At 39.1% G+C, this 72,089-nt stretch overlaps 3 protein-coding genes across 3 annotated transcripts; 1 reads left to right on the top strand and 2 right to left on the bottom strand.

Annotated features, from left to right (window-relative positions):
• Positions 1-20,160: 20,160 nt before the first annotated feature.
• Positions 20,161-21,845, bottom strand: LOC103715873. The gene has a single exon (XM_039118241.1). The coding sequence runs from the start codon at positions 21,595-21,597 to the stop codon at positions 20,614-20,616; it is 984 nt and encodes a 327-aa protein (XP_038974169.1). The 5' UTR covers positions 21,598-21,845; the 3' UTR covers positions 20,161-20,613.
• Positions 21,846-29,463: 7,618 nt separating this feature from the next.
• LOC103715871 (callose synthase 5) lies at positions 29,464-50,493 on the bottom strand. The gene is made up of 43 exons (XM_008803647.4): positions 50,399-50,493; positions 49,876-50,267; positions 49,624-49,724; positions 47,809-47,930; positions 47,578-47,674; positions 47,288-47,398; positions 46,996-47,124; positions 46,800-46,892; positions 45,865-45,956; positions 45,641-45,773; positions 45,386-45,523; positions 45,229-45,305; positions 45,040-45,127; positions 44,827-44,955; positions 44,603-44,750; positions 42,872-43,197; positions 41,183-41,235; positions 41,027-41,087; positions 40,849-40,948; positions 40,716-40,765; positions 40,522-40,608; positions 39,807-39,932; positions 39,617-39,711; positions 39,409-39,493; positions 39,166-39,326; positions 38,281-38,404; positions 38,033-38,127; positions 37,807-37,930; positions 37,583-37,734; positions 36,571-36,680; positions 36,337-36,462; positions 36,189-36,257; positions 35,905-36,094; positions 34,225-34,336; positions 34,022-34,141; positions 33,829-33,944; positions 33,648-33,731; positions 32,231-32,343; positions 31,927-32,156; positions 30,837-31,634; positions 30,422-30,472; positions 30,140-30,322; positions 29,464-29,915 (listed from the first exon to the last, which is right to left on the bottom strand). Exons 2-43 carry the CDS (start codon positions 50,099-50,101, stop codon positions 29,685-29,687), a joined length of 5,856 nt encoding a protein of 1,951 aa, XP_008801869.1. The 5' UTR covers positions 50,102-50,267; positions 50,399-50,493; the 3' UTR covers positions 29,464-29,684.
• Positions 50,494-57,965: 7,472 nt separating this feature from the next.
• Positions 57,966-68,986, top strand: LOC103715870. The gene is made up of 7 exons (XM_008803646.3): positions 57,966-58,361; positions 58,753-59,099; positions 59,226-59,331; positions 59,690-59,819; positions 59,930-60,670; positions 65,643-67,590; positions 68,286-68,986. Exons 2-7 carry the CDS (start codon positions 58,901-58,903, stop codon positions 68,705-68,707), a joined length of 3,546 nt encoding a protein of 1,181 aa, XP_008801868.1. The 5' UTR covers positions 57,966-58,361; positions 58,753-58,900; the 3' UTR covers positions 68,708-68,986.
• Positions 68,987-72,089: the final 3,103 nt, after the last annotated feature.

Here is a 72,089-nt window from a genome sequence, read left to right as displayed (position 1 = left end):
TTTTTTTTTCTTTTCTTTCCCCCTCTATAATCTGATTGATCTACATAAACCTAGAGTAGGGGTGCAAATGGGTCGGATGGTTCCTTGTTCGGATTCTAATTTTGGACCCAGATCCAACTCAATAGAAAATCGAGTTGGGTCCACTGTTACAATTTTTGACCCAACGGGTCATTCGGGTCGAGTCGGGCCCATGTATAACCTGGACGTAACAAAAAAAAATTGAATCCAGTTCGGATCCAGTTCAAATCAACTCATCCATAGCTTCAGAACTTGTTTGCACTCCTGTGGGCTCAAATAATTTTACATATTCAGATCGGGTCGGGTCGTCAAAGGATTGAAAATCCCAAACTATTAAAATTTCAAATGGGTCGGGTTGGGTCTGAATTTAGTAAACCCATTCTCGATCCAGAAAATGAAATGCGTCCAATTTTAGGATGCGACCCGACCCTATGGGTCCTCCAAAATGAGTCGGGTTGGGTCGGGTCACAGGTTAACCCGACCTATTTGCAGCCTTAGCTCATAGTAGCATTTGACACTGTATTTCTCACCTCATGTTCATGCTCTCTCTCCGTCATCAAATACGCTTCTCTTTGCTCTTTCTTTATTTTATAGGAAGAAGAACGAGAAGTTCACTTTTCTCTTGAAAAAGCCAAGAAACTGTGTTGTTTGCCATCTTTTTATTTTTTTCTTATATTTTTGGTATTCGATCTATATATATTGCCAAAGGTATTGTATCACCCACCGATCTCTCACCTTCAAGATCAGGTTACTCTCATAAATAATTTGAGAAAAGCTTATCGTTTACAAGTAAGTTGGTCACTTGTATATCTTTAAGACCAAATATGGATGATTAGATGTTTGCATTTCATTCCACCAGTTACCACAAAGATAAGTGGTGCAAATGATGAAAATTTGCTAGAGATTGCTTTTACAGGCTAATGCATGTAGTGGACCAGGGTAACTTTATGTGGGTTCATATGTGATTTTGCTCACATGACATTTGATGATGATGCAGTATGTGATGTGTGATGTATACCTAAACCACTTGTCAAAGTCATTTGCATCATAGATTTTGTTTTTTTAGGAAAAAAAAACAGGTAAACATTATTTATGGACTTGAACCATTCAAAGCTACACTCATGCAGTGCTTTGGAATTTAAATCAACCAAACCTAGATTACAAGGAAATTTGAAGATGGTTGAGAGAACAATCACAAGCTTGGCATTTGGGGACAATATGTGCAGGAGGAATATTTGAAATTTAAAAAAAAAAAAATAAAGTACTTCTACCAAAAGGTTAGAAAGAATTTAGGGCTTGTTTGGTTCACAAGAAAATTTTCTTTTCACTAGAATGTTTTTTCTGGAAAGATGATTCCTGCAAATATAATGCCTGAAAAAAGAGTTTTAGCATGTTTGGTTGATAATGAAAAGGTGACACATCCTAGAGTAACTTATATTTGCTTGAGTATATACTTTTTTGGAAAAGTTATATAAAATACCTATTATATCCTTAATAAAAGAAAAAATCTTACTTATGGATTTTGATGGCTTAAAGATATTTTTGGAAAAAAAATTCTAATTTCAATCATGGAAAAGTAGCTTTTCCATGTCTCCTATGTAATTTTCTTTCTCATGAAACATGAGAATCTTATTCCTATGGGAATGCTACCTTCTCATCTCTCTTCTTTGAAAACTCCAACCAAACAATAGGTATTTCTTAGTTTTTTCGTTGACCATATTTTTCCCTTTTTTTTTCTGTAAATCAAACGAGTCCTTAGGTGTTTAGTAGATACTAAAATGACAGATTTAAAAAATATTTTTCATTCATTAATACATTTTTGAATTTTAAAAGTGCTGAATGAATGACTCATAAATAAATTATAGAATTCATAAAGCCCTAAAAGTTTGCTATTAATTTAATTAACACAGAGCAGCTTAGAGAGCAACTTTATGCAAATACATTGCAACAAACCTTGATTTGCCAATAATAACTATGAAAGGGACCTTCCACCAAACAATGTCAATGCTTCTAAGATTACTGGAAGAGCAATCATCTCAATTTAGCAATCAACTTTTTGCTCAACAAGCTAACAGATGTCACTAAATCAGCTTTGCTTTTTTGGTAGAGATGTCACTACCATCCACTGACTTCTAACAACTGTGTATGTCTCATAATTCACTATGATGTCCCTTTTTTTTTTGGAGCTTTACTTCCAAAAGGACATGATTATACCTCATGACAGATTGCACCAAACTTGATGTGTTTTGAGTCCTGATGTGAAGCTAGGTGAATTTATTAAAAATTTAAATGGCAATATGTTAGATTATCATCCAATGTACCTTGCTTCTTTAGGGTTACTTTTTTGACTTTGGATCATAACATGTATCACAAACATGAGATATTGTTTAAAGGAAAATCTTTCACAAAGCCATTATAATTTGAGTATGTTATAGTACTTACCACTCATCTCAAATTCAACCATGGCTGCTACCAAGTTGTGCACATCCAATCTCTCCCTTTATGTGATTGAGGAGATTCTTTCTAGCATTAATCTTCCAGATTCCATATCTTATAGAAGATTTTTTTATATATTTTTCTTTAAATCAACAAACATGAGAGTGTGATATCTTGTATCAACAAACAATGCGCTGGGCAAGATTTCATTATTCAATAGCCAACAATAATAACATAGGATTAAGGTGCCTTAATTAATGTGCCGCTGCAACTCATGTAAATTTGAGTTGGTGCAAATCACCCTGATTTAGTTTTAATGTGAATTAACAACTTTTACATATAATTTTACCCCGATAGCATTTGACGATCATTCAATCAGGGCCGGCCCAATCCTTAAGCGAGGCAGTCGCCTATGGCCCCGGCCTAAAGAAGGCCCACCGTAGGAAATGCCTCAAAGACAAAATAGAAAAAAAAAGGCCCCCTTAGTGAGTTTGCCTCAGGTCGACCCACTGCAGAAAAAAAGATCTCAAAAATAAAATAAAAAGAAAAAATACCCCTCTTAGTGAGTTCACCGTAGGCTCCTAAATGCATTGGATCAATACCACGTACTTAGACCACAATTAGAAAAGTCTCTTGGACCATAAAGCAGAATTTTTTTTCTTTCTTTTTGACACCAGATGCGAACCATATACTCACGCAATACTTTTGAAATTTCAATAAGCTAAACCACTTATGTTGTAAGGGAAAATTAAAGAAGTTTAAGAAATTAGTTACCAGTTGTCCAAGAACAACATGGCTGTGCGCAAATATGTGATTGTCAAAAAGAGAAAAAGAAGAAAAAAGCAAAGTTTTCACAAAAAATCCAGACAGAATTTAGATAACAAATAAGTGCTAAAACAATGACTTAAAAAATCAAAAATTAGTCGATATATTTTAATTTTTTAGTTTTGAAATAAGAATGAGCAACTATGATAAGCAATGTCATTATTAACTTTGAGGCATTTGTTAAATTACAAAAATGATGAAGATTGGTCGAGTTCCTAAAGAACTGGATTATCTTCTATCATGACTAAGAGGAAAACGAAGTATCCTTATTATGCTTGTACCTTACACCAAATTTTAATTGGCCAATAGTAGCCATGAAAGGGATATTGTACCAGCCAATCTCAAAACAACTTGTATTGGTTGGAGAACCATCAACTCAATGTGGTAACCAATTCTTTACTCCAAAATCTAATAAAAGTAGCTACTATGGTATACCATCAACTGGCTTTGGACGACCTTCTGTGTTCCAGGGGTCACTATGGTGTCCATTTCATTTCAGAGCTTCCTTCCAAAAGGATGATATTAGATCTCTTGACAGTCTCCATCACAGTCTCTTGACTTCTCCAGATCAACAGACTTATTGCTTGTGGGAGACAAGGGGAATTTTATATGAAATCTTCAAGCACTTCTCATGATCTATGTCTTTCACTATGGGCCTCTGTGATTGGTTCAAACAGAAGGCATCCTTCTTTTTTTTTGGTGGATGCATAAACAGAAGACATCCTATAAAACTCGGAAAAGGGACATGGTTCCAATGCTATTATCATAATTGAAATCCACTATGCACAAGGGAATTGATGTTCTATATCGTAACTAGGGCAATCGATCAATTTGAGCAGCTCGAATGTATTTGATGGGCTCTAAACTAATTGAGGTCAAGTCTGGAAACAACCTAACTTGATCATGCTAGATTGTGTAAGATTTTGAGTTGATAAAATATAATTAATGTAGTAATTGGCATATAAATATTGATTCAAGCTTAAACCCAAATTAAACTGAGATTGAATGAATTCGAAGAGGAGATTGTCTAAAACTTTAAACTAAGTTGAACCAAGCTTGAAACAAACTTGAGCCAAGTTCGATTCAAGCTCGGTGCAAGCATGTATTGATTTTAACTCAATTAATTTTATCAAGTTGCTTGAAAAAGCTCAAATTTAGCTCAAGTAAAAATTAGGCTTGAAATAGATTGATCAAATAACTAAAAGTTTGGACTTGTGTAGTATTGAATTAGAAAAAAAAATAGTTCTTCAGAAGAGGTTCATGCTCCTTTTGTTAAAGTAAGGACAAATGATCTCATTCGTGATTTCAAAAGAGTTGAGTTAGTCAAGTCTATTATTTCATATACCCAAAAAATGCAGGATTCCTGATAAAATGTAAGTTTGATCATAAGTTTCAAGCTTGAAATTAACATCAAATCAACTCTCATTAGTTCTAATCTCAGTTAGACCTGACTAGATTACACCCCTAACCATAAACCACTTCTGAACCACATTACTTTTTTTGAAATGCAGCAATCCTTTCTTTTATGTGGCCAAATAGCCATACAAGAAATTTTTTTGTAATAAATTTGGACCCTATAGCATTATCTTAAATTACATCATATGGTGCTAGTATATATATGGCAGCTCTTTAATCTACCAGCCACCATATCACCCTGGTTCACATTCTTATGGTTGCATAGCACTTGATGATCATTCTGGATGGTTGTTGTCTTGTTGTCTTGGATTTGGAATCTAGGCAACTTTCCTTTCCCAACCTACAGGATGCCTCTAGAGTGCCCGACCATATATGAAACCACCCAGTCTGCGACCCGTTTGTCTCTCTAAAAGCATACTTGGTCGGACGGCCACACCACCACTTATCATAGCCCGAATGTTCCGAAGTAAAAGGTAGCCCCCTCTACCGTTGTTGGTGCTATTCTAAATCCATCCAATCACAGTAGCCAAGTTACCCTCAAGTATAACCAAGTTAACATAAGAGCAATTTCTTAAATAAGCTTAGTAGCAAATATTCTGAGGTTTTCACTACGAGGCATCATAGTTGGTCCAAATAATTCTAAGGTGAGGCCACCTACTCAATCATGACCATCATACAATACACATTACATAATGCATGGATGGCCATGATTGACAAGCTAGATTTCTCAAATTGATCAATATTGAGCTGACAGAATTTTGATGCTTCACGCCAAAACATAATATAAAGTATAGAGATATCTACCATCCTAAGACATTTTAAGGTGTATATTAAAAAGTATATTAAAATACAAATACTTCCAAATCTCAAAGTCTATCACAATTGGTAGGGCAGGCCGAAATGAAACGTGAAGGCAAGCAGCTCCCATGAACCACATACGTGGACTAATGCAGGTCCTTTTGCTGTCTGTTGTGATCATTACTTAATTGGTCCAATTTACGCCACATCTTTCCCGTTACGTGCACCAATCATCCTAAAGCTACATGAGAGGCCACATGCTTCATGTCATAGAAGAACGAATTCACTTCGGGAAAGCATGATAGAATTATAGAAACATGTTGGATTCTTTATGCGTCCTGATGTTGGATTTGAAATCTCTATTACGTGTTGTAGAGAGGGCTTTTATCCAGGCTGCTGAGATCATCAGGGCCATAGAGATGGTTTCATCTAGGATAGTCAGGGACATCTGGGATTCTCACCTTGCTGACTCAGTGCCTAGATTGTCCTTGTTTCTTGAGAGATGGTTTCTCAAGATGAACTTTGATGGTAGTGCGACTGGTGATGAAGATAGAGCAGGAGTGGGTTTTGTGATTAGGAGTCACGACTCACAGGTCATTGCTGTTGGTGGGCAAAGCACGGATGGGCTGTCAACCTTAGGGACGAAGCTCAAGGCAGCATGAAAAGGTATCTCCTATACGAGACGGCGGTTGAGGGCGGAGCGCATCATTCTTGAGGGCAACTCAACCACGGTAATTATTAGAGTAGCGTTGATATTCTATGGTTTTCATTGGGGGGTATCATAATTGGTTCAAAAAGGGCTACAAACCGCATACAGTTTAGATCATTGTGAGGTAAAACGGGATCCATCTATCATGATATATTTTGAGATGTATTAAATTGGGCATAAGAGCAATTTCTTTTTTTTTCGCTATTCATACATTTCTCGTATGGATACATCCAATAAGATCAGAAAAGAATAAGTCTTGGAGCGCTCTAGGCAACTTTCCTTCCCCAATTTATAGGGTGCCCCTAGAGTGCCCGGCCACATATGAAGCCACCCAGTCTGCGGCCCCGTTTGTCTCTCTAAAAGCATACTTGACCAGTTGGCCATACCACCACTTATCATAGTCCGAATGTCTCAAAGCAAGGGGTGGCCCCTCTACCGCCGTTGGTGCTACTCTGAATCCATCCAATCATAGTAGCCAAGTCATCCTCAAGTATGACTGAGCTAGCATAAGAGCAATTTCTTAAATTAATATAGTAGCAAATATTTTGAGGTTTTCACTATGAGGCATCATAGTTGGTCCAAATAATTCTAAGGTGAGGCCACCTACTCAATCACGACCATCATACAAGACATATTACACAATACATGGATGACCATGATTGACATGCTAGATTTCTCTAATTCAATGCCAAATTGATCAATATTTTAGCTGCAGAATTTTGATGCTTCATACCAAAACATAATATGAAGTGAAAAGATATCTACCATCCTAAGACACTTTGAGGTGTATGCTAAAAAGTATATTAAAATACAAATACTTCTAAATCTCAAGGTCTATCACAATTGGTAAGTCCCATGAACCACATACGTGGACTAATGCTGGTCCTTTTATCGTCTGTTGTAATCATTACTTAATTCGTCCAATTTACACCACATCTTTCCCATTACGTGCACCAATCGGCCTAAAGCTACATGAGAGGCCGCATGCTTCATGTTATATAAGTACGAATTCACTTCGGAAAAGCATGATAGAATTATAGAAACATGTTGGATTCTTTATATGTCATGATGTTGGATTTGAAAGCCTTTGTGATTAGGAATCATGAGTCCATGCTGGTTGTGGCTGGTGGCCGACGCACATTCGAGTCATCTGTCCTGAGGATGGAGCTCAGGGTAGCATGGGAGGGTGTCTCCTATGTGAGACGAGTTCTGGAGGCCCAGTGCATCATCCTGGAGGAAGACTCAGTAGAGGTGGTAGAGTAGATTTTACAAGAGAGGTCGGAGGTCTTCGACCATCTGCTTCTAGAGGACATCAGACGGTTATTACAGAAGTATACTGTGTTTCAGATTGGCCATGTGTTCCGAAAGGCGAACAGAGCTACTGACTGGATCACCTCCTTTACTGTTTATCATTCTAGAGAGATTTTGTGGACCCACTGTATACCTATTTCTCCACCACTGTGGAGTATTTTGACTTTTGACTTTATTGACAATGCTCAAGCGAGATTAGTGTGAATGGAGTATTTTGACTTTTGACTTTATTGACAATGCTCAAGCGAGATTAGTGTGAATGGCCGGTCCCCCCCCCCCCCCCCCCCAAAAAAAAAAAAAAAGAAAAGAAAATCTCTATTAAGTGTTTTATGCTAGCAAGAATACATAATACTTCTCACACATGCCCATTTCCAATAGCAAACTTGTGAGCTTATCAACTGGCGGTGCATGAGAAATTATACCATTACCCTATGCATTATCAGGTGCATGTGTAGCCAAAGTTGTATGATTCAAGAATCCTGAACCCGTAACGGACCTTATCTTATTACGCTAGCAAGTAAACAAGAACTTAGCCGCATCCATTGACTGAGACCTCGAGTTGATCAAATCCAATCTCCATCTTTGGCTAACTCCAAACCTATGTGCGAACTTTAAAAATAGAAGCCTCTAGATGTCATGCTGCGAACCCACCATTTGAGTCGGTCACGTGACACGGCCGCATGAATACTAGAGAAGTGCCTTAAAGATCATGCCAAGCTATTGGTCAAATAATCCAACTAAATAAATCTATTATGGTCAATGACTCCAGAAATTTAAATTAATAGTTAATGGCCAAATAATTCAACTAAATGGATCTATCATCGTCAAATAAACATGCACATTCAATTATAAAATTTTCAACAATTTATTTATATAAGAAAATAAACTAACTAATAAATCTGATGCTCGAACTCCACATCTAACCTATTTAAAACTATACATCTTGTAGCTCTTGGAAAAAAAAAGCAACAGATGGATATAAGCTTTCCAGCTTAGTAAGAATCCCAACCACCATACCAATATAAATAAATAAACTAATGATAAAGATAATCAGATGAATAATATTGGATGAAATAAATACCATAATATTATTCAGAAAACTCATTCAAAACAACATATACATATGTCAACCATCTTATAAAAAAGAAATATATATCACAAATACCAACACATTAAACCATTTATTCAGCAATAGTTTCATGTATATTGCAATCTGCTTCTCGCTATCTCAATTCCAAGTTCGATAACAATTTTTTACCGACTTTGAACTAACTAAGATCATAGCCCAGTTCATGACCGATAAATAAAACTCCAATACATAAGCCCATAGCGCCTATCCCATACGTAAGCCCGTCGAGACTATCCTACATATAAGCTCATAAAGATTATCTCAAATATAAGCTCATGGAGGCTATTTTACGTATAAACTCATAAAGATTATCCCGTGGAGGCTATGCCACGCATAAGCTCATAAAGACTCCCATACATAAGCTTGTGGAGACTATCCATATGACGAAATTAATCCAAACTACTTCTTATCAATCTGATTTACTTATTATTCTTGTCAAATTGATTCCAATTTAATAGTGTATTCCTTATAATTTTAAGATAACTAGAATCATAGTTCATATAGGCTCATTTGGCAGAGCTTTGGGTGGGCCACAAAGCACTTTTTGACCCTCCAAAAATTCTTTTGGATAAAATAGGGTTGTTTGGTAAAAAAATCAGGAAGTTGTTTTAGCTTTGCCAGAAGCTAAAACAGCTTCTTGGGTGAAGCTCTAAAATGTAGCTTCTTAGAAAAAGCATTTTTAGCATACGTTGGAAAGTTGTTTTGATTTATAATTTTTTTTTGAACCAAAATACCTATAATAAAATATTATAATTACAGAAAATGTTCTTTTATATTATAGAAATTTGCAAGAGTTCCAACAAAAAAAAACAAGAAACCTAATCGCCCTTGGCTTTTTCATTATATTATATCATAATACATTGATATGTTATGTTATATAATATCAAATTATATTATATCATGACGGTATAGCATATAATATTATATTACTATATTATAATAATATTATATTATATTACAGTAAATAGTGGATACAAGCCGGACAAGGAGCTTCTATTCACTGAGATTTTGGCGACTCGCCTGCTCCAGTCAAGAAAAAACAATGGCCCAAGAATCTAAGAAAGGAAGAAAGAAATTTTTAACAATCTTACCTTCACCTGTGTCACATGACTCACCACCTAACTTGGAACGAGTAGGCCAAAACTTAGCACAACTATACCCTGCCCATCAAGCAGAACCCGTCGTTCCACCATCTGCATGCCCCCTCTTGGGTTACAAACCCTTGCCACCGAGCTCGGCTTCCTTCACTACTCAGCTTGCTCGCCATCGGCAGAGGTTCGAGCTAGCTCTCTATTAAAATGGAGGTCCCAACTGTAAGCGGCAGGCACGACGATGATCATAAGAAAGAAAGAAAAGGAAACAAGATAGAAACAGTGGAAGATGAATCCAGTTTAATCCCTATGACTCAAGGCAAGATCCCGGTTGATGATGGCTACAGAAAATAGGGGGCCGCATGCGCGCGCGTGCCAACGGGCGCGCCGCGGGCTGACCGTGGACACGTCCGCAAAATTATCCCTGAAATGTCTCCTTTTTCTTTTTTGAGCCAACGAGACGTTGGCCCAAGAACCCTATAAATACCTCTTTTTTTTTATTTTCTGGACACGAAATAATAGAAAAAAATTCTGAAAAAATTATGGAGAAAATTTTTATCCTCCTCTTAGCCACTTTTAGATTTTTATTTTTGCACCTTTCTTCAGCAAAGTTTGTATTTTTATTCTTTTTATTTTATTTTTTGTTGGATCTGCAAGTCCGATCGGATTCGTTTTGGCTTCTTTCGAGACATACTGAAGAAGAAGTTTTAGGGTCGTCGTACCTCTGAGAAAGATTGCCGGAAGATCCGTACGTGGGGAAAATACTTCTTTGGGACAGTGTCTACGCGCTTCAACCTACCTTTTTACAGGCTATCTTCTTTTGCTTTTATTTTAAATTTAATATTAGTAGATATGTAGCATTTACAATTTTATAATTTAAATATATTATATTAATAGATTTTTTTTGCGCTAGAATAGATTTTTTTTGTGCTAAAATAGATTTATTTTGAAGTCGAATAATATATATATTATTTTTTAAAAATTTTCTATTAATTGTAATTATAGATTTATTTGCTTATTTAGGTGATTTATTGCTAACACTGGTGAGGTGGAAGACGACAAAGTCTCTTCTCTAGCAGCGATACGGCTACAACAGGGCCAAACAATTTTATTTTTCCAAAAGAAGAGAGAGAGAGAGAGAGAGAGAGTCAATCAACAATGCAGGGAAGGCAGGAGAGATTTATTTATTTATTTGGTACAATGGAGGCTCACACACAATGAGTGTGGATGCAGCCCATAAGATCAAAAAGAATAAGAGAATACAAAGATGATGGAACCAAAAATAGGTTGTCCCATGTGAAACCTCTGAAATGTTGAGCTGCGAAGAATGCCGCCCAGTCAGCCGCACTATTAGCCTTTTTGTAAGCATGAGTGGCCCGATAGAAAGTACACTCGTCCAAAAGTCGACGGATATCATAAATCAATCGCAGCCTATCGACATCACTGCTTGGATCCCGAATCCACTCGATCACCATAGTCGAATCCCCCTCAAAGATAATGCGATCCACGCTCGGCACACGCCTCGTGTAGGAGACGCCCTCCTACGCTGCACTAACCTCGACCTGGGGGCCACCATCTACTCGAAGATCCGACGTCCCGTTTTCTTTGATCTCCTTTTCCGCCTCAAATAAAGAAACTTAGTTATCTTATTTATTTATTTATTTATTTGAGTCCGAGCCATCTTAGATGCTGGCCGGTGCCGGTGAATGGATTGGGATCAGTGTCAGGCCGGCTGAGAGGCTGGCCCTCACACTAAAAACATTAAATATGTTCGGTGCCTCCAATCTCGAAATCTCATAGTCGAAAAAGAAGGGGACACGTCCCCCAGGCAATCAGAAAATGAATATTATGACAACGGAATAACATGATAAAATAAGCTGAATGCCTCAGGTGGATCGATTGGCCCAAGGAGACGAGGACATAATTTTCTAAGAATGGCATCATATGATTCATACACAGTGACAAGCTTGACTTTCTTTACACACACACTCCTATTGCCATTCTTCTTTTACAACATAGCATATACCTCCTTTTCTATAAATTCTATGGGAAAGTTTATCATAATTCTCCACGTCAACGTGGTACACACACACACACACACACACACGCACCCCTCTGAGTTGCTCATCTCTTGAGTTAACAAGCACGTTAAGTAACCATCTAATGTATTTTTCTTCTTGGTCAACATCACTTTCATGACTCACATGTATGGGAGATAAATACGTGTCATGGAGTTATTGGTTACAAATGAATCATTCAAAAGTTTTCTTTTTTAAAAAAAATACAACCATTGGCTTCTAAGTTTTTGTCTCTATCAATTAGGTGCGCTTTGCATGCAGCTATTCCAAAATCACATGTAATGATCCAATCCGCTTCTATCATGCCTCCTCGCTTAGTGGTATTATGGAAAAATAATAAGAGGTTCGGTGGATTACATAAAAGGTTCGTGGCAACTATTGATTCAATATCACACCAAATATCACCAATCGATCCTCTCAAATATCACCAATCTTTCCATGTCTCGTGGCAGGAGTAATTCATGTGTTATTGCACATATTTCCTCTAGTATTGCTCTTTTTTATTCTATATTTTGTGGAAGGATATATATGCAGTATATATATCCCTTGATTTTGTTTCTGAATAACAATTAAGGCAATGTGATCTCATGTATCCAAGATTAATGTGCTAGCAAGATTTTATTATGCAATATCATAAGATCATCTGTTGATGTGAAGATTATTTCCTTGGATTGAGATGTGACTTCTTAAGAATTAGTTTGTGATGTCATCTTATATGATTATCCTCATAATTATGAAATAAGAAAAGGCCAACTAGAAGGAAAGATTTGATATAATGATTTTTTTGCATTTAAATTATGTACAGTTTCTTATGGAGATATTTATACACAATTCTTTTTTTAAATAATAAGGGCCAACAAAACTGGAATATATCATCTCAAACTCTTACAATTTATAACCTATAACCGTAATGTCAAACTAGAACCATCTGGATGATCACATTCATGCAATGCATATTTAGCTGATGCTAATGATCTCACAGAGCATTTAAGGGGAAGAAGGAAATGGCCAAGAGGACTAAAATATAACAGGATGATTGAATACGAAAGAAAGAATATGGAAAAAAATTGAACCTGCAAGCCGACCAAGCCAAATATTAGCATAGTTTTAGAGATTACATAATAACTTATGTATGCTCATAATATAATTTTTTGTTAGCGTGATCCTGTATTGGTAAGCATTATTTTTTTTGTTAGCATGATTTTGCTAAAGTAATTTTAGGAAACACATAACAACTTGTATGAGTGAGTATTATTTTTCTTTGTTAGTATATTATTTTTCTTGTATAGAGTTTGTACACGAGTATATATATATAACCTATGAGATGTACCGAATGTGCTGAAATAGAGAAATAAAATTAATTTTCTCTCTCTTTTTCTTTTTTTCTTCTTTTGCAAATATTTTAATATGGTATTAGAGCCACCGATCACCTAATTTGTCGCCATCATCTCTTCTGTCATTGCTATGGTCGCGTTGCCATGTCTAGAAGTTTTGAAAATCCTCATTGCCGATCTACCGATCTTTGCTCCTGGGTGAATCAATACCCAAAGATCCTCTATTTTTCATTGGATCTGCAAATCCTCTATTTTCTAATGAATCAACATTCAAAGATCTCATACTTTTTAGTAGATTGCATATCATCTATTTCTGATAGATTAATACCCAAAGATCCTTTGTTTTCTATGGATGCGCAACTTCTCTCCACTACTTTTCTTCTCTGCTTCAAATCTTCGGTCGTCTCTCCTCACTGTCGTTCAGCCTTTTTTTCTCTGCATCTCTAATTTTATTTGTTATCTCCAACTTCTTCACCATCCAGTTCGAGGTCTCTTGTTCCTCTTCCATGGTCCCTCCGTTTACAAGGATCGTCGACCTTTAATTGCCTTCTCTCTAAGCTATATCCTTGCTGCAACTATCATCTTATATGTGTCTTTTCGCTGCCACATCATTAGACAAGTCAATCAACAACATTAAAAGACATGTTAGTCTATCACGTTAGTCAGATACATCGACAAAAATACCAGTTTACTATGCTAGTCAGTCATGTCAGTAGAATCATTGTCTACCACGTTAGTTGGCTATATCAGCATTGCCAAACACATCAGTTTGTTGCATTAACATTTTAATCTGCAGTATTAGTTTCTATGCTATTATATCAGCTTCTATTCTTCCATATTAAGTTCTGTATTGTCACATCAGCTTGATACATCAGTATGCCAAATTGGCTTCTAAGTTGTTATATCAACTCCTAATCTATTACATCAGCTTTTGAGCTGCTATAATAGCTCGTGTTCTGTCATATTAGGCTCTGTGTTGTCACGTCAACTCTTGATCTACTACCACGTCAGCTTCTGAGCTGCTATATCAGCTCTTAGTCTATCACGTCAGCTTCTGAGCTGCTACTTTAACTCTTGATTTAGTATATCAATTTTTAGGTATATTCATAATCTAATTTTCAAACTTAAGTTGTCACTACTATTTTGAGTTTGAGAGAAAATTTTAGTATAATTTTAGAGATCACGTAACAATCTGTATCATCTCATAATATTTTTCTTTTTAGCATAATTCTTTATTGGTCAGTATTATTTTTTCTTGACAGCATAATCTTGCTAGATTAATTTTAAGGACACATAACAACTTGTATCAACGAATATTATTTTTTTTATTAGCATAATCTTATATCAAACCTGTATTATTTTTCTTATATAAATTTATATATAATTATTTTTTACTTTGTATAAGACGACTCACACCACCGTCTCTTTAGATGATAACCACCATGTTCTCAAAAACTTATCCATGAACCTACATACCACTTCCTCTAAGAAAAAACTGATCATACTTGCACCATTATTTCTGTAAAGTTAAAATGCGTCTACCGATGGCTCAAAATGTAAACAATGATGGACCAATATAATGTCATTGGTAACAACTCATTCTTTTGTTTTAGTTCAAGTCAATCTCTGCAGATATACGTGTTGCTGGAAATTGGACCCGGGGGCAATCTTCGGTCGAGGAGAGGGAGCAGCGGGAGGTCACCACGGCGGGGCGGCGACCAGTCGGCGGGCGGCGTCCTCCGTCTGGGGTGGTCGGAGAGAGGGAGCAGCAGGTCCTCACGGCGGGGCGGCGATCCGTCGGCGGGCGGCGTCCTCCGTCTGGGGTGCCTGCAGACAAGCCGGTGGCCGGATTTTCCGGCGCCGGCCCTCCGACGCTCAAGTCAGGGAGGGGGCAAATAGTGTAGAGAGGAGAAGAATAGTGTTTGTAGGGTGCGTAATTTTTTCACCCGACCCCCCAGGTGATTTCCGCAGATTCCTTCATGGACCTCTCGGAGGGCGTAGTCCGCCTCGGAGGGGCGGAGGCATCTGAGCAGGGGAGAAGTAAATGATCGACGATAAAGTCTATTCTCGTACAAGACATACCGGGGGGCTTGGCGCTTGATTCGGCGAGCTTCCGTCTCGTCATGAGGTAGGTTCCCGTCTTTGAGGTAGCAGACGAACCTGTCGATCCAGTTTGGTTCAAAGTCGATGCACATGGTAGGTTCTGGCTCCTCCGTGCTGGAGGTCTGAAGATACTCGAGCGTTGTTCCCTTGGGAAGCTCGCTCATGCGGGAGGTCGCCAATTTGGACAACTGGTCTGCCCTGAGATTTTCCGCTCTGGGAATATACTGAATACTGAAAGAGTTCAGGGCAGACGTGAGTTTCCGCACCTTTTGGAGATACTTTTGCATGGATGGCGCTTTAGCTTCGAAGTCTCCTTGAATCTGGTTCACCACCAGCTGGGAGTCACTGAAGGCCGTTAGGTCCTCCACTTTCAATTCCTTTGCTAATTTGAGCCCGGCGATGAGAGCCTCGTACTCAGCCTCGTTGTTCGAGGCCGGGAACTCGAGGCGCAGGGCTTGCTCGGCCACCACTCCGTCTGGACTGGTGAGGATGAGTCCGGCTCCGCTACCCCCCGAAGTTGAGGACCCGTCCGAATGCAGGACCCATGGCGGCCTTGGTGCTTCCTCTATGGATTCGGATGGCAGCTTGGGGTCGTCCGGCAGGGTGCACTCCATGATGAAATCGGCGAGTATTTGAGCTTTGATAGCCGGCCTGGGCCGATATTCGAGGTCAAATTCTCCGAGCTCGACCGCCCATTTGGCGATCCTCCCCGCACGATCCGACCTTTGCAATATTTGCTTCATGGGCTGGTCGGTCAGTATAACTATCGTGTGGGCTTGGAAGTACGGCCTGAGTCTCCGAGCCGAGATGATGAGAGCGAAGATGGTCTTCTCGAGCTTGGAGTATCGGGTCTCAGCATCCCTGAGGACCCGGCTGGTGTAATAGACCGGCTTTTGGAGCTTGTCCTCTTTCCGGACGAGGAATGAGCTCACTGCAACTGGGGAGACGGCCAGGTATAAATAAAGGAGTTCACCCTTCTGAGGCTTGGTAAGTAGCGGGGGAGAGGCCAGAAGGTTCCAGAGCTCGTCAAAGGCTCGCTGGCATTCTTCTGACCACTGGAAGTCTTTCGGCCGTTTGAGGCTCTTGAAGAAAGGGAGGCAGCGCTCAGCTGACCGGGAGACGAACCTTCTCAAGGCGGCGACTCGCCCTGCGAGCCGCTGTACCTCCTTAACTGTCTTCGGAGGCGCCATTTCTTGCAGCGTCCGGATTTTCTCAGGGTTGGCTTCAATTCCACGTTGGGTGACTATGAAACCCAGAAATTTGCCCGAGGTGACTCCGAACGCGCACTTCGCCGGGTTGAGCTTCATTCGGTATCTCCTGAGCTTGGAGAACGTCTCGTTGAGGTCAGCTATATGGTGCTCCGCCGCTCGGCTTTTCACCAGCATGTCATCCACGTAGACTTCCATATTTCGGCTGATCTGATCTTTGAAAATTTGGCTGACCAATCTCTGATAGGTGGCCCCAGCATTTTTCAGGCCGAAGGGCATCACCTTGTAGCAGTAGGTGCCCTTGTCGGTGATGAAGGCCGTCTTCTCCTCGTCTTCCGGCGCCATCCGGATTTGATTGTACCCTGAAAAGGCGTCCATAAAAGTTAGCAGTTGATGCCCTGAGGTGGAATCGACGAGCTGGTCGATGCTTGGGAGGGGGAAGCTGTCTTTTGGGCAGGCTTTGTTCAGGTCAGTGTAGTCCACGCACATGCGCCATTTTCCATTGGCCTTCTTTACGAGGACTACGTTGGCGAGCCAGTCCGAGTAGGAGACCTCCCGGATGAAGCCGGCTCCGAGGAGTTTGTCCACCTCCTCGGCCGCAGCTCGTTGTCGTTCCGGGGCGGAGCCCCTTTTCTTCTGCTTTACTGGTCTGCTGGTCGGCTTCACCTGGAGTCGATGGACCACGACCTCAGGGTCGATTCCCGGCACGTCCGCGGGCGACCAGGCGAAGACGTCAGCATTATCCCGTAGGAAGCTGACGAGGTGATCCCTCTCACGGGCGCCAAGGCCGGAGCCGACCTGCACAGTTAGCTCGGAAAAATTTTCTTGTAGTGGAATTTGGACAAGAAGCTCACCGGGCTCTACTTGCTTCTTCCAGAGGGTATCCCTCGCATCGAGGGTTTCTATGGGTAGTGAGGGGCCCGTTGGCTGAATCGTCGCCTCGGTTGGTGGCTTTACTCCGTGGGCCGCCATGTAGCATTGCTTGGCGACCAGCTGGTCTCCGCGGGCCTCGCCTACTCCTTGGCCGGTGGGGAATCGCATGAGCAGATGGCGGGTTGAAACCACGGCTCGAAGGGCGTTTAGCCCTGGCCGTCCAAGGATGGCGTTGTAGACTGAGGGCAGACGGACCACAAGAAAGTCCGTCCTTACCGTGCTCTCCCGGGGAGCGAGGCCAACTGTGACAAGGAAGCTGGCCTCCCCTTCAACTGGGACCGAATCTCCGGTGAACCCAACCAGTGGGGCATTAATTCTCCGGAGATGTCCTTCTGGCCACCCCATTTTTTGGTAGGCATGATAATACAAAATGTTGGCTGAACTTCCGTTGTCAACTAGGACACGCTTTACATCAAACCTATTTACAATCATAGAGATGACCACAGCGTCATCGTGAGGGGTCTCAACCCCTTCTAAGTTCTCGTCCGAGAACGAGATGACTTCATCAGCGCGGGGGCGCTTCGGGGGTGCTCCCTGGGCAGCCGTTCCTGCCGAGGCCCTTCCAATCATGTTGATGGTGCCGGCAATGGGCCTGTTGTCGTCTGGATTTTCGGTCGGTACGGCATTCTCCGTCGGCCTCCTTTCCTCACGTCGGTTCCTCACGAACCGGTTGAGTACTCCCCGACGGATGAGCGCTTCTATCTCGTCCCGGAGCTGGAAGCAGTCCTCCGTGTCGTGCCCACGGTCCCGATGGAAGCGACAGTACTTCCTGGGATTACGGGGAACTCCCGTGTCTCGCATAGGAGGCGGGGGTCGGAAGAAGTCCCGACCCTCGATTTCCATCAGGATCTCGGCCCGGGGAGCATTGACAGGCGTGTAGTTCTCGTACCTCCCCGTGTACGTCCGAGGCCGTGGTGGAGACCTTGGTCGAGGAGGGGTCCTCTGCTGAGGTCGTCCCTGCTGCCGGGGCGGGCTCCTCAGCCGGGGGAGATTCTTCTCTCGACGGGGAGATCGACTCCTTTGTCGGCGGCGTTCCTCGCGGCGTTTCTTCTGCTTCTTTGAGGCGGGCTTAATTGCTCCCCGCCTGGAGGCGACCGCCTCCTCGGCCTTGGCGTACTTCCGGGCTCGGGCCAGCATCTCGGTGAAGTCGGCCGGGAAGCTCTTCTCGATGGAGAAGAGGAATCGGTAGGAGCGAACCCCAGTCTTCAAAGCCGACATGGCTATTGACTGGTCTAGCTCGCGAACTTTCCAGGTGGCGGCGGTAAAGCGGTCCAAGTACTCCTTAAGGAATTCCCCCTCCTTCTGTTTGATGTCCAAGAGGAAATCTGACGTCCGTCGTTGGCGTCGGCTGGCAGCAAAATTAGTGGCGAACTGCCTGCCGAGTTGCTCAAAAGAGGATACCGTGTTCGGCTTCAGTCCAGAGAACCAAAGCCGAGCGGTCCCTCGGAGGGTTGCTGGGAAGGCCTTGCAAAGTATGGCCTCCGAGGACCCTTGTAGGGCCATGAGGGCCCGATAACTCTCCAAATGGTCGAGGGGGTCGGTGATTCCGCTGTAGGGCTCCACCTGAGGCATTTTGAACCTTGCGGGAACCGGCTCATCCTCGATCTGGCAGGAGAAGGGCGACTTGGTAGTGAACTCAAAGTCTCCCTCCTGCCTCGCCTTCTTACTGTGGAGCGCTGCAATTTGGCGCTCCAAATGCTCAACCTTTCTGTCGAGCTCCCCCACCCGCGGGATTGTCGCAGTGGTTTGCGCCGGCTCACGGCGGTCCGGGGCTGACTCAGCCTCAGAAGGCTGGGGTCTTCTGTTGAAATCTTCCCCCGGTAGCTCTCTCTGGGGGAAGTCCGCTCTTCGTTGTTGGCTCTGGAGGAGCCATGCAAATTCTGGCCTGGGAGAACCGGGCCGTTGGGAGGAAATTCCGGCAGGACCTGGGCCTGCGGGGGAAGCGTTGGTAAAGCCTCCTCGCGCCGTAAGCCTTGGACGGCGGCGGCCAGGGCCTGGACTTGCTGTACCAGGACATTGAACTGTTCCGGCTGGACCTGAGGAACTGGGTCAGCCGGAGAATTCTGGACGGAGCTGGAGAATTCTGGACGGAGCGTCCAGGACTTTGCGGGGGACGCCGGGAGATGTTGGAGGCTCCCTTACTTCTCAACTTCATGATCGCTACTCGGGCCCTTCCTCTAGCGCCAACTGTTGCTGGAAATTGGACCCGGGGGCAATCTTCGGTCGAGGAGAGGGAGCAGCGGGAGGTCACCACGGCGGGGCGGCGACCAGTCGGCGGGCGGCGTCCTCCGTCTGGGGGGTCGGGTGAAAAAATTACGCACCCTACAAACACTATTCTTCTCCTCTCTACACTATTTGCCCCCTCCCTGACTTGAGCGTCGGAGGGCCGGCGCCGGAAAACCCGGCCACCGGCTTGTCTGCAGGCACCCCAGACGGAGGACGCCGCCCGCCGACGGATCGCCGCCCCGCCGTGAGGACCTGCTGCTCCCTCTCTCCGACCACCCCAGACGGAGGACGCCGCCCGCCGCTTGGTCGCCACCCCGCCGTGGTGACCTCCCACTGCTCCCTCTCCTCGACCGAAGATTGCCTCCGGGTCCAATTTCCAGCAATAATACGAACCCGAGAATCTCCCTTGATTGTGGATTTGTGCCCACCCAATGTCATTGGGCCAACCCATGGGCACCCACCCACCCTGCGTCCTTCGCCCACAACCAGCATGCAGACGCCTCCTTTTAGTTTGTCTTATTAATTTTCTGGTAAGAAAAGCAACGGGCCAAATCTAGCTTACTTTTTTCATCTCATCAAGATACGACACCAAAAGCAAAGGTAAATCCCCACACATCCCGGGAACAAACATCAGAGAGATTGAGAGAGAGAGAGAAAGCTATGTGAGATTACAGTTCGTCAGCATAGAACTTCTCTATTCTCTCTTCCGATCTCTCTCCAACCTCACTCCTCCATTTAGTTACATGATGCCACGTCTTACATTCCACAAAGCAACGTCCCATCAAGCATCTGCCACCTGGCCCCCTCCCAGCCTTGCACGTCCCTTCCACTGCTGAAACCTGTCCTCCTCCCCATCTTCCCATCTTACACCTCCACCATATCAGCCATTATTGCGCTTATCGAGAGCTCAAGGACTCCGTCCAAAAGATATTTACAACTAACCCCCTCTGCCATCTTTCTATATGCCATTTATTTCAGGTCCATCTCCGTCCTTCTATTTATCTCCCCAAGCTAAGGCTGAGAGCGGCCTTGACGTCGAGCCTCCACGCGTAACCGCCGTCATCCATCCGCCAGACGTCGCACGGCGCCGCCAGCGACCCCCTCCCTCGCCGCCGGCTCGAGTAACGCACGCGAACACGGCACGTGAACGCCCGGCACGTAGCGCCCGGCACCATCCCCCTCGTCACAAGCGCCACCCTCACGTCCTCCTCCTCCTCCTCCTCCTCCTCCTCTGCTCCCTGCTTCCCATCCTCCGCCGCCCGCCCCACCACCATCCTCCTATAAGCCTCGTTGGTCCACGTCACCCGGTCCCACGCGTCGGATATGACGCCAGGACAAGCTTCGTCGGCTTCTAGCGCCGCTCTGACGGCCTCGTCGCCGCCGGGGACCGCAGCACCGACCTCCCCCTCCCGCCACGTGTCCGTCACGCACTCCACCGTCACCCACGACCCCGCCGGCCTCACTGGACGCGGCGCCACCACCTCTCCTCCCCCTCCCCCGCCGCCGGCTGCTCCTCCTTCCCGTCCTCGTAGCCACGCCGGGATCAGGTACGGCACCGCCGGGACCTCCGCCGGCGGCGCGGCCTCCTTCCTCTCCGGTGTCTCCGGCATCAGCGGCAGCGTCACCGTCGTCCCGGACCCCGCTGCCGACAAGTCGGACGAGGAGGACGACAACTTTTCTTCCTTTTCTTCCTTATATGCTCCCGTCTCTTCCTTAAATGCCCCTGTTACTATTTTTCTCCCTTTCCTTCCCCTTCTACCCTCCCTCCCTCCGCCGCCGCCTCCGGCCTTCCTCCTCGCCCTCCCGGCCGTCCTCGTCTCCGCCGGCGCCACAGCGGCAACCGGCGCCGCCGCCTCCGGTTTCGGCGCGATCGGCCGGAACCTGAGCATAATCCGGCCAACTTTCCACGCCACGTCAGCACGATAATCTCCTCCTCCTTCCCCTCCATACTTCGAGATGCAGCATCCTCCTCTCCTCTCCATCGCCACCTTGTAATTTTCCTCACAATTTTTTCTTTCTTTTTTTTGAGGCGCCTTAAGGCCGAGCAGGAGGGGGGAGGGGCCTTAAATAGCTGGGGGAGGCCTTGACACGTGTCCTTCGTGGAACGTGTCGGGCGAGCATCGGGTACAGCGATTGGGTAGAAGGGACACGTGGCGCGAGGAGAGAAGGAGAGCACGTGAAGGCGCCGGTGTCGGAGGGCGAGGGAACGGACCAATGGGAGGGCGAGGAGTGTCCTTCGCTTCGACTCCCAACAAGAACACGCACAGGGGATACGCCTTTTCTTTATACGGAAAAAGTTAGGGGGGATTTCGAGAACAAGGACACGTGGACGAATCAGGATGAACGATAGGTATTGGTCTGCATAATTAGGGATGGCCGGGTGGGGAAGGCAGACACGTGCAGGGGTTGATAGGGACGTGGATTGCAAGCAGATCCATGGTGTCAAATTCTCTTGGAGGTAAAGATTTCGTCGAAGGACGAGAATGCCCTCGGCCTGATGGGATGTTTGAAGTTAACGGCCTCTAAGACGGCTTCATGTAGGTCAGACTTAGGTCATCTATAAGGATCTATACGGCTGGATCAGGTTCAAATATTTGACCCATTTCAAATAGCGGGTCAGATTTGAGTTTCAAAAAAATCCAATCCAATCTAATCTAATCTAATCCATAAATATCTAGGTCTACTCATATCATTATCCTCTAGCCCAATCCAATTCAAATCATTAATTTCTCTCTCTTTTCTCAAATTTCTTAAATCTTTTTCTCTAGAGAGAAAAAAAAAAGCTACATAAATAATATTATTTGGCATTAACATTCAACACGTGATGTAAGTATGATAACTGGTCAAATAGATAACATCCATTCTTGAAAACATGTGCTATCTTTTGTACCAACTTTATTTAGATTTCGAGCAAAGTCAAACTTCATAAATGGCTACATAGGTAACAATATTCAATATTATATTATCGAACATGGATGACACGCATGTGGAAGCATTTTCAAAGTTCAAATTTTTATCTTTCATAACTATCATAAATTTTTTGACATTTAAAAGCTGCTTTTCTAATGACATGAGATACCATGTGATAACTATAGTTATTTTTCTTGATAAAGAATATACTCAAAGCAAATTTTGAATTACTGGATATCCTTTATTTAATAAAATAGTGATTTTGGATAAGTAATTTTATTATTATTACTATTTTATGTTAGGTCATAAATAAAATGATATTAATTTGAAATATTCATGTAAATAGCAGCATTTTTAAGGGTTAAAAATGATTTAGGAGGCAGCCGTTACAATTAGTTCAAACTTTGGAAGCAAGGTGGCCGGATAGTTTGGGAATATTGAAAAGTGGAAGCTTTGGGAGCTAATATCTCCATGGTGATGATTGAGGGGGAGATATGGGTCCCAGTTAACTGGGTTGGCACGGTTCCGTGGTACCTAATTGGACGGTGTGCTTTCAAGGAGGTGTGAAGGAGCTGTACATGCCTGCGAGATGCCAATGGCTATCCATGTGACACCATATAATGGTGTCTCTCTCTCTACAGTATCCCCTCACGGCTAGGGATGGTGGTAGCTTACGTTGGGGTGATGTAGCCGAGAGACCTTTAAGAAAAGTTGCCTCTCAAAGTCTTCCATTCCAACCTAAACTTGGTCATCAATGCAAGGCTTGGTGAGGTTAGGTCTGGTTGGAATCATCTCTGTATTCCTTTATGCTGCTGTACCGAAGGAAGATATCCAAATGCCTTGGAGGAAACAATGTCATGCTAATATGTTTCATTCTATGAGTGATGATATATATTCATAGATGTTTGACAAGTCTTTATACAAAAAAAAAGAAAAAGCTGCTGATAAAAGCCTTCGATGACCTGATAGATGTGGCGAAGAAATTAAGGCACCAAGATTTCAACCACACCTAACATTCTCTGGGCATGTTTGGATATTCCTATAAAAATATCATGCAAGCATTGGATCCCATCATACTATTACGTCCACATCTCTCACCAACAAGAAAAAAAAAAGAATCGCATAGGTTTCTATAACCTAATTGAGCTAGCCAATGCATAATTTCAGTAGAAAATCCAGTCCAATCTTACTTATTACTCAAGCAGGCCTTAATATGCATAATATATATAGTAAATCCCTTCCTGCAGTTTTTAGTTATTAATAACACCGGTGGTCATTGTAACGGAGAAAAATAATGGTATTAGTTTTTGTAAAACAATTTAAAAAATGAACTTAAAGAGTCATTCTTCATGGGTATGCAAAAAGTTAGGGGTGGCATTGGATTGAGTTATTCCTGTATATGCCAAACACTCTTAATTTGCCATCTTGTCCAACTTGACCCTTTCATTAATCCAAATTGGAATTGGTTGGAACTTCATGTTGAATTTGACTACTAGTTTACAACATTTATCATAGGTCTTATTTTAAATAAGAAAGAATGTAAAATACAAGACCAGAATATATAAATACAAGTGCATAACCAAACTGGTAGCATCACACTGCAATCTTAGATGTGTGACGACAAGACTAACTCTTTTTTTTTTTTGGCCCGGTAGGAAGAAGTCTATCTTGTTTAAATTGAATTTGGGACGCGTGTCACACATGCAGCCAACGGCAATAATGCTTTGTTTGGAACTAGCTCTCTTTTCAAGTACAGCCAACAAGTAACACCCTGTAATTGTAGTTTAAGTTGCAATTGAAATAGATATAAGATATCCATACTTATGTACGTGTGCATATCTCACAATTATTTGTCCAAGTTCCTAATTTTATTTTAAAATAGCTAAGATGCCCATGCTTATCTCGCATGCTATCACTCTAGCAATTCATTAAGAGTCTAAACAATATCTTCCGACTAATTTTTTGAATGAGGTTTTGAATTATGACACATGATATTAGAGCAGATCTGACTCATAATCTGCGTGAACTAAAGTATACTGCAGAACGAGTTCATGGAGGTATATTTAGTCCTATATCGTCGATGCACTAGATAGATTGGGGTGCTTATACAGGGGTAAAAAAAAATAAAATAATACCTTCTGACTAATTTTTTTTGAATAAGATCTTGGGTTATAATAATTACACCTTTATATTAGAGGTATTGGAAAATTCTCCGAAGCCACCTCACATGGAATCAAAGAGATGGCCTCACCTTTTCTACCTCAGCAGGCAGGTGCTAAAGAAGCAACCCGCCAAGATTGCAGGAGTTCTTGGCCTACTTCTCACTTTCCATTCCAGATTCTTCTTTTATCTTCTAAAGAATATTATGGGAGAGAATAATATGTCTTTATCCAAAACTCCTTGACGTTTGAAGCTTTTTTTTTTCCTCTAGGATTTTCCTTTTACTTTATGAGATGAGAAATTGTTCCTTCAAGCTTTCACCCACGGGCAGCCATCATTGCCTGCTCCTGCCCACTGGATCCTCCTGTACAAGGCAAGCATCTCTATGAGATTAACTGTTGGAGTTTTAATTAAAATAAATAAATAAATTTTATTATCTTCTAAGTTTTAGTTATTTTAAATGTTTTAAAATATTTTTTTTATGAGATACCTCTCTTAAAAGAGCTGTGATTCTTCGAAAGAGAATATTGGTTTTCGAAAAAATATGGTATTTCTGAAATATTATGTATATTCAAAACCATCGCGTTTCTTAGGTCTTTGAATAGAGTTTATAAATAAACTTTTCCAAAATTAATCAAAAACCAATCCGGTCTCTCTCTTTCTTACTGATACTCTATCTTTCGAAAATTTCTTCTATGGAGTTTTCCACCTTTCAACTTTCTGCTTTATATTTTTTTTTATTTTTTGGCCATCTAAAGGAGTCGATCGGGTTAAGCCTTCATAATGATCGTGTCTGTTAGAGGAGAATCGGGCAGAACCGGGTTGTGATACCTTGGGGACGAGATCGTCGTAGACCTGCACATAGGAAGCGAATCACATTCTTAGGGCAGTGTATATCACACATCTCGATCTAGACAAGCTCTTTCCAATCTTCTGATTTTATTCTAGTAGATTAATCTTTTATAATACTTCTATAGAATAAAGATATACCAGTTTCTAGCAAAACTTTTCTAACAATCTAAGAAAGTGAGTTTGATTGTTCTAGAAATTGCTATATAAATATTTAATCAAAATTTAATTTATTACACACCTATTACATAATACAAGATACTCAACGCTTTATTTTGATTTTTTTAATTTTATTTTAATTTTTTAATATTTAATTTATGTGGGGGATTGTTGAATTAAATCAAATATTTTAAAATTTTGAAAACCAAATTAGTCAACGGCCAAGTCGCAAGCATCCATGCACAAGCAAGGGAGCAAACATGGAAAGATCCCCAAAGAAAGCAAGGCATGATAAGTGTCATGCATCCACGCGCAAGAGTAAGCATGGAAAGACCCCTTGAAGAAGGAAGGAAGCATAGGCAGCCAATATGCAACAAGCCGCAGGATCAAAGGAGCACAAGAAGACACGTCATTAATCCGCAGGAGGAAAGCCTGCTTCTTTTGATGCGTCTGAGCCTATATAAAGGGCTCTGGGGATTATTTCAAACACAATCAAAATTTTCTCTTCTCCCTATTTCAAGAATCTATATAAAAAGGGCTCTAGGAATCATTGGGGAGAAAAGAAATAAAGAAAATTTTTCTTCTCCTCATAATTTTCTTAAGTTTCTTTTGAGCTATCTGCAAGCATGAACATGCACTTCTTTCTTTCCATAGAGGCGCACTGACGGGGAAGACGTGGTTCTGTATTGGATCGTCGTATCTCTAGAAGATCTGTGCCAGCAGACCCGTGCGTGGAGGGCATAAACTTTCTTAGGATAACACGTCAGCGTATTTCGATCCACAGACCATCTTCTCTTTCTTTCTTCATTTTATTATTCTATTGTCAAGTTAATTATTTGCTAGTTTATTCTTCTTATTTACTTTTTTTAAATATTAGAAATATTTAATTATTAATTTATCAATTATATTTGTGCATCTAGGCTAACACTTACTAAATCTATTTCCAGTATACGCTCCTTAAACATGCTGTTTGTTTGCATTCTTTGTCTGTATTCATGTTGTGATGTCCTGTTATAATGAGTCCATGAGTTCCTTTGCTCAATTCTATCCCCTGTTTCTTTTGGCTGTCCTGTAGGATTAATTATGGAATTATTCTGTGTCTGTAAATCATGCCTGTGCTACCGTAGTCTTTTCCGGTAACGATTTCGCATGATTAACAATGTCTACTTGGAAGGCTTTGAGTAGTTCTTTATGCAGCAAAATATCAAACGATTCATCAACTTGAGATGAATAAACTATGCAATGCGGCCAAGTTCTCTACCTATTTAAGGAGCAAATACGCTCCTTGGATTGTTTTATCCTGCATCCATCTAATAGAAGATGACACAACTTCATTCTCCTGGGCCTTCATGTAGATAATTTTCTAGGAACTCTGAAAGTATCAAGGGATACTCTTGCTTAGTGCTTTTAAATCATCCCACAATGCAAGATCTTTTGGAGTCTATATTCCTCAAGATTAACCTTAAAAATGCTAGATTTTCCATTAACTCTTCACAAACACTGGCTTTGGTGTTATCCAAGAGAGCCTGCATGGGTGGTACCTTAAAAATATGCCATGCTATACGATATTGCAGTAGAGCCTGCACTTGGAGTTTGATGTTGAGACTGAGCTAGTGAGTTTTTTTCACACTGGAGACATTTGTCTTGCATGCTTCAGGTGTTCATTCCCCTGCCTCTTTGATCTTCTGGTTCGCTATCATGATACTTCTATTTTAATATTGCTTTTTCGAAACTGATACAACCCTGACACACAAAGTTGAATGCTAGAAATTAAGCAATTACATGATTGTATCAGTTGCATAACCAGGACATGTTGGCCACATTGTTCGATTGACTTTGTGAAATGGCTGTCTTGGCTGAAATTATGGTTGTCAGGGATTGCTTATTCTCTTCCAGAGTTTGCAGAATCATGATCATTTGAAGCAGTCAGTTAAGCCCAATTTTCAATCTAATGTTTGCAGTTTGCAGACTTCATCATGTGAATTAAGCATGCATGATTTTTGAGTGATGCATTAATTTTTTATCACAATATAGGGGATATTTTTGGATGCATGAGTATCATGTTGATGATACAAAATAGGAGTTTTAATGAGTATATGGTTGTTTTTTGGAGCTAAGATTGCTGCGAAGCTTGTCAGCTTATGGTGTTTTCTTGCTCTGACTAGAAACCATTATGATATCAGATACTAAATCTTCATTCTGAACTCTGAGTCAATTTTGCCTAAGTTTGTTGTTGAAAAGACTCACTTTCCATTTTTCTATTATAACAATACATAATTACAATAAATATATTTTATGGCATATTAGTCTTGGTTACGGCATCCTGCATCGTGGAATTCCACTTTGCAAATTTTTGGTTGGACAAATGAAATAATCGGCTTTGCGATTGTCAGTGAAAAGTTTCTTCGAGCCTTCAACTCAAAAACTATTACTTCCTCTTATCCTTGAAAATAATGTTGCAGATAGATCAGGACCGAAATTTCTCCCTTGCGAAAACAATGACATAATAAAGGAAAGGGTACAAGAAGGCATGCTTAATGTGGTGAATTTTCGAAAGTATTAGCGAACGACTTTGACTACATCCTAAAATTAAAGTTTTGGACCCTAAATCATGCTATAAATCCTTAAAAATGGTGGTCTGATAGGAAGCTTACCAGGGCTATTTGGAAAGGAAAATGCTTTAGCAGCTCAAAATTGTAACTAAAAAAATCACTCAGCTAATGTGTTGTATTCTCATTGCTTCCCTTACATTGGCCTCGTAAAATGTGCCATATAATGAAGCAAAGGGAATGATGCAAGATATCTAAGTAATTTTTATGACTGACTTTTCTGAGTTACCATAGCATTGCTCACTTGGAAATGCCCCTCCAATCTAAAAGGTCTGCTCTTTCTGCTGGTTGGCCATCCTCAATGACACGCAGAAAGTTTCATGTGCCATGTGGCAAGCTGGGATTGGCGCGACACACGAGTCAGATAAAGTACATGGAGGTTAGTTGAACTAAGAAACATCATATCAGCACAACTTTCAGATGAGCAACATTTTCCAATAAATTTCTTACAGTAGACCATCTCTGAAACCAAGACTAGGTAAGTTATGATTTGTCTTCTTTGCTAACAACAGCTAGAGACAGGAGCCCACCTCCTCCATTCTTCAGCAGCAGAATGCATGGCTTCTCCCACCCCACCTACTTCATGTGTTCCCTGGGAATGAACTGGAAAGCTAGAAGAGCCTCAAAAAGACCTGATGTTTGGGTGGCTATATGGCTATATGGCTGCAGTGTAACCAAAGTGGGTCTTGCACTCTGGGGAGAGCACCCTAGTTGCAAAGCATGTGGTTTTTTTCTACTGTGGACAGGGCCACACACAGACACAGTTGCTTAAACAAGGATTAGTGCATGCTTTTCTGGAAGACAACTGAGAGACTCAGAGAAGACCACATGAAGCAGATGATTTGGTTAATGAACAAGGTTTCCAGTTGATGGATTCTGGAGAGGCTTCAGTTTTTATTTTGCTGGGTTCTGTTGGGACCAAGGTTGAGTCCCCTTTTGCTTGAATTTTGGCTGGCTGAATTGGCCAGTATATGTGCCTTTTGATCGCTTTGGTCATATTTGGTCTGGCTTGTCTAGGGTCTGGGGACCCTTCTCTCTGTTTCATGACTGGTTTTATTACCTGGCTTCCGATCTCGGGAACCCTTAATACTCCATTGGTTTAAGTCAAAGATTAAGGTGGATCATCATCACCTTTTTGTCTCACAAAAAAAATCCATCAGCTAAGGAGAAAAAGACTACATTCAAAAGTATGGTGAATGACGACACCACGGTCGACTCCTTTGTTAGATTATAGAGACTGACTGCGTTTACAATTTCTCACATTCAGCTGAATCATAACACAATTTCAATTTTCCCTCTGCTATTAATGTTTAATTACATTTGATTATCTAGTTCATTGGCTGTCCACCATATGCGAGATCATGGCTCCATCACTTGGTGCTTCAGCTTTGTTTTCTTCCACCAGCTAAGATACGTGAGATTTGTAATCCCCTGCTGAATGCCTGGTTGAAGAGCAGCCTAGTCTGGAACTCGGAAACAAACGGGAACCATGCTAAAAGAGCGACCGGTGCAAAGATCAGGAACCCCATAACATACTCGTATCCCTTCGCTAGTGCCTTGACTGAACCCCACAGCCCCATTTTCTTCAGCACTGGCCTGCATGCCTGCGATATCTGCTCCAAAGACAATGACATGAATTGTTAAGTCCCTCGTATCACCTCCAGATCATTATGCAGGATGGTTTCTATTAGCAGACTCCAGAATCGTGTTTGTGTGTGTGTGTGTGTGTGTGTGTGTGAGAGAGAGAGAGAGAGGGAGGATTAAGGCATGGTACTTACCTAAATGATAGTTAATAATTTCAGCTAGAAGGAGATGGAGGGATAAGCAAAAGAGGTACCTGCAGCAGTGCCCATCCTGTTGGCATGAAGGCAAGGAGACTGGAGAAGATGTCTCCGAGATTTAAATTTAATCGAAAGAGACCGCCCAAAGCTCCAATGGACCCGACAAACAAGAAGAGCTTGAGAAGCCTGAATAAGAGCTGGAAATCAGCACTGAACTTCTTCCTACCCATGGACTCTACCTGAAGAAAGGAGTTCAAAGTCAGCAAAGGAAAGCAACAAAATTGTGAACAAGGACATGCAGTATCTACCAAACAAACGACTGCTATATATGAGCTGACCTTCAAAATTAGCATCGCTGCTACAATCACTAGCCAGGAAAGACCGTATACCTGACCAAACAGAAGAATATTAATAGTTAGCAAAAAAAAAAGATGAATATTAATAGATGTTAAACAAAACATTTACATTATCATTACATCAATATTAGCAGTATTGTAACTACTGCAAAGCTGTATTTAGTGGAAAAAAACTGCATTTTGGCCTTTGAGCAGATCAATACCCAAAATGACCTATTAAGCATATTTTCATAAACTCATCTTCCCAGTTGAGTGTGCATTTCTCGGGGCAATATGCTATAAGGTTATTTGCTTCTTCTAATCATAAAATGGTATATTCCAGTTGAAATGTTCATGAAAGAACCAAAGGGAATCTACCGTAGCATGCTAAAAATGGAAAGGTGAGTCAAAGACTTACATTGATGCTTTTGTCATTGTTGGCAACATTTAGATGATAGACGATCCCATACTGGAAGATGAAGAAGCGCAGAGAGAGCACAATCTCCCAGAAGCGTCCCAAGAACCCCGTGGACTGTAAGTGTTCCTGCTCTTCATTCCACCAAGACTCCCAACTTTTGGTTGCTGGAACACCAACACCACCCTGGCTGCTCATCCACTTGGTCCAATCATCCCAATCCTCGACTATCTTCTGCCACTCAAAGCCTGATGGATTGAAAAGGAATGGCGCGAATAAAAAGGAAACCACCAGGAACCACATAGATGCTGTGAGAAGCATGAAAATCGTTGAGTCAGTCGCAGCAGCTCCAAATAGCCCGTAAACTAGCAACAATGCCATCATTTCCGTTCCTTTAACAAAGTGACTCCTTGAATACATTCTGTAATTCTCTGCAAATTTTACATGCCGGACAACAAAACCGCGTCCCGTGGCCCTGTATTTGGCCCCCCCATGCAACACAGTCCGCCCAAAATAATGGGCCTTTGTTCCCAGAGAGAATGTGAAGAAAACTGCACAAAGCTGAAGTTGCATTATGATAAAGTCACTAAGGGCAGTTCTGAACCCTCTCTCCAGTCCAATCTCCATGACCATGGGTAAGGCCATGAAGAGACCTAATTGGACTAAGGACTGAGATGCCATGGCTGCCTCGAGAGCATTGTTCCCTCTCATCCGTGCCTTTTTGATAATTGCGCTCTCCAATCCACTTAATGACAAATAAAGTTTTCCATACAAGAAAACATAGACTATAAGAAGAACCAGCTGCACATTAAAAAAAAAAGAAGCAAATAAATACTGAAAGCAACTACTTTTTTTTGTAAAAGTAAAGGTACATCAGCTATTGTTATGCTCTAAGTTCCTGAGTTGTTCAAATGGAAAAAAGACATTTTCTGGTTCATTGCTTCCAGTATATCAAGATAATTTGGATGTTTGCCAAAATATTAGTGAAATTAACCAATTCCATTGATTTCAATATCCTATAGGCCCTAGGTCTGTTCCTGCCTCTGGCAGATACTAGTCTTGACATTTAAAGAAGAAAGGGCATGGAGGTTACCATTGAGCTGATGTAGAATCCAACAGTTGTGAAGTAGCATGACAGCATGCGGAAAAAGTCAAACCGGTGGCCCAAGCGATAGATATCTCGGCTGAGTATTTGCTCCCCATTCCCACAAGCCACTTTCGCTTCAAAAAGTGAGATTTGGTTAAGCCCAACATCTCGTCCTTTCCCGACCTGGATGTACTCGTGGTGTGTGACATTTCCACGCCTTAATGTCGAGTTGAAGCCTGAGAGTAGGATTCTCATTATGCAAAATGCTTAATTCATGGAAGGTAAGCAAAATAAATGAAAAGAAAATCACCAGCAAAAATATCCTCGCTTAAGTTGATCCCCCTAGAAGCCTTGCTAATGCCACCTCTAGTGATATGAAAGATCCTATCAAACACATCTGGATGACCATAGTGAAATCGAACCCTGTCCAGAACAAAGAGAATTAGAAAAAACCGATGTCATTATGATTACTTTTAAGGAACCAACAGCCAGGAAATGTATACATATTACATACTGTATTGCAATATGCAATCTTTGCTGGTGCATTAGCAGTTCTGATTTACTGACCATATGATACTAGAAAGCAACATTAACTACAGTAAGAATTCACCAGTTTTATGCTTAACCTTACCAACAAGCCTAATCCACCTATACAAGGTATGAACCACAAAGTTTGAGAACATTCTATAGCTAGTTCTCAATTTGATGCCAACCCCTTAAACTGGTGCTGCTTAGATGCTGACTTGGTACTTAAAGCGAATGTTTGAACAAGAGAAAGCCAGCTGTGAAACCCAATAGGCATCTTAGTAGATAATGGTTTTATATCTTAAAACCATGCAAAATTTCTGTCTAACAGGCTTGATATCATGAATCCAGCATCAGTCTTTCTGCCTGACAGGCTTAATACCTGATACACCCTAAAAGATTCAATCCAACACTTTGGGCCACTTAGGTATCCACTAGGTAGTCCACCTACACATAGAAGTGGTCTAGGTGGTTGTGCTCTAAGCAGGACAACCAGGGGGCCTATGACCTGGATGGGCTCTTATACAGTGCAGGCAGATAGGGGACTGCTTAAGACCATGTAGGTGCCTATGCAGTGCTCTGACGGCCGGCGGCATTTTTAGCAACTGATCAGGTTAATGACTGGACTATGAATACACCAATTACAGAACCTAAAGGCTAAAGAAGAGGAAGGCACAAAAAAAGGTGGGAGGTGGGGAAGATGGTGAATCGAGATGTAATAGGTGTAAAAGAGTTAAAAATTGAATTTAAAGGGAATAGATAAGTGAGGAGAAAATTATTAGTTCTTATTTTTCATTTCAAGAAATATAAATTCCAATTATGTGCTCTTTTTCCTAAATTAATTATGTGCAGTTAAGTGCTACTAAAAATAAAGTGTTGAAACAAAAACTGATGCAATGAAAGAACACACAGCTAGAGAGGCTGAAGTGTCCAAGTCATTTTACAAGACTCAAATCAGGAGGAATAAAAATCCTTTCAGCTAGAAAGCATGTAAGAAGCTTCACCATAGGGGAATCGGATTGGAAATGGCAGTTGTATTTTCAGTCAACTCACACTCATTAATTTTATGATTGGATAACCTTTTCCCGACTATAAGAAGATATGCCAACAGGAAATTTAAGACATTCTTTTAGACACCTCGACAGGCACACAGCATATCATAAATCCATAAATGACCAAGAACTAAAAGGGTAGAAACTCACTTTAATGGGTTTGCAAGGACCCTTTGTCCAATTGTTACAAAACTTGTCTCCTGGTTTGACATAAACCAAGCCAAAGATGACACACTACAACAAAAATTATTGAAATGTTAGATAATATATCCATCCGTTCTAGTTAAGGCATAAAGATACAGTGTCTTAGGGCTTATGAAACTGATCCTACCCTCCTGTAAAAATGTGCTCACGTACACCAAGAATGGTAGGTTGACGTACTCCATGATCTTCATTGAATTCTTCCAAAAGGTTACGCATTTTAAGAGCTTCTTCCAAGTAGTTATCCTGAAGAGTCGTCAATCAAAAAGTCACAACTACGCTACGTCATATATGCAGTAACACCAAAGCTTCATTTCCAATACCTGATTCATATCAATGGTCTGAAGAGCCTCTCCACGAGTAAAGATTATTGCGTGGTTCTGATTTTCAGGTTTTCCTTCACCTATCTTTGCCGATCCCGGCAGCTTTATACGATATATTTCCTTTTCATTGTTAAAGTTAGAATACCTTAGTATCATTGGATCCAGTTCTTGAGATAGATTAGGCCAATCTGAAGTATCGTTACCTGGTCACGATTATCAACAGCTTTTACTAGCACGGAATAATAGACCTTGTGTACCTTGTCACCATCTCTTTCTTCAACTTCATCAATATACGCTACACGCAAGGAAGGATAGCTGCATTTATTGAATATACATTAGATTCTGCAATAGAAATTATCATTTGGTAGATAAAAAAGCACAGTATATGATGATTGTTAAGAATGCTGAAGTTTCTTCTTCCACAAAAGTTAGTGTCGGCATTAATAAAACAACTCCACTTGGCCCATTTATGTTGGCTCAAAATCAAACAGCTCCAAACAGATTCTGCCAAGCTAATTGAAATGCCTAGAACCAAATTCAAACATTTGGCATAAATTCCCATTAGTTAATTACTCTTTCAAATTTGATTTCCTCAAAAAAGGTATATGAACTTCTAGAATTATAAGCAAGGTTTGGCATACCGTACCGAATCTGATGGTACGGGACGTACTATACCAAATCGGACAGTACGAGTGTACCGTAACACCCCAATTCGGTACCGGTATATGGTACGGGGGGCGTACCAATACTCGGTATTGCCGAACCAGCCGCATACCGTACCATACCCGACACAATGATAGTGTGGCAACAGTACAAGGCCCAGTACCAAGACTGCATACCTTGTTACAAGTATAGAATTGTACAAGGGTGCTGAGAAGGATATGGAGATGCCAACATCCAAGCATGCTTACATTTGTTTTTTTTTATAAATATATTTAAAATATGAGGAAAACTAGAGCTTTCATTAGGAAAATCAAGCCCAAAAGTAAATTTGTATGTTTTCTTGGGTTAAATGATGAAATCATTTTTAAAAAACATTATATATATAATATGTTTATTCTGAATTTACTTAAAAAATTAGGAGTCCTACAAATTAGAAGCTTGATACTTGTGTATGAAAAGATATACAATGTTACCTCACCTTTTTACTAATTACAATTCCAAGTCATTCTATGTGTTCTTTCTTTCCATTTCAGTTATAATGCAACTTAGTACTAAGGCAACATTATGTGTAAGAAAAAATATTTTATGTTATAATATAGTGTTTTATATTTCTTTCTAACTTGCATTATTTTTTTGTATCATGTGTTAATTACTTTTTGATAGCTTTTAGCTTTTGTTTTAGATATATAAGCATAACAATCCAGCCTTGTCCCAACTATTTGTGGTTGACTTTGGAGCGTTTCATATTTTCTCATGTTTCTTATGACTGCCTACCGACCTAATGTCAAGCTGCCACGCTTCTTATCTGGCTTGGGACCAGCACTGGTGCTGTTTTATTACAGTTGCTGAATAAACAATAACTGTGATTGAGACTGCCAAAGCTTCTGGGCTCGGTATAGGATGGACTCAAAACTTGTCCTGAAACATTGTTCATAATGAAAAAAATATAGTACATTTTACCTGATAATGCTTTATTAAAAAAATGCTAAAAAAAATTTCATATTATTTTAGATTTGATATTGCTAAGAGTCATTGAAAAAGCAACAAGCACTCAGTTCCGAAACTACCAAATCACATTACTATGGCTTCATGCCAATTGAACAATATAATATCATAGTAATTTCAGTTACCAATGAGAGAGGATAGAATTCATGTCAAAACTGGAACTGTGAGCAAAACTTTCAAAGTCTCGATTAATATTTGAGGAATAATTAACATACTTAACCATCAAGTTCAAAATGTCTGTTGCACGGCGATCTCCAGATAGTTTTTGATTGCCATAGATTTGACAAGTGGCAACGTATGTGAATTTCATGTCTGCTATAGCTTCAAGTTGAGCAGATAGAGATCGCTGGCTTTTTTTTCCTTCCTCTGCCTCATCAGTAACTGCTTTATATCCTTCTAATATTTCTGCAGGAATTTAGAAAGAAAGAATCACACAACCTTAAGTGGGATAAGAGAACACATACTTCCTAAGAAATGGGAAAGAAGAATGTGTTCGTACCGCTTTCAGAAGCCATGTCAAGAAAAGCCTGAAGCTTCAATGCTCTTCGGTAGTACATCATACCCCTAACTGAGCCACCAGAAATATTACGTGAAGCGACTTCGCAAGTGTTACCAAAGAATAAAAGGAAAATGAATTAAACAGCTACCTGTTCTACAGAGTGTTTGTCCCCTTAGAGAGGCCCAATGACGAAGTTGTAAGACATTCTCCTCATTTGCCCAAACCTCACTTTCTTTTTTGCAGTTAATTCGTTCCATGAAGTTGTTCCATTCATCTATTACAAAGACATTTATGGTATTGACCAAATAAAAATAATTACCATGAGAAGAATGAGCTCACAAACTGTAGTTTGAAAACAAGTTAGATCATGGAGCCTAGAAACCTGGAAAGATCTTTTGCAGGTAAAATATGATTGATACACCATCTTCATTCTCCAGATCAAGATCATTTTTGGAATACACAGTCTCCTCACTATAGTAAGGGGTCAAGACACTGCCAAGTTCATACTAGACAATGAGGAAAAAAATCGATATTTGACTCCTAGCATTTGTATGGTGATGATATCTTAGACAATGAGAAAAAAATATGTATTAAATATCTATGATACCAGAGGCAGTTTAATGATAAATATGATGGTTGATGCTGATAAAATTTGTCATAGATGTACTACAAAACATTCTAATAAAATCTGAAATATGAAGGCTTATATGCAAAGAATTGGCACTTGAATAAAACTACACCAGTTATTTTGTTGTGCTAATGTCCAACAACCTAGCTAGTTGTGTTATACACAAGGTTCACCATACCAGTACCGGATTCCATACTGGTGCCATACTAGTATAGTATCGGTACGGTATAGTACATAATTTTTTTGGCGTACCAAGGGTTGGCATGCCATCCGTACCAGTACTAGTACCAAACCGATACGGTATAGTATGTCCGCATCTGGTATGGTACGGTACCGCATACCATGGTTGTACACATATCACTATATGATTATTCATTATGAAAAAAAATTTCATTGCTCAACAATTCTTCTACCACAATTTATAACATCGCTGTACAGGATAAAGGGAGATAAGCATATAGTGAACAAATAAGGATTTTAGAAATATATGTAAAATATAAAGTCGACAATTTTTTTGCTCAGCTAAAACCTTCTAATCCCATTTAAAAACTGTTTAGGTCTGTTCCAGTTTGTTTTACATAACTTCCATGCTAGTAAATATACAGGGACCAGGCAGCAGAGGGCATAACATTTTATTCTGTTTTCATTTCCTCAGAAATCCCAGATTGACAATCCCATAACAGTCCTTTACCAAAAGATAAAAGACTCGCTAATAACAGCACATTTGGAACATTTCAATGCTACATGAAGGAAAAGAAAACTGAACCTGAATGAAAGCATTTTGCGGACTCTAGGTGCACGTGGCATATCCATGAATAAAGAATTTGAGAAAAATGCTATCCTCCTACGAGCCTCAAGGTTTGTAGGCACCTCTATGGCAGATTCTTTTACAGTCAATACGAGGTATAGGCGTTTAATCTGCAATTATGTATATGCATCAGCAGCTTGTTTTATCAGTTACAAAAGGTAATGATTTGGTTACTATGCCACCTGTTCTTCCCAGTGTGGTGTAGCCACAGGAGGAAACAATATAGCTGGCTTTGAACCTGCACCTGCAAAAAGTTGTCTTCGTGGAACCGAATCCTTGTAACCATGACCAAGCTCAGCCAGCTCACTATAAACAACATTGTAAAGCTTAAAATAACATTAAGACTTATATCCAAAAACTATTAGCAATTTCAGCTATTCAAGGAAGGAAATATTCATGATTACTAACCGAATCTCATTTTTCATCATATCACGTGTAACTACTTCAAGCATGTCTTGCAGCAAGAATACAACAGTATCACGCTTAGATGCATCACCTTCTTTCTATACCATGGAAGGAAAAAATAAGTAACATTCACTTTATACCACAACAATGTTCAGCCATACATAGATATTGCAGTCAACAAAAGATATTGAAATCATTCTTCTTCATAGGGGATAGGTTATAGAAACTAAAAAGATTTGACAATGAATTACCAAGACACCCACAAGCTCCACAAATTTTTTACATAGGGTTGGTAGTGCACTCATTCTGAAATTTGCAAGGAATGTGTTCTTTGCAATGTTAGCTTCAATTTCTTTAATGATGATGCTGATAATCCTGTCACAATGAAACACAATTAGATATTTCCAGATTTACTTGTACAACCATTTGCAGGGAAAAAAAAACTATATATCATCTGAGACATCTGCCTACAGAAGATGATGGAGAGATAGACAAACAAACTAGAATTAGGGGTTAAAGTAAGGTCAAAAAAGTGTCGAAGCAACCTCATCAAAATTTACACATCTACTACTAACTATAGAGATCTTATACACAACTTATGATACAACTATTAGATCAGCCATGCGGTACACTTTTGAAGCCCAGCAATTCTTGTTAAAACCATAAGAATTAACTGAAATTTGAGGAGGTAAATGGTGGTTTCCCAACAGCCAACAAACCAGATTCCAACTAGTCAGGCCAATGCAGCCAGCAAAGAGTAAAGTCCACAAAACAGTTGATCCAGTATGGACATCTAACAGTGGAGTTTATCTAAGAGCAAACTAGTCATGTACTTCATATCTTTTCTGGTATCTGCAATGAACCTAGAACAATAACCTCAAACTCCAAATGCGTAACTTGAGGAATAATGTTGAAATGGACAGATGTAGAAATGCTATAAATTCATAAGGGCAGAATCCCTGCATTCATAATTACAATGGGCCATGACCCTCCCATGGAGTATACAAGTACGTGTTTTTATTAAGTTCAAAAGGCACGATAACACTAGCAAATAGCAATTATTATTTTTATCATGTGACCATGGGATGATATCTTTGACAAATTCCAGCTAAGGGAATAAGTAATCTGTAACAAACCTTTTCTCATTTTCTCCAACTACCAGAAGGTTAAGAACAAGTTTGAAAGACTCATAGCATTCTAGAATAGCACATTTCATATACTCATCAGCACAGATACGTTTCCAAAGATCAGAGTCCTTGGATTGAAACTGAACTGCCATATCCAGAGCAATAGGTATCTGCATAGACAATCATAGAATTCACAACTGGAAGATACCCAGTAACAGTAAAAGGAAGCATCAGAATAGTGATGGTAAAGACCTTGCTAGCTAGCAGGAATAGTGGCCACTGTATTAGCTTCAGGCTGGGATCCGATGAGTAAGGAACCAGCAACAGATCCATTTCCCTGAATTACACATGCAGACACAAACGAAAAAAAAAAAGAAAGTTTGATCTTTGCAGGATACTTATAAAAAGAGATAAGATAGAATAATGGAACATGTATTTCTAAATGAGTTTAAGGCCTTTCCTATCACTGATAAGGTCTTCTTCTCGGAAACTACATATCACTTCATTCCATAACTGAGCAAACTTAGCAGCCTCTGTTCTCTTGCTTGCGGAAACCTAAAAGTTTTATTGAGATTAAAATGTTAAGAGTAGCTGAGTGATAGTATGCATATCAGCATTTCAAGAGAAAAAAACAAGAGTCACAGGACAACCTCTGAAAAGCGCTTTGAGAAAGAAAATCCTTTGTTGCGAGACTTCTTCTCAGATGGAACCAAATATGTATTAAAAGCTCCAGGTAAAGAGTGGAATCGTGATCTCAGCATGCCCAGCGTTCGTATCTATGAGTAGAAAAATGCCAGAGTTTAGATGATAGAAGCAAAAAGCATCACCACTATAAGTTATACCAAAATATATAATTTTGATGTTAGTGATAGAAGATGCAACAATAATTCCTCAAATGCACTAGAAAGATAGTTATTAAAGATTCTTTCTTTATTTCTTTATCTTTCTTTGGTAGATGAGGCCGGTAGGCAATTTTGGGCTACAAAGTAAGAGAAAGCCCACTCCAGTACTCCCCCTATAAACCTTGAACAGGCAATATCGGATCTTGGCTATCTGGTAGACCCTAAGAGAATTTGCCAGCATCCTCTATGACCCCTTTAGACAAATAAGTATAGTACATTATCTGCTTAATCGGGATTAATTACATGATAATAATAAACATCAAATCCAGGTCTTTGGCATAACTGCCAGAAGATTTACCATCCTCTCTTCTAGATCAGCTGATCAGATTACCAATAAATAGAAGAAGAAATTAAGAAGCAGCAAGGTATATCACTTAATTTAAGGCTATTAGTCAAGTTTCACATGCTAAAAGTGAATGATGCAAAAAAATCCATATTAACGAATTATCGAATTTTCTTTTACCTCTCCAAGACGGCCGAATGCTCCACTAAAACCACCATATAAGGTAGAGAAAATTGAATACCATATCTGAGTGTCCATGAAATACACCTGCAAAAGATCCAACCATCACACATGGTACTTAGTTGAGGTCAATCAAATGACTTATTAACCAGCCATAAATTACTAGACTTCAGCAAAATGATAGCTAAACCTACCAAGATCACGGGGGCCCAAAGTGAGATAACTGCACCGATGTTGTATGGAGCTGCATGGACCAGAAAATTAATAATTTGAACAATTTAAAATAGGCAAGTCCATGCAAATTGTTAGAAGGATGGAGAGCACTACCATTAGGAAAAAATTCATGCCAGGCATACTGAATATGGGTAATTGCATACTTTTTATTGAGTCCCATTATATCTTTCGTTGGTCTCACCAGTGGTTTTATCTGTAACAAAACAAGATATGTAAGAAAATGATTGCCAGACTTGTATTTTTGCTTAATGCTGTGTTCTGTCAAGATTACCTGGATAAAGAAACTGAACGCAAGCTTGGAACCCAACAGCAACACCCAGAATAAAGTATATCTGAAAAAACAAAGAAGTGTGTCATTTAGTTATTTGAACAAAAAAAAGAGTCCTTAAATAGCCAGAGGATAATTAAATTTCCTGCATACACTTACTTGAAAAGTTCAACCTGACTTTCATGCATACCCCGCCCAACATAAATCCTTGGCTGTGAGTAGAATACAATGCATTCAGCAATAATGAAAATACATGCCAATAAAGGAAAAAAGAAAAAAGGAAGTCATAGAAAGCACATGATTATGGATCCAAGGATTTAAAGCATTAAAGCAACCACAATGGCAGGGGTGTAGCATACCTAAGTCCATATATCTATGATCTTTTTCACATACATATGTGGATACAGTATTATAAATAAGGAAAAAAAAAAACTTGATTCTAATTTCATGCAAAAAGAACTGCTTATGCAGACAATCGCACAGTAGTCAAGCTGAAGTGAATGGTGTTATTTGAAAGATGCCATGGATGTTCTACCAACCAAAATGTTATTTGCAGATGCATATAATGTTAGTTGATGAGAATAGACCAGATGAAAATGCCCAATTGGAATAAAGGAGGAAGAATTTGGAGTTAAAGGTTGTAGAATTAAAAGACCTCACATAATAAAAGATGCAGAATGCATTGCAATGTACTAAGAATAACAGAAATAAGGCCCCAACATAAATGATGACCAAGAGATAACTATGCGGTGGATTATACAAAGAGGCTTCCAAGAGTATTATCTACATGCTAAACATACTTTTGACACTTGAACTAAGAAAATTAAAGGGCTTTGATAGGGACAATAATCATGATGTTGGGCATTAAAGAGATGAGAACCAGAAAATGATTACTTTATGAGGTTGCCCTTCAGTTTTATTCTTTGGTTAAAGAGTCTTTTCTGGCAAACGTACTTCCCTATAAAACTTGTTGTCTTCCCTTTTCATCTGAACTCTTTCCAAATATTTGGTAAAATGGCCCTTGGTTTGCATGAGCTTAAACTTCAATCAATAAGGTTGATCTCCCTACTGGCAAGTCTCTTTCTCGCCTGGTTGTCTTGGCCAGCAATTTGACACCAACACAGAGGAGATGTCATGTTAACCACTGATCACAAAGATCTACATAATCCTCATGGAACTTTCTTGACTCAGAGAAATATTATTGCCATAGTGTTCATCTTGCAAACTTAAAGCTAGTGGTGATACCATTAAGAAGGATTGCTTGGACTTATCTAGACTGGGTCAGAAATCAGGAGGATGAACAAGATAATAGCAAACTTGCAACATTTCAAGGTATAGCAATCAGAAAACATGTGTTGGATCTTCAAGCTGATGAATACACTTTAAAGAAAGCAAAAGTTTATGATCATAAGTACCACCATTAGTCCAGCTTATTCTAGATCACCCCTTGATCCTGAAATCAGCTAAATGTGATTGATTAATATGACTGAAAGAAAGCAACCAATTTATTTTCAGCCAATCACACATAATAGAAAAGGATGGCGCTACACTGCCACACTTTCTCAAAAATGCCTCTTTCTTTACAACCCTGCATGCCAATATTCCTGCTCATTCTGTGAAATGCTCCCACAGTGATTATTGCCTGGTCCTCAGAACAAATGTCTTAACGCAAGTCAAGCATTTTAAAAGCCCAAAATTGATGCATATTTGGCTTCCCAAAACTCATTTAAGCACTGTTCTAAGTGAATCAAGCTGGACCTTTTTATTTTAAAGCAAATGAAATTAAGATTGTTGAACTAAAACTAGACATAAAGAAAAGCAAGGCCTGGAGGAGGGCCAGGGGGTTACCTGAGACCACCATAAAAGAAGCCGGACTACATGCCAATCAGAATTTTCAATCCACCGCCGAAGCATCGGAAATATAAACAGTACACCTGCCAGTAGATTTGGAAGCAAGTACAGTGCAACAAGCATGATATATAGAGGTGCTCCATCCATTTGATTTAGCCACTTTGTCAGATTTTTTATTGGTAAATCAATTTGTTTATTGAAGTAGAAAAAGGGCAGCACAGTCGCCCATGCAAGACTAAATAGAATCTTCAGAATGTTCCTCAGAACATCAGTGAATCTCCATCTATGATAACCAGGGAAGTTCAGAACAAAGTCTAGAATACCTGTTAGTAATATAGATAGGTAAGAAAAGAAGCAAATATTATAAAGCCAAACAAAGTACTAAAGCACTCACAGACAGGTTGTTTTATAAATTTATAAATTTTACAGTGCTTCCTATTAAACCATTATGCATATTAGATCAACTTTGATAATCATGAACATCATGCTAACAGCTTAATTTAAAAGTATTAGCAATTTCCTTTGTTTCTTTTGGCTGGTGTCATGCATAAAACATTCTCAAATACACAAGATATACATATATAACAAAAGTTTCAAAAAGGTAAAAATGAAGCAACAGTAGAATTTCCGAATACAATGGGCTAGAAAAAAGGCCTTACATTTCATCTTACTAAAGGTATGAACTGATTGTTCAACTCTTAGGTCTGTGCGATCAACATAATCATGATAAAGAAGCTACTTATCAAATAAGCTCCATAAAAAAACTTTTTTATTCTTGGCGTCTTTTATTCAAGTATTTTGCTTTTTCTCAATATCTAATAGTGGTATAACTACACCGAATACATACTAGTCTTGATAATATTCACTACAAAGCTCAAGGTCATGGTTTCAAAGACCACCAAATTGGGATGGTATGTCTGATACCATAGTGTTCCAATGCAAAACCAGCACCGATATGGATGTCGGGATGCCAAAATAGTTGCACTAGTACATACCAGCTGTACTAGACTGGTCCTTGTAACCATACTGACTATGCCAGTCGGTACTAATGGTTTTTCAATTTATTGGAAGCGAATAATTTAAGGTATGTACCGTCAGTACCAATACCATACCATTCTGATAGATACAAAGGTCCAGTACTAGAATTTGAGAGTAAGTCTTAATTACATACTCATTCATCTTGAATCGGGGATTGTGCATATAGGTTAGAAACCTTTGTTTTTCCAAGTACCATTAGGTTTTCATTATGAAAGGTTACTTAGTTATCATTTTACATCGCTTGTAGGTCCATTTGAATTATGAATAAGTCTTACTCCTTTCTTAATTATTATTTTACTGGTAACTTGCAAGCCAAATTCTCTCCCAGCATAATGTAAATTTGATGGCTTAGGTTGTTTTGTTTTTTTATAAATGGATAGCAGAACACAAATTTTACAAAATGAAAATTTGCCCATGATTGGCTTGATTAGCAATCATGGATGGATGAACAGATAAAAATAGATCAGAGTAGTTGAAGGCCTCTTATTCTTAAAAGCAACATTTTGTCAAGTAAATTTATAATAGATTATGGTATCCAGTATTTGGATGAGGTTAAGGGATTCCATGCCAAAGAAATGACTGATACTAGCTAAGCAAGCCAATTATTTGTCATGTCTCATTGGATGCTCCAGAGATGATAAACAAGATATATATTATCAAAAATTTAAGTAGTTGCAGAATAATACATACTTTGAAGGAAGCGAAGGGCTGCTGCTGTGATGAAAATGCTTGATAAAGAATAAAGGATATCTTTTCGAAAAATGGACCTCAGTGGTAGATCTTGCGGGTTATCATTCCGATCATCCTTCGACAAATTCCAGGCAAAGATTACCATTGCCTGAAACAATCCCAGAACTGGATTATTTCCTACAGCTAAAGATGGTCAAATAGTCCTAGTCCCTTAATATTAATACCTGTAGTGCCATTGCATAAAAGGTCCACATACGATCAAAACTTCTAAAGATGTGCCAAAATGTTCTGGTCTCGACGAAATTTGATTTTCCTGTACTTTTGCCAGAACCTTTCCCGGATGAACGTCCCATCTGCAAATCGGTCATTGCACGAAGACATTCCATATGGAGATAGCAACAACAGAGGTATTGACTATTAGAAGTTTCCCATCATACCTGCACTATGCGCCTAGATTCACGTATTGATTTGAAGAAATCATCATCATCACGCATAGGCCATCCCAAAGAGAAACAATCAGCTGACCTGAATGGTACGAAGTTAAATACAATAATCAAAGTCAACTAATCGATAGAAAAAGTTGATTTGAGTGAAATAGCTGTGATTAGTAAAACTCCTTAACAAACCAGAAATATTCATTTAGATCGTCATAATTACACCAAGCTGAATGAGGGGCTTTTCCATTCTGGCTTTTACTGGCTTCCTGGCAAATTAACATCATCAGCTTGTAAATTTAACAAGAACAATGTCTTACTGGAGTGCAGATTTCTGTTGGAAACTTGCCTTCTCGATGACACGATATATAGGAGAGATTACTTTTTTCAAAAAGGCCTCATCGTCCCCCCCATAAGAAGGTCTGATATTTTCTCCCGTCACAATGCTGACATTTCCGGCCAACAGACCATGTAGCTCATATGCCATCTAAACAGATGAAGACTTTGCTTAGGGGAGAGGGAGAATAATTTATATTTGAATGAGTAATACAATTAATCCAATAAATAAAAAAAATTATAGTATATCCAAAAAGACTGAACTCACATTGTGAAAAATGTAGCATAGGCATTCTGGCATATAGCGAACATTGGCAGCTTCACCCCATATAAGAAGAAACAGACCCATGTAGAGGATCTTTCTCTGCTGCACTTCTTGTGGTTGTCCACCTTGTGGGAGCCTTAAGTAAATAGAAAATTAACAACATCAAACTATGATAGCCAAGGCACTGAAAATGGTATAACAAATGGAGAATAAGTTGCATCCTATACCGTAAACTGTGTTTCCGTCCCAGGAATTTACACCATGCTTTGTAATTCTTGAATAGTTTACTCATAACTGCATCCACTGCTCGCTCGTCGAGCTGTGTCAGAGGAATTGGATTAATAAATATGACAAGAATGTAGCGTGGAGCATACAAAATTATTTCAACTATATTAGCATATGAGTAGATAGAGTTCTCAAGTTATGTAAACACAACATTTGGATTCTTAAGATTCCTAGAAATAAGAATGCAGCAACACATGTATAGTCAACATAGCTAGTATTACAACATGCCAATCCGACAACTTGCTGCATTGATCATGAAGAGATGATTTTGAGACCAGTGAAGAATCTTCTATAAAAGCATCATGATTTTTCTATTGCTAAAGTAAATTTTTTACAGCTTAACGCAATGGAGCAAAGATGCATGATGTAGCAAGTTTTGAATTATAAAACTTTTTGGCTTGCTATTGTGAAACTAATACTCTCCTGTCATAAAGAAATTTTAAATTGATCTGCAAAACCTTAAATTTTCATAATGCAGTTCAATGAACCAATCAAGCATGAGATTGAAAGAAGATCTTGACATGATTTATATTTAGACACCAATTCGGAACACAACACTAGGATGGGCACACACTCGATAGATAGCAAGCAGATACAATCTTGTTGAATATGATAAGGTTCTGAGGCCCAATTTTAAAGAATAAATGCCATCTTTGTAAGAGTATAAATCAGTGAAAGTAGCTACAGCCTTCATGAAATCATAAAGTTCTGCATGAATTCTGAAGTCAATTACAAATACACCTCATATAAACATAAAAACAAATGGCATCATTAACTAACCTCTAATTGATGATGATCATATATTAGCGGCAATCATGATATTCAGAGCGAACAAATCATTGACAAATGCAACTTAAAAGGAAGCAGTGAAACATGCCTTGTTAAGAGGTTCAGGTTTAGGTTTCAGCCTTGCATGAACATTGGCAAGCAGTAAGATCAAGTGTTCCCTTTGGTTTCTGACACTGTCTTTCTGGAAACAAAGTAGCATAGTTCAAATAAATGAGACCAAGACCCTTCAAGAAATGAATAGCACTAAACAATGCCTTATATGAGCTTATCTGTAGATAGCATACCTGAAACCCAAACATAGCTCTCAACCAATCAAGTAGATCCAAGTCTCCTGCTTTCTGCCGTTGCGGCTCAAAGGAAGATGGCCAGCTTAAATTTCTTGTGTTTCGCAGGGCAGCAACTGCTGCTTTAATCTGTCAAAGTATAATGTTAGATAAAGTAGGAAAACACTTCCACTGCTAGCCCATCATGCTGACTAATCCATAAGTCGAAAAGCAACCGAGACTACCCCATAAATACATGTCAAATATGTAGTCCATGACTTCCACAAGACAACATGGCTGTGACAGGCCATACCTCCTCAAGTTGCATAATGGATTGTGAAGCACCCGCAGCATCCAGGGGAAGGATGTTATATGGGACATAAATTTCCTTCTTTTCTTGGACATCTTTGGCAGCAGCAATAATCTGCTCCGCAAGCACCCAGAAGACAAACAGGAGAACAGCTTAGACACATCCACAAGCAACACAGAATTACATGACCCTCACTTTGAAAATGTGATGAAATAGACACTACAACTCCACAGATTAGATCAAAAGGCGATGACCAATGGGCACTCTAAGGAACCATTGCCAAGACGACGAACCTCTGGAGCAACTTCTTCAACTTTTTCGGTCTTGTTGACAGCACAGAGCACTTCAAAGAGGACACCAGCAGTTTGGTAAGCTTTTCCAAGTTGAACCCTGTCAATGAAATGAACATGGATAGAAGCATAAATTTCAAAATTTTAGGAGGCTGCAAGCATCACCATAAAATAAAGTATAAGGAGGGTGCAAGCATCACGATAACATAGAGAACATCAGCAACTCAAACTCACCTATCTGCTTGCTCTCCTCTGTCCAGAGCACGCACATAGTGCTCGTAGTACTGTTGATAAAAGCTCTCAATTTCTCGTGCATCACTCTTCTTTACTCTCTTAGCAAGACTTGGTGTATTGTCCTGTAATATGAATTCAAATTATTCTCCTGGTAATGCAGCATTCAGATTCTGTCCACTCTGGTTAACAATTGTTTATGTAGCCTGAGATTGTTACTTCCACTTGTCAATTATATTTCAATGCAAAACATTTCCATCAAAAGTAGACATGATTGCACCAAAACTGAAAATTTCCAAGCTTCATAAAGAGAAGAGAAACATTCCCTTAGACTGGTCAATCATCAGAGACATTTCCTCAAAAAGGATTACCAGCATTTGGATTCCAAACCATTCATGTTTGTTACGTATGCATCAAGACCGCAATGCCTTGGTTTCTAACTTCTTGAATACATTTCTAGGATTCATAAATATACCTTCAACCAAAGCTAGTTCTTTTTAATCCTATGAACTCAAAACTAGAACTTCCAACAAGATTAACCGAAAACATGAACAGGTTCGGGAATCAGAACCACAATTCAAACCTAAAAGAAAAGGTAGCTCATTTCAGAAAAGATCTTGCATTTTTCTAATAGGTTCAATAAATCTAACAACTACCAAGTAACCTATTTGAACAACAGATTTGATTCATTTAAATGATTCAGAGAATTCATGAGCCAAATAACCAATTCTTGAATCACAATCAACTGAAATTACCTCACGAAACCTATATAAAATGAGAACCCGACGACGTTTCACACCGAGGTAGCGCGTTCTGATCCTAACCCTAGGACTCGTAGAAGTCGTTTTCCTAAAAATAGTTCTCAGGAAAAAAAAATTATAAATATACTCCCGTTTTCTAATAAATACACCCCTCCTCTCTCTAAAAGGAAAAGAAATGGAGAAGAAAGAAAAATACCCAAAAATCCCAAATATTTTAAAATAAAGATAATTTTGTATTAGATATTATTAATTTCATAAACTAATTAACAATACGGAAATTGAAGAAAATTCGTCCCGTCCTAATCTTCTTACATATACGTCCCCATAGAATGTGTAGTGGATATTCGCATATTATAAGGGGTTTTGTGCAAAACTGGATCTAGCCAAAGTACCCTTGTTCCACCAAAACCAATTTGGTTTGTGCAAACATTTCACGTATAAGCCCTGTAGAACATGCAGTGGATACACACATCTTATAAAGTGTTAAACACAAAAGAGGTTTTAGTAGACATAAGCTAAAGTTAACACATTTTGTGTGAAATCTAATAAAACTTGGTAAAATTATTTTGCACTAGTTATAATGCATGTAGAGATAAATGTGAATACTAAAAATTATAAATTTAATCTAATCCAATTATGATTATAATTTAAAATTTTAAAAATAATTATTTTCTAATTAACTTTTTTCTTATCGCTTGCTTTTCTCATATAAATTTTAGAGTTTAAATATAATAAAGTACTTAGAGATTCTTATATTCTTCTTTCTTGCGAATCAGGTTTTCTCTCAAAGCCGATCAGTTTTAGATTAATCCCTCCTTCCATAGAATGTTTGAAAATTTGTAAGAGAGAAATCCAATTAGCATTACTGTAGTACTATTTAAAATATTTAGTAAGGTAATCCGATTAGAATTATTTTTGGAATTGAAAAACTAACTCATTTTTTATATAGTTTAAGGATTTGAGGATCAAGGATAAGGATATAAACCTCTTGTGTTAAGTTATAGTATAGTAGAGAGAGAGAGAGAGAGAAGGGAAGCCAAGGAATGGGAGGGCTCACCCGCTCCAAGCGCTGAAGGAGAGCAGTCTTGAATTGCCGGACTCCACGACCACTGGAGTTGGGATCCAGTCTGTGGGCCTTCTCAAAGGCATAAAATCGACCTTCATTCACCAAGAAACAAAAAAAATTTGCAAACATATTATGTTATGATGCTATGCTTCAAAGCTTCAAATCATGCAGGAGCACGTCATGATTCTCCAAGGTTTCTTTCTTGGACAGCAATGGTTGATAAGGGAGGGAGGAGGCGCTCACAGAGATACGCGACACGGGGGCGCTCGGGTTCGATCTCGGCGGCGACGCGGAGGATGGGCGTGATGCTGCTGAGCGACGACGGCACCACCTCATTATCGAACACCTCCATGGAGAATGTCATCGTGGCGGTGTTCCTCGACGGCCGCCGTGTCAGCCCCCCTTGCGGCCCCGAGAGTGGCCCCTGGGCCGGTGCCCCCGACGTCGACGCCAGCTCCTTGCCTTCCATCACCGCGTCGATCGCCAGTCACTCGGGTCCCTCCTCTCCCTGATCCTCCTCTAAATGAGTATTCAAAAGTACTGCATGGAATTGGTGTCGATGCAATAACGCAGCGGTAGCGGTGATGAAGAAGGTGGCAAGTTCTTGGAAGCTCCACTAGCGCGCGCGCCTTCGCCTGCGAGCCCGGCCGGCGATCGCCGGAAAAGGAATCATTGTTATTGTTATTGCAGATTGGAGATGGAATGAAAAGAGAGAGAGAGAGAACGATTGGATTTTGGTTTTGTTCTTTTTATGGAGCATTCGAACCTTTCGTAGGGGGGACGATCGGCGGAGGGGCGAACTCCGGGCGGAGCAGAGAAGACGCGAGGGGAGAGACGAAGAAGGACGGGGGGGAGGAGGGAAGGAGAAATAGCGGGAAGAGCGAGGGGCTGCTGTTTCTCTTCGAAGGTGGGGCTTATCACCATTCATCATGACACGTGTGGGACATCCAGGAGGGGTAGGAGTTTAGGATGCCTGGGTGGGAACCACCTTGGCTACGTGGCAAGAGAGGGTTGGTCGGGGATTGACCGTTGGGCTTGTTTGGTGGTGGGGCTTAGTCAGTGCATGCGACGTGCAAGGGCGACCAGTAGAGTAGATTTGTTGCTATTTGGTCAACGTAGGAGACAAATGTCACAAATAAGAGAGAGACTGTTTTTTATTTAATAGAAGGCCCATGACTTATCATCATTCACTATTTCTCTCTACAAAAAATTATAAAACCGATTTATATAACAGTTGTTTTGATGGTTTATTATTATTACCTTTGCCGCAAAAGAGGGTATTGCTATCTAGCAACTATATATATTTTTTTAGCTATTAAGTAATGAAAATAGCTTTCCTTATTTTACCCATTCACTATTTGTTATAGTGATCAATAGTTACTAGATTTAAATTTCCCCCCTTCTTTTTTTTTTTTGGGGGGGGGGGGGGGGGCCTAGCTTGAGCAAGAATAGTTCCCACTTTTCAATTGTTATCCATTATTTATTATCATGATAGTTAATATGGATCCGCATTACCTTTTCTCTCTCTTTTCTTGAGGAGGGAGTGTCCAGGAGGGCCATGTCTAGTATTTTTTTTCAGTAAACCATTTTATTTCATTGTTCTTTTTATTAAGTTTTGAGATCTCCCTTTGATTATAAAAAAGAAAAAGAAAAAGCAAAAAAGGCCATTTTGAGATTGTAATGGTTGATAATAGTTGAAAAGGGTCTATTATTTAAGAATATTATAATTAATATTAAAACCTTGGATTAAAATTATTTTTTCTTAAAAAGTATTGATTGCAAAACCTGAACAATATGATGCCCAGGAAAGAAGACGATCTACTAATTCAATACTATCGATATTTAGATTGAAGGGGATTCAACCACTATGATCTCATAGATTTATCTCTTTCGACAAAGCAAATGATTCTTATATCACTACTTTGCTCCTTAAATTTTGAGCTCTCATAGCAAGAATGGATCCACCATTGATCAATTAGAAAGAGGATAAACCACTAAGATATATTATAATAAAAAATATTTAACAAAAAGAGTATGAAATATTAGTTTTCTAATTAGTAGAACTTTTGATAAAATATTAGTTGAGGTTTTGTTTATGCACCTTTGTATTGAAATCTAATTGTTATCTTTATTTTCTCTGCCCTAAAATTTTATAAGTTCCTAAAAGTATAATCATCTAAAATATATGGAATTTCTAGTACTTTTTAGTTTAAAGTGACCAAACATAGTTATACAGTTAAGGCTCGTTTGGTTGGGGCTAATCTAACATGAAAAAAAAATCCCATATCAGATTACCATATTTGGTACAAAAAATGATAAGAGAGATGGTCAAATAAATAGTGAATGGATTTTATATCTGTTTTAATGAGACAGAGGGCAAAACAAATACCACGAAGAGGGTGGTATTTTTTTCATGCTAGATTACCGAGTAGAGTATTTGATGAAAGTGTCTCCACATTTTGCATTGAAACCTGAAACAGCAAATGCTCTCTTTTTTTTTTTGGAAGTGGGGTGGGGCAAAGAACACTAGTGAACTTTGTCCGTAGAACTCTTATTTTATTAGTGAATAGACCTTCTATATCCTAGTGCCACAGGTCGAATAAGTTCAACAAAATATGTTTCCGGAAGAGTTCATGGAAATCTTAGTCCGCCTACTTTTCTTTTTCTTGAAAAAAAATATATATAGATATCCTAACAACTTTTCCTTTTAGTTTTTCAATTTCTACAAAATTATGGTCTATATATATCTTATAAAATCATTATTTGTAGTTTGTTTGGTTAAGTTATTGGACAGTCTATGTCAGCTACCTATGAAAATTTTGTTTTCTTTGAGAGTCGATTTCAAGACACGAGATTCATCTTTTGTCAGTGTTGTGAAAAGGAAGCCTGATCATGCATTGGAAGGTGTTTATGAAGCAATACATGAGTTCTTTTAATGGGCAATGTAGGCTAGTAACTGCTCCTTACAATATAATAATTCCTTAATTTAAAGAAAAACCTATGCACTCCCACAGGATTGGCAGATTTTCATGTCATCTAAAGCTTTAAAACATTGAAAAATAATTTGGTCATTACTGTCTTTTATCATTCAATTCCCATATTATTCAAAATCAAAGGAACTCACATGAACATTATATCATAAAACAAGTGCTACAGCGTCCAACTATATTATTGGAGACAAAGAGTTTGCTTATACTTCTGTTGGCCATGCCAAGCAGCATAGTATTCATAGCATCCTAGTGATGTGGAAAGTTTTTTGCTAGCGTATCATATTGGATTAAGGATTCAAGCTAGAAAATTCAAAAAACATTGCAAGCTAGAATTGAGAGTGTAACTTTGCATTAGAAAGAACTTGTTCTATTTTCAATTTTTTTGGTGAACTTCTATATTTAACTTGAACCGGCTTATATATGCTTCTTCGAAAAACAAGTTCATAAGAGGCCTTTCATATCTTAGAAAGCCATATTTTAGCACATGTATCAAAGGGTTTTTTTTTTTTTTTTTAATTTGCCGCACACGTAAGAGAGGTAAAGAGTTTACATTCTCATAAGAGCTATTGAAGAAGGCAATAAATGCAAAGCAATGAAGCACAATATACAACTTTATATGCTATCATCACATAATATAAATTTCTAAATTTTAACATACATTCGAATATATTAGAAACATAGGGGTGGCAACTTTTCAGATAGGCGTGAATTAACAATGTCAGAAAAGTATTTGGAACTCATATATAAAACTTGAAAAACTAAAAATACACAATTAGTTAATGGCTATCTATACAAAATGATGGCAGTTGTTTGAGAATCATTAAGCTCATCGCTCTATGAGAATTTGAGAAGGGATATACATGAGAACCTAAAGCCAAGCACAATATATTCTTTATCAGTAATTGATTCTCGAAAATAGACTTTACCTAATCTAGGAGTTCTTGCAACTAATATATTAAGTGAAATCCTTTGAACAAATCATTTAATTTTTTTTATTTAAGATAAATTAAGTATCAAATAATAACATTGTTTTATTCAATTAGTTATGTTTTAAATTTTTTTGTAGGATGTATTAGGATTTATATTTTTATCATGTGGCCTGGAATTTTTATAATTTAGCATTACAATTTTTAGATGAAATTTGAGTGATGGCTACTACATTAGGTATACAAGTATAAATTCTTAGTACAACTATTAATGATGCCCTTTTTATTCATTAAGTATGATTTATAAATTCAAATATGTGGATCACCAACCATTTAGTTGTTGCATTATCCCATTAATTCCAAATATTTAGTGATTAAGTTTTGGACAAACTAGAACTATAAGTTGTGTAAAATATTACTTTGTTAGTCATGCGATGGCTACCTCAATTAATTGTTCTGTGTGCATTAGTATGTTAGAAATGAATTAACGCCTTATTTTTTTGGAATATCGAAGAGATTTAGTTAAAAACTCATCCTTTTAAAAGTATGGGATTTTAAAAAACTTAGGCCATGCTCTTTAATTATTAAATTCTAGAACGCTAATAAAGAATTACAAAATTTTGTATATTACTAAACAAAGCTTTAGCTAGATTTTGCAATATTAGAAAAGAAAAGAGCACTCAAGCAGACATACAAAATAAATAAATGATGGTATGACCAATGTCAAGAGAGTGTATTTGCATATTTGGAAACTCTCATTATTTTAAAAGAGAGTATACAATCCTCCAAAATTCCTTAACATCCAACTAACACTCACCTACCCCATATGTACTAATTACCCTAGTCCATGAATACTATATTAGGCTCATGAATTGAGCAAGTCATAACTGTCAATATTCTTCTCCATAAGTAACTCTCTATCGCAGTTAATTCTACGAACAATTGCTTACTTTCTAGATTTCAGCCTTTTTGAACAAGTACCAATTGCCATATGAGTGATAAGTGATTGGTTTTCATTTCTTCCTAGCATCAATATATAATTAAAACAACAAAATCAGTTAGTTCATCATTTGGCCATCAAATATTGTTAGTTGGTGAATGGTTGTATATATATATCCTAGAGCCGTCCGTTTCCAATATGGATGACGTAGCAGCTATCCCGACTTGTGCTGTCCTCTGCAGTGCAAAATGCATGTTGTACAAGATCATGGTTCAATCTAAGGAGGTCCCAATCACGAACACCAAAAGCAATGGATAAAAGCAACCTAACAACCACCTACACCACAATCTCAAAGTGGCAAATAATAATAATTGTCTAGATTATGTGTCCATGCATGTCAACTAACACAAAAGTGGTCCTTCTATACAAGGGTCACTCCACCAACAAGACAAATGCCTTTTTCTATTGCTTTAGTTGTGATCTCAATCTGTTTTAAGCAATGCATGTAATAAAATACTAACGAATCATTTTGGTGTTGATTAAAGTAAAAGGTAAAATACATGGTGCCATTTTTGTCAACTTGGAGGATTTGTTGGCATTGGTTCATGGGATCCTGAAGAGACCTACGCAGACTCTAGGAATTATTTTGGGTGGGGACTATTGTGGAGTGTTGGCTAATCTAATCCAAAACTTTGATCCCACCATTCACCAACATATCCTTCCCCTTGACTCCTTTTAATACCTAATTATGGGGGCCCCTTGGATCATTGAAATATCCAAAATACCTCTTCTAGCCTTGCATTATTAAATATGTATGTATTGGGTAAGGATTGGCTTGACCACAGCCTTCTTGCCATGCATGCAAGTGAATCAAATAGTACATGCACCATTGGACATGAAACAGCACGGATCATGATGAACTAGATGTCAATTTTCAGGGGGTCAATGAACAAATGATGAAGAAGTGCGTGACCCCCCACCAAGAAGAGATTGCATGCATTGAAGTGCTTTCGTTGCATCTAGCACTGCTTTTGCTCCTCCAACGCCAACCAACACTCCCTTTGAAGTACAACGGTCACCGTGGCATTAATGGCCGTTGTATAACAGTTTTGGAGGGGACTAACCACAATTGATGGATTAATGATGGATTTAGATGGCTGTTCTTTGTGAATCATTTGTATGAAAGCCAATATATGACATAAGTAATGGCACTTATTTACCTATCCACTCTTCACTAATATGGTTGGTGTTTTTAAGATTCAAATTTTTGTTCCAGCTGATATATATATATATATATACACACACACATACAGTCAACCATTGAAAAATAATGGTACAATAGTATATATGTACGGAGTATTTGGTTCACATTCGAAATCCAAATCAGAATCAGAATCAGAATGAATTAGAAAAGAAATCGAAATAGCTATATTTCTCAACATATTTGCTTCATGATTGAAATCGGAATGAAATTTGAAAACTAAACAAGAGTCAGAATTGAGCTTTGAGGGATTAGTGCATTCCTATTTCCTTCCAGAATGGAGATAAAAAATAGGATTCTCTACCAGCTAAAAGACTGAAATGAAAGTTATTCATTTTCATTTCCATTTCAAAGCCCAACTATCCCCAACTAAACATGCTGGTAAATTATTGCTATCAAGCTAACAATTTAGAGAACATTAGTGGTTCTAGACTTTAGTTTTAGAGTCTAGATTTAATTATCAACCAATGTTCAGGTTAGATTATCAAATTACTAAATGTTATTCAGCATCCTGTTTGCCTCCGTAGATGCAATAAATATTTTTCTTTTCTTTGGGCAGTATAAGAATTCCGGATTTACAAGTATAGATTTATCATGGTGTTCTCTTTAGATAAATCCCAGAATTAAGGATTTCTTTTGTTTTTTTGGGTACTTGCTTAAGACTAGCAATTGTTGGAGATAATTGTGGAGATCATCATGGAGATAATCACGAAGAAGTAAAACATGGAAATACAAATCATGACAGAATATCATACAACGGAAATTGTGGTGTCTTTATATGGATTGGACATGTTTTGCTCCTTCGTGATTATCTCCACAATGATCTCCACAATTATCTCCAACATAATCTTCTATTTACTTATGTACATCGTACCAACCCAAACCGGAAGGTACAAAACGTACCATAGCATACCGGTTCGGTACCGATATTTGATATGAATGGTGTATCAACATTCGGTATGCCAAAAGATTTTTATACCATATTATACTGATATAATGCTAGTATGGTATCGGTATGGGTCCGGTACCGAGACGACGATCCTTACTCATGTATATAACCAATCATCAAACAAAAAGGAGGCAGAATTTTTTAAAAAAAAATTATAAAGTTCTCCGTAAAGTATAGAAAGTAAATACCACATACGTCATGGGCCACATAAAAATATGCTATGACTTTACTATTCTCTAGAATCTATTCATAATAGCAAATTCAACACATCAAATTAGAAAATTATGGTCTATTAGGCTTGGATAAAATCTACTTATTTATCTTTCTTCGACCGAAATAATGCAGGATAAAAGAATATATATATATATATATATATATATATATATATATATATATATATATATATATATATATATATATATGGGGATTGATAACCTACTCTATGTTATAGTAGGTTATCAATCTACCCATTTTTCATTGGACAAAAAATACTCTTATTTTTTGTAACTTTTAAGAGTGCTTTATGTATTTTTACAATCTCACATTAACTCACCCTCTCAACCCCCAATTAATGCTCTCTTCCTCTCTCTCTCTGTGTGTATATATATATATATATGTATGTGTGTATGCATGTATGTCTATGTATGTATGGATGTCTATATATGTATGTATGTATGTATGTACATGTATATGTATATGTATGAGAGAGAGAGGGAGAGAGCATTAATTGGAGGGGTTAAGAGGGTGAGTAAATGTGAGATTATAAAAAGTCATAAAGTATCCTTAAAAGTTATAAAATGTACGGATATTTTTTGTCTAATGAAAAATGGGTAGATTGATAACCTACCATAACAGAGAATATGTTATCAATCCCCTATATATATATATATATATATATATATATATATATATAGCATATCAACTATTTAATTGGATTGCGTTTTACAAAGTGATTCATCTAACATTGCAAGCAAAGCCATCGACTAGATCACATAGACGAAGCTAAATAAATAAAAGGTTACATATCGCACAAGAATATTGCATGCCAATGGACATGGCACAAGGGCATCGCCATTGAGGTTGGTGAGACCAAAACCATCTTATCCCTTGAACCTACCACTTGTATCCATGGCGGAAGGGGTGGGGTTGACATTGATGGCAGGTACTTTTTTTCTCTCCCAGTTTTGTTATTTCGGTCCAAACCAGTGTCATTCCAGTCAATTCCTGACAAAAGAAAAACCAGAGAATAAAGAAAAAAAATTCTAAGCGAAACCCACTCCAGCGAGAGCGAAGCTGTGTTCACTCGGAGCGCGAGAGGGAAAAAAGAAAGAAAAAAGCTTGCTTCCGGGAAAATCTTTAGTTAAAGAAAACAATTAAAAAGAAACCCTAGTGAGGTTGGTTGGCTCTCCGATTCCTCTCCCTTCCAAACACTCGTAGCTTGATCCAATCTCTCTTCGCTCTGGCATTCGGATTCCCGGAAAGTTAGGGTTTCGTCGCCGGATCTGCAACTCGATTTCGCCCGCGAATCGCCGAATGCTGCCCTCCGGGGGCAGGTGATTGATAAAGGAGAGGTTTTCTGCACGCAATTGGGCGGATGGTGGAGGAAACCTAACTTCAGAGCTCGGGAGGGGAAGAGATCAGAGGCCATTGGGCTGTGGAAATGGTAAAATGTGACGCTTAGATTGATAATTTTTAGAAATTTTTTATATTTTTTTGTTTCCTTTTCTGCTAAGTTTTGAAGAGATTGCTTGCTTGTTGTGCTGGGTTGTAAAAAGTTCGGTTTTTTTTTTCCTAATAGGTTGTGTCAAAATTTAAGTTTTATTGTCTTTTCTTGGACAATGCGAATTCCTACTTTAGGGTTTGACTAATGAACTGACCAAAGAAAACACTTGGCTCGGACAATGATAGCATCGTCATCGTTTTGATCCAAGTCTACAATCACAGAAATCTGTCTGAATTTTAAGATAACAATTGTCCTACTGCCTGAATTGGTGGATTGCTTGCTTCTGTTCTTTTCTTCAGTCTAGAACAGTAATCGTGACTTTGTATTACAGGCTATGGTGGTAGAACCGCTGCTCGACTCATTCTGGATGGAAGATTGCATGTCATGGGTTTTTTTGGTGGATGGGAGTCCTCAGTTTGGTGCGTGAGGAAGAGGGAGGGGTGGAGCTGCGGTGAGAGGGGACAGTGTGGTTGGAAAAGATGCCTCCTTCACCTGCATTGAGGTGCTCTCCTGGGAGGGACCATAGAATGGAAAATACACACAAGAGGGGCCAAAGTTTTGAGAGTGGGCTAACGCACAAAGCCAAAGACGACGATCTTGCACTTTTCAATGAGATGCAGAATCGCGAGAGAGAAAACTTCTTGCTCCATTCGACAGATGATTTTGATGACTCTATCTGTAATGCTTCAAGTCACCCTTGTTTTGTTATCTACACATTTCATTGCCTCTATACTTTGTTCTTTGCTGATCAATATGCTAGTTTTATGTATTGGCTATTAACCTTTTTTTTTTTGGTGTTATTAGCAAAATTGAGATACTTCTCAGATTTCAAGCTCAACATCAACATTCCAGCTCGAGGAGAGAGCAGTGATCTACTGAATGCAGATGGCGAGAAAAATGACTATGATTGGTGAGCTTTTTTCGTAAAACAGTCTGTAACATTTTACTCTTTCATATCATGAAACAAGATATCCTGTTCATTGTGACTTATGGAGAACTTGGATGCATATCTGATATAAGCTCAGCTGACGTGGTATTTTTGTTGACACTGGAATTTTGTGAACTGTAAAAGGGAAGTATTAGCAGCTAACCAATGAATTCTTGGAATTGTTACAACTGTGCAATACCTTACAGCATTTACATAAGTTTTCCTTCTGATGCATTTATTGCAATTAGAAATATATTTAATTCAATATTTTCTTCTTGTTTCTCTATATATTGTTAGTAGCTGTTATCCATATGATGCCATGGTCATTGCTATGAAACAGGCTATTGACTCCTCCTGATACTCCTCTTTTTCCTTCATTGGATGATGATAATGATGAGCCTCAACCAGTTAACCTGGCCCCTAGGGGGAGGCCACGAAGTCAACCCATTTCAATATCAAGATCGACCATGGTAAGCATTACTTCTCTATCATTTGTTCCTCTTTTTTGTGGTTCAACTGGCTAGTGCTTAGTATTTAACACTTTTCTAGGAGTGTCCTTCATATTTATCTATGATCACAGGGTGAGAAGGTGCACAGGACAGGTAGAAGCAGTGCCAGTCCGTGTCGACTAAGCCCATCCCCCCGATCTAGTTATAGTGCAGTTCAATCAAGAGTAAGGCCGTCCTCAGCTCCTCGTGCTAGCCCCCCTCCTGTTTTACGACCAACAACGCCGTCACGAAGATCAATAACTCCTCCAACAAAGCCATCAAAACCTACTCCAAGGTCTTCAACTCCCACATTGCAAAGGATGAGCACTGGTTCATGCGGGCAGGTGTTCTCCTCTGGAGCAAGGGGAACTTCCCCAGTAAAGGCAAGTCGGGGTAATTCTGCTTCACCAAAATTGCGAGGTTGGCAATCAAACCTCCCTGGTTTCTCCTCGGATGCACCGCCAAACCTCCGAACTTCTCTATCGGATCGGTCAACATCACGTGTGAGGGGGTTGTCTCCAGCATCTGGAAATGGAAGGGATTTATCATCAAAATTTCGAAGGCAGTCAATATCACCATCTTCGTCAAGAAGTGCCAGCTTGTCGCATAGTCATGAGCGAGATCGCTTAAGCTCTTATAGTAAGGCTTCTTCTGGTGAAGATGATGTGGAGTCAATACGCTCTGTATCTGTAGGAACATATGGCAGGTCCACAGCAAGAAAAAATGGAGCATCGGTGAATAGCAGAGCTATGGCATTCTCCAAGAAGCCATCCAGAATGCCATCTGTGAGTTCTGCCCCGAAAAGATCTTTTGATTCTGCACCTCGACAGATGGTAAATTTCACCTATAGCTTCTTGTATTATTACCATTATTTGAAATATATTCTGGAACAGTTATATGATTTTCGACTACTTTGCATTAGCTCCGAAAGTATCTGTACTTTGTTCAAAGAGCAAGTTGAGTCCTCTGATCAGTCAATTGAAATTGTCATTAGTTTCAAGTAAACCTTTATTCAGTGAAAAAATCTTCTAATGTCATATTTATGTAATATTAGAAAATAATGGGCAGTTGCTTAACCATGCCTCCTAGTCTTGTTTTTAACCAATCATGTCTCTTTTCAGTCTCTACCACCCACAGTCATTTAGTTTATTAATAATCTTACATATTCTATTCTTCAGCTTCTCAATGAATGAAGGTTGGTGGGACATCCCGCGCCTAAATAAAAAAAATCCCTAGAATCTCATCTTCATAATGGTGCTTTTTCATGTCCCCGTAATCTATCTTCCTTAACCTCACTTCTATTCAAAGACTTCTCATTAGATCCCTGATAATAGTTTCTAATAAAACTAACTGAAGGGAGGGGACAATAATTATTGAATTTTTCATTTTGGTATAGCCAGCTTAAGCTGTGATAGAATTTCTTGTATTAGAATCTTCCTTAATCTACTTCTTTATGATAATGTGGGACTGTGTATTGTGCATACATTAGGACTAGGTCTGTTCAATAGGGCTCTTGAGTTTGCTTGGACTTGTAAATGATATTGGTGGGAAGGGAGCACACAACAGGGTGGTGGTTGCATCAAGAATGAAAACAAATTACCAGGTTGGTACCAATTTGTTATTTCAAAATCTAAACCTAGTGCCTGCATGCCCAACCTGCGCTTAGTGGGTTTAATAGAAGTAAGCCCCTCAGTTTGTTAAACTACACCCGAATCCGATTGTTAAGCTTAGTTTTTCGAAAACATTACTTCTCATGTTTCTTATCAGGAGTTGTAATCCTCTGCGACTATGATTTCTCAAACCCTTCATCGCAATTGTTAGTTGGTGTTTTAAATTTCTTGATCTTCCTTCAACCCTTAAATACAAATTCAAGCCTGTTTCAATATTAGTGCTGTTTCTAGCCTTTATTAGCTATGCCCATAACATTCAAATGTGTTCAACAACACTTCATTTCGAAAATTCCAACCTATAAGCTTTGATTTACATACTTTATAACCAAGCTTTAGCTTTTTAAATCTTTCGGAGTCTTTCCATATATAATTATCTTGCTTCAACCTCCTGAGTATTTTGAAAGCACACAATTTTTGCTACAATGTGTCATGTCATCATTCTTTAGTCTCACTATCTTGCAACCAATATAGAAAGAAACTTCAAAAAATGTAAGAAACTTAAAAATTTAATCTCTATTTTTTTAGATAGCAGAACTAATGTAACCAAATGGTTTTGACTGTTCCTAATCTTATTTTTGCGTAATTTTCAACTGGTAGTGTTTTTTCATATTTAATCAAGTTATTCTGAACCACTCTCATGGTAGTGTTTGGTACAATTCCAGAGATACACCCTTTCTCACTTGCAGCTTAGCTGTAAATGCAGAATGCAATACCAGACACGAGATACTGGCAGAAAAATCAATAAGAAGGATGGAGCATAAACAGATAGGAAATCGAATAGAAAGAACCTTCTAGAAAATTTTTAAAAAATGTTATTTAACAACAGTTTACAGGCAGAAAGAGAAGTCCTTGAAACAAGATTATTGCCAAGTTGGTGGTAATTGCATTTACAACAAGTGTTGTATGGACAAGGATATGAGAATTGAATTTAGACACATTTCCAAGTGTTTGACTTGGCAAGAGAGTTAAAAAAGGGTGATACAGGGATAGCTTAGTCACATATTTATTTTTCAATACTATATAAAAATAGAATATATTATTTGTTAAGGTCTTTCACTATATGTACTTTCAAACTTCCTCATTGTTAAGAGATACAAGACAGGATATTTTGCACAGTTATTTCAATATCTACATCCTCGACCAGCCTCTAAAAATGAAAAAAAGTCCATATCAACATTATTATGGTGCGTTGAACTTATCATTGGAAAATCAAATTATCCATCTATCCGCAAAAGCTGGAAAAAAAAGAAGCTAAGTATCCAAGTGTGCGATATGTATCTGATTCAGATACATTTCTGACATGTATCCTTGGAGTCACACACAAGTACACAGCTAACACGAGTGTCTATTATAATACTAGATAGTTCAAAAGCTCTTCATTACATCTTATAATCACCAAGGGAAAAGATGCTTGCCTTTTGGCTTACCAGACATAATGAATGCCAAATTTCACAAGCATTCAGATCACAATTGTCTTTATCATCCATGAATAACATGAAACAAGGGGCCTTCCAACTATTTTGTTTAAAAAAAAAAAGAAAAAATAGATGCATAATGTCTGGAAGCTGATGTTAGTTCTGGATACAGCTTTTTCAAAGAAGGCTTATTTGTACCCTTCCCAAATTCTGCTCCCTAAACCTAGATAATTCTTTGAACAAGAGAACATCGTTGCTAGATGTGTTGATCTCTCCAGATGTTTTTCTTCTCTGAACATTAAATTTGGCATTATACTCTTTAACTGCAAATGTTGTTCAAAAGCTTTGACTAGTCAAAACGTATTCCTTCGAGGGACAGTTCTTACATATGCAAATTGTTAATTTGTGATATTAGTTATTAGATCATCATCATCATCATCGTCATCGTCATCTAAAATTTCTCCTCTCAGTTATGGAATTAATTTTAGAGTAAACTCTAAGTTGAAGGGGCTAAAGTATTGAGCATGATTTACAGCTGGTTGCCCACTTTGGACATCACCTCTCTAGAATTTGCTCCAGGCCATGGTAAATAGGCGAAAAAGAGGCCTGCCACGAAACCTTTAAGGCTACTTTCTTGATAAGGAGATACAGAGCAATGGTTCCATTTTAAACCTTTGCAACATAGGAACAACCCTCAAAAATTTTCATCTAAACCAAAAAAAATGTTACACAAATGATCAAATAAAATGCATTCCCATTGGGATGTAACCCATTGTAAAATTAGTTTTAGATTCTTAAGGGGGAAGGGAACAAAAAAGAGAAAACCAGCCTACAGCCTGGCATAAATATCAACAAAAAATTCATTAGCTCGGTTTCATCTATTTTTACCCATTGGCTTACAATAAAGAAAACAGAGACATGTAATATAAATGCGTTTAACAGCTCATCTATGTGCATAGCTAATATCTGGTTCAGGAACCTCTATGTATGATAGGTTTCTTGATTTCGGGTTTTACAACTTGGCGAGTTTGTAAGCAAGGATCAATTTGATCTATTTTTTAGTACTTTTTAAAGATTAAATAATTATGTTTTTAAAAAATTAATGTGCTGATAGCCCATAGAACATTGAACCAGCATGCCTGAACTGCAAAGTGCGGCATGTTAGAAAATTATTTCTAAATATTTTTCGTTCTATGCACCTTTCTGTCAATCGGATTTCTGAATTTAGTTTTCAAAGTGAACCTAATACTTTATGTCTGATTAGGTCCAAAGTCTTTCTTAGAAAATCAAGTGCTAATTTGACCATGCTTCGTAGTTGCCACGTTAGTGTGGCATTCTTAGGCTTCATATCGATATTTTGAAAAATTATAGATGAAGAGAACTAAACTGAACATTATTTAAATATTTCTTTTTATCTATGAAGTGTTCTTGTATAATCATAACATCTGGGATAGGAGCAACTTGAAATGCTCATGGGTGAAGAGCAGTCTAAGAAACTTTAAATCTCCAAACAGTCAGAGGTTGGATAAGTCAGATGTGAAGAAAGAGACGTGCCATGGAAAGGAGAAGTTTTCTTTCAATAGATTATAGATTTCTTCAGGAGGAATCATTTTGTGGTTTATGAAATATTGTTGATTATCATACTTCTATCTGTTGCAAGGCATAAATATGGTGATTTTATGTTTGGATCCCCAATTTGTGCATATGTTTTTCTAATATTGTATTTTCTAGTCTGCTTCAATCTCCTTGATACATATTTACTGATCAGTGTCTGTTTTGTTACCTTTCTTTTGTTTCCATCTTTTATGATTGCAAAGAGAGATTATTTGCAGAGATATAGATTCCTTTTATTGTTTTTGCGATGTGAGTTTACTTATTTGCTGAAATTTCAAATAGGCAAATAGGACTAATTTGGGACTTTCACCATTTCTATTATTCTTTAAGATACTAGATATCGGACCTCAAGTTACAGCATAACAGTAGGCTGAGTTAAGTTGTTGTGGTCTGGCCCAAGATTCATGTGAATAACTCTGCCTATTAGGATACTCCACACCCCCCCCCCCCCCCCCCCTCCTCTCTTCCCGGGGCAAAAATCTGCGGAGGAGATTGTGCAAATTTGACATATATAAAGTTTCTTGTTAGGATCAAGAAAATATAATGAGATAAAAGTGAAAAAAAGAACTAGAGAGGTTTACAAAATGATGAGGTGGTATTTTTCTGATAATAATATTATATTATCATGAAACAAACATACTAACCATGTCACTGTTTGGAACATAAAAAAATCATAAAGTTTTGCAATATATCTTGAATCACCCCTGGTATTTGTCATTATTTTGTACTATTCAGGAAGGTTATATAGAACTACCTATAATGATGGTGCCTGTTATCAATGTTATAATTCTTGTGTTTTACTGATGATAATATACAAAAGAACTAGTATACATATATAGGCTTGGCAATGAACCTTCACTTGCATGTGCTCTTGCTTCATTACCTTCTCAAACCTATTTGCTCATTTTGCTGTTCCTCTTTCTCTTGGTCCGATTTTGATGACTACAAGTTTTGGCTTCATTATGTCAATGTCATAGTGACTGCATGCTGATATCTTTCTCATTCTGTTCATGTGTTCATCATCCATTTATAAATTTAGCAAACAATCTGATCAGCATATGCCTCTTATGTTAGCACTAAGTTTCTTTTGCTTCACATTTCTGTAGGATCATCGGACTCCACAAAATATGTTCAGGCCACTTTTATCAAGTGTCCCTACGACCACGTTTTATGTGGGGAAAGCAAACAGTTTGCACCGGCCTATGTTCTCTAGAAATTCTTCACTTACAACAAGCAGCAATGCAAGCTCTGAGCATGGAGCCAGTGTTGCTCCTGATATGGAGGATAGTGACCATGAGCAGAGTGATCTGGCTGGTGATTGGGGAAAGACTCAACAGCCTGATACCCAAGAGGAAGTGTTTATGTTTGATAAAGTGGATGAGATAAATGAAGATGCAGGTCATAGTATTGATGCCCGTAAGCTCCAAAGCAGTAATGAATGTTTTGATGAAAGTATGGCCAATAAAAACTTTGAAGAGGCTATGACTGACACAATTGATTCACCTGAGTTAGAAAATTCCATGAGCAATGTTGGTGATGCTTTGAGTATTGCATTTGCTTCTCAAACTTCAAATGCTGCCAATGAACATTCTGAGGTTGACTCTCATGGAATTACTGCCATTTGCTCTGAATGTGGAAAACGCTTCCATGTCATGGAAGTGGATGGTGACATGGATGTTTGTGAAGAATGTGCTGCAAAATATAGGCTTTTAGCTTCTGTAGAACCTGGGGCTAATGTTCTTGTAATTCATGATGAAATGGGTGAGCCAGGCATTTCGACTGGAAAAGATAGATTGTGTGGTGAAGTGCAGCTACAAACAGGAGTGCTTGAAATGTCAGAAAGGAACGGTGGTGAAGTTATGGTTAGTCAACGTGGAAGAAACAGCGAACAAGAGCCTGATGTCTTGCCGGACGGTTCTCCATTTCAGTTGGCAATGGATCAGGAAGAGCTAAACCTTTCTCAACAGCAAATGGACAGCCAGAGTGAAGTGAGTATTCCTGAATCTGATAATAGAAACAAGTCTCAACAATCACAGCCCACTAGCCAACCGAGCCTGTGGTTTGACTGTCCTGAAGGTACAGGTATTTCAGTACTGTTGCAAAGGTCAAGCAGCAGCAAATGGCCTGTTGTACAGGGCAGAGCTTTCTCTGCTACAAATATACTTTGCTCTGAGCCATCATATGCGAGAGATAATATGAGTGTGACAAGGCGCAGCATTGGGAGGGACAGTGCCTCAGCTTCATCTTCTGTTGATCTGGGATCATCTAGGTACACGGAAGTCTCTGTTCAGCGCCAGTTAAGCAGCAGGAAGGGTGAGATGAACAATGTCAGAAGTGATTGTAACTCAGGTACTCGAAGCATTGGTTCACATTCAGAAATTTTAATAAATGCCTCTGAAGCTCCAGTTCTTGCCAAAAGTGAAACAGGAGCTGATTTTGATAGCTTTGTTGCGGGTATGGAGAATAAGGCCCAGCAACAAAAGTTTTCTGCTACTGAAATACATAACTCTTCTAAAGGTACAGAGCTGAATACCATGGAGCACTCATCTGTTGGGCAAGCCATTGTCGGTGGAGATTTATCAGTCTGTGCTGATAGCTACGTGGCATCAAATGCATCTGACTCGCAATCATTGAGTCACCTGTTGAGTATTAATTTGCATGAGGCTTCATCGGCCGATAACCTAAATGATGAGGAATGTACGTCTTCAAACAATGTTGATGAAGTTCTCTGTGAACATAATGAAAGAAATATCCAAGACCCAGTAATAATTACTACTCCAGATTGCTCTATTAGTACAGAAGATCATATGCTAATTGATACTGGCTGTAGAGTTGATATTTCTGATGCTGCCACCCATATCTCTTCTATTGTGGTCATAGGAGAACAAAATGATCATCATAATTCTCAAGACTCGCAAACTGAGTGCACACCCTCCCAAATATCAAGCAATGTGGAGGATATTCATGAAGGTCGTATCTCCACAACGTCAGATAAGGATGTATTGGTTTCTGCATCTCAATCTAACATTGCTGAACATCATCATTGTATTCACGGTATGTGGCTTGCCTACCAACCTTGTCATGATATTCTGTTATCATACCATTAGCAGCCTTTTTTTTCTTCGAATTATTTTGTCATATTAGGCAAGGATCTCAGTTCTCAGGATGGAAAGTAAATACTGATTAATATAGACAATTTTGAGTGAAATTTGGAGAATAGGGTCTTGGTATATTGTTGATTGCTTGCTGTATCCTTTTGTTTTCTCTTATTGAGGTTCTACTGTGACCAATATTTTAAGATCATGTTTTACAAGGTACTTAGGTTCAACAAGTGAACCTGCTGATGTTGCTCTATAACATGTATTATTAATAAGCAATAGATCCAAATATCTCCATCTAGAGGTGCATGTCACCACAGGAGGAATTAGCTTTTCTATAATCTATTACATAACCTTTGCTGCACATTTTAGCGTCTGGTATCTTCTGGTACTGTCAAAGATGTTGAATGATGTAGTTCTTATAATTTCATTGACCTTAATTTAGAAACATTAAAACATACAGGATGAAGGCCACTAATAAAACTTTGCAGTCATTCCCTAATTACTGAAAATAAAAAGAACCACATTTTGATATTCCAAGTTTCAAATCTCCCACATCATGGTTGCTTGTCCACCATCAGTTTATTTTATTTTATCAACTGGAATTTGTAAAATTATGATTTTATTTTGACTCATACTTGCCTTTGACAGAAGAACCAACTGTAATGGTTGAAGGTCCAAAGAGACAAATGCTAAGAAGCTTGACGCTGGAAGAGGCAACTGACAGCATACTTTTCTGCAGTTCTATCATTCATGATCTGGCCCACAGGGCTGCAACGATTGGGATGGAAAAGGAGTTGGTTCCACCTGTGGTTCCCCGTCCAACAGTTACAATATTAGGAAAATCTGTTTCTGATCAGAAAGACTTGTGCAAGATTTCCAATAAACGTAGTCCATATTCACGGAAGGTCAAACGGAAAAAGTTGGAGACCCTGACCACATTACCTTCTGCAGAATTGGGAAATAGTTTGGAAAAATCAGATTCTACGCCTACAAATGCTGAGATTTCAAACACGGTGGATGGTGTAAAGCCCCCGAAGCTGGAATCAAAATGCAACTGCACAGTGATGTAGAGAGTTCTAATTCATTCAGTGCATATATTTTGACAAGAACTGCAATGTTTGCCACGTTCTCTCCCCTTCAGTCCAGTATTTGTAGAGATCTCTGTATTCTTTCCGAAGAATGAAATTTCTATACTTTCAGGGGAACATCAGCATGTATGCCCCCATTCCGATGTATGTGTAGAATATGCTGCGAGCTGGTAACATGATCTTGCAAAATTATTGTCTTTTTGATCAGTTCACAAGATGAATCAGAGTTGTGAGACAGTCCATTTCCCTGTTTTCCTACTAGTTTTGCTTTGTGCTGATGATCTGCTGTTTTGTTTTGCATCTGAGAAAAGGGTGCGGTATGAGCTATTCTTTTGTAAATTCTCTTAGTATTGCCTTTTGGTGAGTAACTTAATGTTTGCATATCATGACTCTCTCTCTCTCTCTCTCTCTAGGTTTTGCTTTGCAACTCTAGACTGAATTACAATGCTGCCATCGGTCGCCCGCTAATGATCATTGCTCGATTCACAGTGATCGATGTCATACTCGGCTGGTCACTGATGTTAGCTGTGCCTTGCTTGCCGCTCAGCAAATCGACTTTCAAATTCCTCATGAACTGGGCAATGATCAGCAGCGGGCGATCTCTAGCATTTTCGATTGAGATAAACCATTTCCTTGGTGATTGAGATGGATCATTTGATAGGCAATTGTTCTCCAAGTGCTAGGCAAAATTTCTTACATTCTTTCTCATGACTAGGAATGGAAATGGGTCTGGGCAGGCCTAAGCATTGTTGAGTTTAACCACATGCATTTATAATATTGGAATAGGAAAGGGGCCACAAATAATACCATGAGCCCTGCTTGTGTTGATGACTGTCTGGCTGCTGTGCCTATTAGTATGTCGAAGGTTTCAAGTAAAGTCTTTACAATTAGGTTAAAAATTTATGGTCGCCAATAGGCTTGTAAAATTAAGATTGAAAGAAGCATGGGGATGAGAGTGTAAAGAGGTGAAGGTGGAGAAGAATTGAGGTTCGATGCAAGAAAAATTAGGCTAAATTTCACTGCATTTCCCAACTTCAGGACCATGGCTCCAACCCACTTCTTTCCTCCTGGTCTTCTTGTACTCAAAGGTGGTAAGAACACCACCTGAATATAAGAACTTGATTTTATTTTTGTTTCCTTGTTTTCTTTCCTTTTTTCTCTGATCTGTTTGCTCTATATAAAATTTCCAAGATTGCTATTCAGAAAAAGAGAGGAAAGGAAGAGCCAGGTGGAGTGGGATGATGCGCCGAGTTAAGTTAGAATCATCACTTTAATTGATTTATTTGGAGATCTAATCTTTTTCATTTCTTTTTGGTTGTAACATTCTTTGTCTTCAATAATTAGAAGTTGATCTGATTAGATGTATATTTAACCAATATAAGATCCAGACTTGATTTCAACTGCAAATCTAGATTGTTATGCAAAATATGTGCTTAAATCAAGATCTAATATTTTAACTAGACTCTGTGTTTTGGCGTAAGCATCTGCATGATACTTAATTAATCTAGACTCGGAGGTGATCCAAACATAAGCTAAATCCCCTGCAGATGACTCTAGTGTTGCCCAAAATCCAAAACTAATGCCATCTTGTGCCGGCTGCACCTAAACAAAAGTGGTTTAAGTGCCCCAGCACCGGAACCATTAAATAAATTTTAGTAGAAGTTTATATGTCTCTTTACATGTAGGAACAATGATCGTGAGTTCACTACATCATTAGCACAGGTTATGCAGTCTGAATCCTCTGATCAGCTGCTACAAATATGACGATCCTTTTTGTTTGAGAGAAACATAGTTTCTTTTTATAAAAGAAAGAAATTATTATATATGATTAAAATTGCAAAGTCTTCATTCTCCAACAACATCACCACTAATGCAGGTCCCATGAGGAGAATCTTTTTCTTTTCTTCTAGGTGGAAGTATGCTTCTTCAGTGATTTTTCACTTAATTAGATTTTGACCAAATACAAGTGAAATTTGAGCATGAACATAGGCCGGCCATGGCTGAAACTAGAAGCAAACCAATGGGCATTGTTGTGGTTGAAATTTGGCATGAAGGCAACCAAGCCAGAAGGGAGCCGAAGAGACGCCGGCTGGGGATGGAGAAAGAGGGTTGCCTTCGGTGGTCCGGGGTACCTCTGAGAAGACGCCGGCTGGAAAGGAGAAAGATGGCCACCTCCCTGCGCTCCAGGGTACCTGCACAAAGCCTTGCTTGGAGATTCCGGTGAAGGTCCTCCGATGGCTAAGTTAGCCATGCCTTTTTGTGGAGTGAGGAGCTTTCTAAGTGCCTTTCATTGCCTCTTGTAGCTTAAAATAGCTTGTAGTAGCTTGTAAAAGCTTGTAAAGCTTACCGAGGGCCTTCCCTACCCCTTTTTATAGGATGAGGGTGACGGCTGTTATCTGAAATCTCGGGCTGAGATGTAATCAGCAGGCCAATAGCTAGAGATAGCGTGTCGGCGGGTGCGGCGAGGTGTGACCCTTGACAGATGTGGCAGTGTATGGCCCTTGACGGGCGTGGCAGGGTATAGCCCTTGGTTGGCGTGTCATGACATGGCTAGGTATGGCTGCGGGCGAGGTCGAGCAGGCTTGGAGGCAGTGATGTGTGCTTGGCGAGGTCGACTCTGACCTCTAGTGGAGGTCGGGTCGGCCTTTGGCGGAGCCGAGGTCAGCCGGGCTCTTGGCGAGGCCGAGGTTTGCCTGGCTTTGGTTGAGATTGTCGCCTGCGGTCGAGGGAGCCTCTTCGGTCTACTCAACTCTAAGGTTTGCTTGGCAGGAATTGGGTGACTCCGTGCCGGAATAAGACGATCCATTTTGCCTCCCATCAGGCATGGTTCTTCAGCTTGCATTAAAAAGGTGGCAAAAGGAAAAGAGAACGAACACCTAGATTTTGAAGGAACTAATTGCAAGGATTTGGTACGACTTGGTTGAATGACCAGGCCCTGCATGCAGCATTTTTGGAGGGATCCTTAATGCTTCCAGTATTAGTGTAGCAGCAACAATGAGAATCTATCAAGGAGAGCTAGCATCCCCTTTTCATTCCTTTACCCTTTTTTCTTTTGCGCAGTAATATGGATAAGAATTTTTATTTTCTCATTAAATTTTTTTGTTGAAATTCCTCGAAAGTTGATCTTAAGCAGTCTTTTTCTTTCTTTCTTGATTTTTTTTTCGTTTACATTCCGTGTCACAACTCAACATCTGACCTACAAAAACTAACCAGAATGGATTATTTAGATTTCTTAGTCTCGTATAAGTATCGATAGATGTGAGACTAAATATATAGTTTTTATATTCTCTCTCTTGGCTAAAGGATCTTAAACTTTAAGACAATATTTAAGAATGTGGTTCACAAAAATCAATGATGATGCTCA

The sequence above is a fragment of the Phoenix dactylifera genome, unplaced genomic scaffold (assembly GCF_009389715.1).
Source record: "Phoenix dactylifera cultivar Barhee BC4 unplaced genomic scaffold, palm_55x_up_171113_PBpolish2nd_filt_p 000328F, whole genome shotgun sequence".
NCBI classification, from domain to species: Eukaryota; Viridiplantae; Streptophyta; class Magnoliopsida; order Arecales; family Arecaceae; genus Phoenix; species Phoenix dactylifera.
The sequence above is the reverse complement of the archived record's forward strand: the minus strand, read 5'-3'. Positions and strand labels throughout refer to the sequence as shown.

Excerpts from the sequence above, each read along its gene's own strand:
- LOC103715870 (XM_008803646.3), top strand. The coding sequence starts at position 58,901 with ATGCCTCCTTCACCTGCATTGAGGTGCTCTCCTGGGAGGGACCATAGA. Across the intron at positions 60,671-65,642 it reads ATTCTGCACCTCGACAGATG|GATCATCGGACTCCACAAAA; the intron begins GTAAATTTCACC and ends ACATTTCTGTAG. Across the intron at positions 67,591-68,285 it reads ACATCATCATTGTATTCACG|AAGAACCAACTGTAATGGTT; the intron begins GTATGTGGCTTG and ends TGCCTTTGACAG.
- LOC103715873 (XM_039118241.1), bottom strand. The coding sequence starts at position 21,597 with ATGGAGAGGAGAGGAGGATGCTGCATCTCGAAGTATGGAGGGGAAGGA.
- LOC103715871 (XM_008803647.4), bottom strand. The coding sequence starts at position 50,101 with ATGGAAGGCAAGGAGCTGGCGTCGACGTCGGGGGCACCGGCCCAGGGG. Across the intron at positions 47,125-47,287 it reads CCATTATGCAACTTGAGGAG|ATTAAAGCAGCAGTTGCTGC; the intron begins GTATGGCCTGTC and ends ATACTTTGACAG. Across the intron at positions 36,463-36,570 it reads CCTGCAAAAGATCTTTCCAG|ATGAATGGAACAACTTCATG; the intron begins GTTTCTAGGCTC and ends TCTTTGTAATAG.